A 67,708-nucleotide genomic window follows, 5' to 3' on the forward strand; every position below is an offset into this window, starting at 1 on the left:
CCGCGTACCGCAAAAAAAAAAAAAAAAATCTGCCTGCCAATCCCAGGGACATGGGCTTGAGCCCTGGTCCGGGAGGATCCCACATGCCACAGAGCAACTAAGCCCGTGCGCCACAACTACTGAGCCTGCGCTCTAGAGCCCACGTGCCACAACTACTGAAGCCCGCGTGTCTAGAGCCCGTGCTCCGCAACGGGAGAGGCCACTGCAGTGAGAAGCCCGCGCACCGCAACGAGGAGTAGCCCCCGCTCGCCACAACTAGAGAAAGCCTGCGGGCAGCGACGAAGACCCAACGCAGCCAGAGATAAATAAATATAATTAATTAATTTTAAAAAAACCAAAAACCATTCACATTGTTGTGCAGCCATCACCACCATCCATCACCATAACCCTTTACATCTTGTAAATCTGAAAGTCTATACCTTTTAAACAATACCTCCCTGTTCTCCCCTCTCCCCAGCTCGAGCTGACCTTAGGATGGGCTGCAGGAGACAAGGCCTGTGGGTAAGAGGCCAATTAGGAGATGACTGTAACCACCAAGGCCAGAGGCCATGAGGATCCCCATGTGAGAAAGAAGGGCACAAACAGGAAACAAATTTAATAATTAAATAAAAGCACCTCCCTGTGCACGAAACACTCACTGTGCCAGGCCGCCTGAAGGCTTCTGAGGAGTCATTTCCTCTCCGGGTGACTTGCCCAGCTGGAGTCAGCAGCCAACAAATCTGAAGCTCTTTTTTGCACCCATTTCTCACATTATTGAAGCTCCTCCATCATCAAAATCTCCCCCTTAGCTCATCAACACTCACTCCCCTTCAATCCCTTCTCCACTCTGAAAAATCACTTTGAAAGGTAAATATGTTTCTCCCCTGCTTCAACCTCTGAATTCTCATGGTTCTTCAGATATGGATAAAACCCCCAAACCCCAAATCTCTAAGAGGGCCTACAAGGCCCCGCAGGATCTGCTCCAGTGCCTCCCCTCCTCAAACAGCTGTTCCTTCTTCTTCTTTTTTTTTTTTTTTTGGCCGCTCCGCATGTGGGATCTTAGTTCCCCAACCAGGAAACGAACCCACACCCCCTGCACTGGAAGCGTAGAGTCCCAACCACTGGACCACCAGGGAAGTCCTACACAGCTGCTCCTTCTGCCTGGAAGGTGCCTGCCCTGCCACGATCCTCCAAGCCCCTTCACACACACACACACACACACACACACACACACACACACACACACACACACACACACAGGACTGCCCTGCTCTATAACACATCACTGTTTTAAATTCAGTATTCTTCATGTAAACATGTGATGTGTTTTTCACCCCTGTTAGCCTGTAAGGTCCAGGAGGAAGGGACCATGTGAGTCGTGTTCCCTACTGTAGCCCCAGTGCCTTGACATAGTAAGTGTGCAATGTTGACAGCTAAATGAGTGAACAGTGTAACCTGCTCTCAAGCAAGTTATCTTAGAGTCCATTGCACTGAGTTGCAGATGACTGGTAACAACTCGGGTGATCCTGGAGAGAAGACTGGAGAGGTGGCAGGTGAAGGAGGTGTATGTTAAAGGGTTTGCATAGTTGCTAGGGCTGCCGTACACAGCATCACAAACTGGGTGTCTTAAACAAGAGAAACCTGTTGTCTCGCTGTTCTGGAGCTAGAAATCTGAACCCAAGGTGTCAGCAGAGTTGGTTCCTTCTGAAGGCCCTGAGAATCTATCTGTTCCATGCCTCTCTCCTTGCTTCCAGTAGTCTCAGGCGTTCCTTGTCTTGTAGGTGACATTATCCTTATGTCTTTACATTGTCTTCCCTCTGTGTGTGTCTGTGTCCGAATTTCCTCCTCTTTATATGGACACCAGTCCTATTGGATTAAGCCCCACCCTAATGATCTCATGTTAACATGATTACTTCTGTAAAGACCCTATTTCCAAATAAGATGACATTCATAGGTACCCAGAGTCAGGACTTCAACATAGAGGGACATAATTCAACCCGTAACAGGGTTGAATACGGTCTCACCCTGAATGACTATAGCTCAAACAGACCTAGCCAGGTGCAGAAATCACTGAGCACGTAATCCTGTCCCAATCTAATGACTTCAGAGTCTCTACAGTGAGCTGACTCTGTGCCTCTGCTTTGTTCTCACACACAACCTGGTCCAGGGTGTGTTCCTCTCCTTCAGCCTCTTGGTGACATTAAAAGTCTTCTTAATTGGGCTTCCCTGGTGGCGCAGTGGTTGGGAGTCCGCCTGCCGATGCAGGGGACACGGGTTCGTGCCCCGGTCCGGGAGGATCCCGCATCCCGCATCCCGCATGCCGCTGAGCCTGCGCGTCCGGAGCCTGTGCTCCGCAGCGGGAGAGGCCACAACAGTGAGAGACCCGCATTGCAAAATTCTAAAATCTATACACTTAAAAAGAGTTTTATTCTCCAGTGAGATACAGTTTCAAAGCCACTAGGCAGGCTCTAATAAAAAGACAGATAATAACAACTGTTGACAAGAATATGGAAAAATTGGAATCTTCATAGACAGCTGGTGGGAATGTGAAATGGTGAAGCAGCTTTGGAGAATCACGGTTCGGCAGTTCCTCAAAAGGCTTAACATGGGGTTACCATGTGACCCAGAAAGTCACTCCTAGGTATATACTCCAGAGAAATGAAAATACATGTCTACACAAATACTTGCACACAAATGTTTATAGCACCATGATACATGATAGCCAAAAAGTGAAAACTGCTCAGAATATCCATCAACGGATGAATGGATAAATACAGTGTGTTGTACCTATACAATGAAATAATAGAGAATTCAACAATAAAAAGAAATGAAGTGCTGATACCTGCTACAACATGGATGAACCTTGAAAACATTGTGCTAAGTGAAGGAAGCCAGTCACAGAAGACTACATATTGTATTTTCTATTTATATGAAATGTCCAGAATAGGTAAATTCATAGAGACAGAAAGTAGAGTGGTGGTTGCCTAGGGCTAGGGGAAGGGGAATGGGGAGTGACTGCTAATGGGCACGGACTTTCTCTGGGGAACAATGAAAACGTTCTAAAATTGATTGTGGTGATGTTTGCACAACTCTGTGAGTATACTGAAAACTGAAGTATAGACTTTCAATGGGCAAATTGTATGGTGTGTAAATTAATATCTCAAGAAAGTTTTTTTTTAAGTTTTATTGACTCAACTAGTCTTCTTTAATTAGAAGAAGGAAGAGGAGAAAGAGAAAAAGGAGGAGGAGGAAAGGAGAAAGAGGAAGAGGGGCGGGGAGGAGAAGGAAAGAGCCACAGCTCATGCTGGGGATCAGCAGCCCAGATCTGAATCATAAGCTGTGCGACCACGTCTCGTGTCCAGACAAGACTAAAGTGGTCACATGCCATTCCTAAGTTTATTGAAACCTCAGGATGGGATAAAAAGAGAAAATACTGACATCCTAGAAAGGCAACCCAACCCAAGAATAGAAGAGGAAAGAGAAGGATAATAAAGAAATAAGTTTAAAAAATAAAAATGCATTATGGCAACGGGGAAAAAAATAAGGGTTTTTTAAAAAATAAAAAGAATTTAAGGAATAAAAAAAAAGAAAGAAGCTTAAATCCATGGAACTAGGCTTTCATAACTGATTTTTAGTGGAAGTGAAGTGATTGGTTTTGTAAATGTTATAATAACTTTTGTGTTTGTTTGCTGCTTGGGGGGGTTAAGACATTTAAGAGAATCTTACACATCAGACTTGAGATCTGAATTAAATGCTTAAATTGGTTTAAGTGTGAAACAATATCAATGTTTGAATAAAATTTGGTTTATTAAATCTGTAAGTTTTGAGGTAGTAGTTATGTAAGTAGTATGCAGAGGAAGGTTGTTTTGTGCTTAAATGTTAATTGTTTAACAAACTCGTAAGGGTGATAAACTTTACATTACACAGAAATGCCTTAAAGTCCTTTAGACAATGGCGGTGTGTTCCAGGAGGGGAGGCTGGGGTCAGATAATTAAGGGCCCACTAACATAGTAGATTGGTTTTATCTTTCTAGGCTCATCATCTTCGCCCCTGTTCATCACTAACAGTCAGTTCTTCTGAATTCAGCATCTTACAATGTCACAGTGAACAGAGAGCCCCAAAGAAGTGGGGTACAGGAGAGGTGGGTTTTGATGGGGGTGAGGCAAGGGGGAAAGTCCAGTGCATGGGATGAATGGTCAGACCAGCCAGAGGGGAATCCTGATGGATTGTCCTGGGTAGCCAGGGAGCAGTTAAGCACCGAAAAAAGGTACATAGAGAGGAGACAGAGGAACACTGAGAAACAGGCCAAAGAAAACGGCTTCCGCTCAATCAGTCATAACTGCCTTCCTGAGGCCAAGAAAGATTAAATGGTCTCAAAACTAGTTCACAACTTGTTTCTACCACCTTTCCACAGTGGGACTTGCCTAACTGGAGACCCTATTAGACCAGAAATTATTTCACGTCAACCTAGCCCACTGCTTTATTTATTTATTTTTTTTATAAATTTATTTCTTTTTGGCTGCGTTGGGTCTTCCTTGCTGCGCGTGGGCTTTCTCTAGTTACGGTGTGCGGGGGCTACTCTTCTTTGCGGTGGGTGGGCTTCTCATTGCGGTGGCTTCTCTTGTTGCGGAGTATGGGCTCTAGGCGCGCGAGCTTCAGTAGTTGTGGCGTACGGGCTCAGCAGTTGTGGCTCATGGGCTCTAGAGCGCAGGCTCAGTAGTTGTGGTGCACGGGCTTAGTTGCTCCACGACATGTGGGATCTTCCCGGACCAGGGATCGAACCCATGTCCCCTGCACTGGCAGGCGGATTCTCAAGCACTGCGCCACCAGGGAAGCCCCTAGCCCACTGCTTTAAACCAAACAGCAGGTATAGCACCAACTTTACTACCACCTCAGGATAAGCCATATCCACCCCACTGATCTCTGTGGGGACAATAACAACCCTGAACAGTCATTGCTACTGAGAATGTGAAAACGGTCCTTCCTACCCTGGCCACGACCATGCCTCTAAGACCTGAAACACCTATTCTCCTCCCACTATCCCTCCCCTGGACTGTACAGGCCTCCTTGACCAGGATATTCTGTGAGTGGACAGAACTAGAAACCCTGGCATGTGACCAGTCTTCCCGAGGGCTGGTGTGCTCACTCTCACGTGTGACAATCTGGGCTCATAAAAGTGTCTTCCTGTTGTGTTTACCAGTTTCCTGACAGCAAAGGGAGAAAGCAGACCTAGAAAGAGGTAGAGGGAGTCCCCTGGTGGTCCTGTGGTTAGGATTCGATGCTTTCATTGCTGAAGGCGTGGGTTCTATCCCTGGTTGAGGAACTAAGATCCCGTGAGCTGCCAAACAATGAAAAAAAAAAAGAAAAGAAAGAAAGAAAGAAGTATAAAAAGGCAATAGGTGACATCCTTCCAGTGGAATGAGAGGAACACAAGAGGCAGGCATTTGGTCTGGAGAGACAAAAGCACAGGCTGGCTGCTGGTCTTCAGATGACATGAAAATGGCTGAAAATGGACGTGTCGGAGGAAGGACTCCAGGTGGTGATTAAACTGTAGGGGCTGGAGAATCTTGCTTTCACCTGCTCTGTGCAGTTTGCCCAACTTTGCTTGTGGTTTCCAAATGGTACCATACCCAAGCTCCACCTCTTACTGGCTCTGTGACCTTCAGCAAGTTACCTAGCCTTGCTGAGCCTCAGTCTCTTCACCTGTAAAATAGAAATAATCAGAGTAAGTACATCCTAGAATTGTTGTGAGAGTTGAGATAACCCTGTAACACATTTTGTTCATGGTAAATATGTGATAAAGGACGCCATTATTACAATCACCCGAGAGTGTGTGTGTAAGTGAAAAACGTCTGAGAGAACACAAGTTTGTTTGAGGAATGAAATAGTTCAAGGAGGAACCAACTCTCCCTTCTTGATCTTGGAATAATTCTCTTGAGTGTAATTCCCAGGGGGAAGCATCACACCACACTCAACAGTCAACCGTGAAGTCAACTACGGCCACTACCCTGACCAGCCCACTGTGGGCTGAGAACTCTCCTTCTCTGAGATGCCACCAGGACTGCCTCACTGAGACAACATTTTGCATTATAATCAGGCCCTTACACCTGCTCCATTTTTCAGTCTCTAATGCACTTTATCATTACCTTTTTTTTAATATTTATTTATTTATTATCATTTATTTTTTTTTGTTTGGTTGTGGCCCAGTCTTAGTTGTGGCATGCATGTGGGATCTAGTTTCCTGACCAGGGAACGAACCTGGGCCCCCTGCATTGGGACCGCAGAGTCTTAACCACTGCACCACCAGGGAAGTCCTATCATTATCTTAATTAAGTTTCATAACAATCCTGCGAGGTAGATTGGACATCTGCTGCCATCCCATTTTACAGATGAGAAAACTAAGGTCTGCAGAGGCAAATGACCAGCCCAAATTGTCACAGCAGAGAGAGCTGTGTGGGCACATGGAAGGGGAACCTTGTCTTCCAACTTCCAGCCAAGTGCTCTCTCTACTGTAGAACCTTCAAGAAATGACTCCTGCTACTCCAGCAGCTACTTCCACCAATTAACCACTAATAAAAATGTAAAAATCTGTATATGAGCAGCAGCTCCCACTGCAGACCTTAGGACATTTATTATATCACAGATTACTGACCAATCTCACTTTTTTTTTTTTTAATAGCAACAACTAGCCCTAAAGCAAAGACCAATCCGACAAAGCTGACCACGGCTACCCGGGACCATCCATCAGCAGCGAGTAGTGGATGAACTGCACTCCCCCGGCTCAGTGTTACCTCTGTCAGCCTTGGCTCACCTCCCTCTCTGGGCCTCAGTATCTCCACCTGTATAATGGGCCCAGCAGTGCCTACACAATGGGATTGTTGTGGCAATTAGCTGGAAGGGTGTTGTGAAAGCAACTCGTCCAGAGTCTGGCACATAGCAAGTACTCAATAAAAATTAGATGGGTTTTTGTTAATTGCATAATATACTTGAACACTCCCTGGACACATAGAAAAATTTGGTTTGAGTCACTGACTCTGTCACGTGTTAGCTATGTCACCTTGTGTAAATTGCTTAATCTCTCTGAGCTTCAGTTTCTTTATCTTACAACCTCTTCCTCACAGTTGTTAATGAAGGTGTAAGAATGGAATTCTTGGAGCATTCCCAAGCTAGGAAGGGTTTTGTGGGGTTTCTAGGGAGATGTCAGTGAGGCTCTGGGAAGGGTATGGTAGCAGTACAGATGGGAGTCTGTGTGCAGCCCTGTGGCTCAGGAATAAAGTGGAAGAAGAGAGAAAACAAGGGAGTCAGAGAGAGAGTGCGAGTGCGTTGACTCAGTGTTTGCTGAGTGCTGACCTTGGTCCAGACGCTGTCCGTGGTGCTGGGAGTTCCGCAGTGAACAAGCAAAGTCCCTTTCCCGTGGTGCTTGTGGGGAACAGAGGAGGGGAGTGCTGACACAGAATTTAAAAGTGCAAATAGGAGTGAGAGGGAGGCAGCCAGAAAGAGGGACAGACAGAAATGAGACCAAGCCTGAGAATGAGCTTGGGCTTGTGGAAGAGACAGGTGCTGAAAACAGAACTGCCTGCCCCAGGACAGGGAGAAAGTGAGAGTCCAGGGTGGGAAAGAACTGGGGGAGGAGGTTGGGGTGATAGAGGGTGGTGTGACTGGTGATGGGAAGACATGGGTGGACACCAGAAGTGTGCCCCCTGGAAACCCCATCACCCCCACCAGCTTCTGTTAACTTCCTTCTGCACTTTCTTAGAATGACCCTTCCTCACCCCACTCCAACTCCTGTACAAGGATACTGAGCTCCTGGGAAAACCAAAGGGAGGGTAGTGTGACCAAAAGAAGAGACTGTGTCATCACTTGAGAATAAATGCATCAAATGCAGCCATAGGCAGGACTGTTGGCTCCAAGTTTCTCTCTCCCTGTCCCTTCTCCCTTTCCTTTCTTCCTCTATTGAGGTCTGCTATTTGTTCAGCAAATGCCCAAAGTCTGTGGTTCTCTGGGGCACAGTGTACCAAGTGATGCGTGTAAGGGAGATCAATGCCTCTTCCACTTCCAAGAACCGTAACTTTCTGGGAAGAAAAGGTAAGCATAGACAAAAATGACTCTCTCTGACCCTTTTTGTCTCTGAATCAAAGACTATTCATTCCCCACTTGGTCCTGGTACCAACCTCCTGGACCTCATCCTTGCCTCCTGCCACAGGTGCCACCTCAGTTAGTCCTGCTGCCCCTCCTCCCCTTTTCAGATTCCAGGACTATTCTAGAACCAGCTCTCCCACTTGGCGCAGATGAGACCACAAGGCCCCACCCTCAAACACCTGGGCTTTGATCTTTTGCAAAGGATGGGGATAGCAAGAGAGTGTCAGGAGGACCCTAGAGGGACATGAGGATGACCAGAAAATGGGGATGGACAAAACTCCAGTTTGCACCCAGAAACAAAGACACTGACAAGAAGCGGATTCAGTAAGTGCTGTGTTTTATTGGAGATCAGCATATGGGGAGCAGGGAGGCAGTGAAAGTGGAGAGGACGCTAGAAAACAGCTGATAGGATCTTGATTTAGCTCATACTGCAAGGGGAGGGAGCAGGACTCCCCTCTCTGACTTCTAACTTAGGGCTGCCCCCGCTCTGTCATTCTCCTAACTCCATTATGACTCAGGGTTTTGAGGATTGGGAAAGCTGTCTGGGATGCTCCTATAAGAGCCAGGAGCACGGAGAACTCCGGGAGGAAATTGATTATTGCCTGGGCGTAGATAAATATTCTTCCTGCTAGTACCTGGATACCAATTAATAGTCTTCCATCTGGCACCTGGATACCCCCAGCTAATACTTGGGTATGGATTAATGTTACCCCGGTTTCCCACAGGGTAAAAGGGTCTCCATCCAGTGCCAGGACCTCCACCTCCCCAGGGTACACTGGGACTCAGGGCCCCCCAGGGGAAACCAGGCAGAAGTGACCATGGAATCCCATTGAGGAGAGACCCGGGACGGGGTCGGGCAAGGATTTTTCTCGGGACGTCCAGCACAGTAGAGTGGAGTGGCCCTCTAGACTCAGAGTCCTGGGGGAGGAGTGAAGCCTCGGGTGAGGGGTCCGCGGGGTATGCAAAGGGCTCTGCAAGAAAAGGCCCACTGCCTGGAGGGAGGGCAGCCTCACTAGAAAAGTAGGACGGTTCTTCAGGCAGCTCTTCTCCCACGTAGTCCTCGAACACAGCAGGCATCATCGGCCAAGGGTCCTCCGAGGACCAGGAATCCATGTAGGGCAGCTCCCCAGATGGGGGCCACATCTGTACCCCAGCACCTCCTGCAGGTTGAGAGCCAGGTGATGGAGAAGCATTGGGCTCCAGAGGAGCCCTTGCCGAATCATTAGGCTCAGGGTCTGGTTTGGGCTGAGGATGTTCCAAGTTGGAGGGGCTGGTCAAGGAAGGTCGTTCAAGCAGAGGCAGGTTGATCCCCAAGTCTTGGGGAAATTTCTCCTCCGGCACACCGATGCTCCGGGCAAAGAGGCCTGAGGGAAGGGGAAGAGGAGGCAGCCAGTGGACCAGATATTTAGTCTCAGTGCCCTCCCTTCCCTGACTCCCTGATTCCCTTTGCTTCAAGTCCCTTCACTTTGCCTGTGCCAACTCTTTCCTCCCTCAGGGACCCAACTGTACACACTCCCACCTTTACCTCTTCCCTCAGTCCCAGTTCCCCGAGGACCACCAGTCCGCTCCTGCCCAAAGGTTGCCACAGCCTCCATACCTGGGAGATGAAGACAGACCAGAAGCAGGCCCAGAGGAGCCCAGCTCCCTGCGACATGGCCCTGCATCTCGCTCTGCATTTCCCTCAGCCTCAAGACAGCCAGCCCTTTATCCTGTTAGTGGGTGGGGGACATCAGAAACAGGCTGAGCCAGTGGTTGTGGAAACAATATAGCTCTACGTTCCACCCTCGTTCCTAATTCATTCTGTGGCAACAGATGTCACTTGAATGACTCAGGGAAGCTGGGTGTTCCCACCCTGCTCCTCTCCTCAAGCTCCCCACCCCTTCCTAACCCAGGTGTCCTGGCTCACAGCTCATCACTTGTTGCCAGCCCTACCCTTCCTGGCTGCTGACACCAGGCACATGAGGACCTTCACCCTTGGGGTCCCAATCTCTTCACTGACTTCTCAACAATAGAAACACCTGATTCTGTTTCTCTTTGGGATCCATACCATTCTTTTCCAGCACCCCTTTCTCGTGCATCCCCGTAGCTACATCATCTTGACCTCAACCTGCAGGAGGTTCTGGGGTGCAGAAGTGGCCCCCTTCTGAGGGGCTGCTCCTACATGAGACCCTGTGTCTAGGGAAATAGACCTGGTTCCCATCCTTAAGAGATGACGGTGTATTGGTTTGCTATGGCTGCTGTAGCAAGTCACCACAAACTTAATGGCTTACAACAACACAAATTTACTATCTTACAATTTTGAAGAGCAGAAGTCTGACATGGGTCTCACTGAGTTAAGATTGAGGTGTTGGTAGAGCCTTTCTGGAGGCCCTGGGGAAGAATCCATTTCCCTGCATCTTCCAGCTTCCAGAGGCCACCTGAGTTCCTCGGCTCATGGTCCCCTTCCTCCATGTTCAAAGCCAGAAACAGCAGGATCTTCTCACGTGGCATCAGTCTGACCTCCCCTTCTTCCCTCTCCCATATTTAAAGACCCTTATGATTACCTCGGACTCACCCAAATAATCCCATATAATCTTTCTACTTTAAGGTCATCTGACTAACAACCGTAATTCCATCTGCAAACAGTTTCCCTTTGTTATGTAACCTCACATATTCAGTTTCCAGGCATCAGGACGTGGACATCTCTGGTCATGGGGAGGGCACAAGTCTGCCTACCTTAGATGGTCAAATGTGTCCACAGAATATACAAGAGATACAGAGAGAGAGAGAGAGAGCAGATGTTTCCAACTAAGTAGAAGGAGGGCATTGACATGTCAAATAGCCATGAGCTGATCATTGTTAAGGCTGATTGATGAGAGCATAGGGATTCATTAAGTATTTTGTCTACTCTTAAATATGTTTGAATTTTTCCTATAAAAAGTGTTTAAGCGCCTTTGTTTCTCTATTGCTTCCAAGACGCACCCAGACTAGGCTTCTCTTGTTGCATGAAGTTTAAATATTAGCTGTTAGGTTTTACCATTCCATCCTCATCCCCAGCCCCTGCCAGCTGGCTACTGGAAGGGTAAAGAGCTCCTCCAGATCTGGCCAGTGGACAACATACACTCCAATAAAAACTTTTTTAAAAAGAGTGCAGATCTGGCCAGTGGGTACAGGGCAGCAGCCTTTTGGGGTGACATCCAACAGCTTTGCAAAACATTTTGACCTGGATCACACCAGAAACTAGAGGAATACTCGTGTCAGAGGCTGCGTCCCTCCCACAATTGCAGTCCACAGAGCCTCTGAGGGCCTTGATTCCTGTCATTGGCTGCAGTCCAGGGGGCACATGGTAACCAAGGGTGACCCCACAGTGATGACAGAAACGGGACTGTTCTGGAGCCCTCCTCTGTCTTCAGTCAACCCTGCAGGTTGGCTCAGTTGCCCCAGGTCATTTCTGATCAACAAAACAAATTTCTGCTGATTCGAGAATTCAACAACAGTCCTAGATTTGGGGCCAGCTGACATCATCCCTATAGGAGGGAATGAGCTAGATCCTAAGGTGGGGGTGAATTCCTTTGCAGCCAAGCAGAGGCTCTGAGAGGTGGCCTGTGCTTTGGGGTGAGGCTCTTCCTGTAAGGGTGAGCACAGCCCACCCTCCCCTCCTTGGGGCATGAGAGCTTCCTTGGCCTCAGTGTCTTCCCTGCTGTCTCCAGAACATAGTCGCGTGGCCCTTGGCACCCTGTCTACTTTTTCAATCTTCTCCCATGGAGGCCACCTCCCCTTCCCCACTGTAGTGTTCAGCCCTCTCACCTCTCCCAGCTCTCACTCTAGAACCACAGCAGAGGCAGCAGGAGTGTGAAGGTGGAGAGGACACTGCTGGGAAGGACACTGTTCTGTCATGGGCTGGGGCGTTTCAATGTAGGTCAGTGGGTCACCTTGCTCGGCTGCACACCCGTCATGCCCCTGTCCTCTCTGTCTTTCACTTCCTCCACCCGCAGCTCCCAGAACCACGCCCCCCTTAACTCCTACTCAGTCCCCAGGAATGTGGTCCGGGCTGCTGTGTTCCAGCCTTCCCAAGGCTCCTGGTGTCCCAGAAACCCAGGAAATCGATGCTCGGGACTCCCAGAGAGGATGGCATCTTGAAGGTGAGGCCAACTAATGGATAAGGAGAAGGAGTCAGGTGGGGAGGGGGAGGAAATCATTAAGGCTCTATGTAAGGAGAGGGGAGGACTGCAGAGTGAATGGGCAGTGGAACAAGAATGGATTTCCTGGGGCAACAAGAGAGAAGAGATGTGAGAGGAAGGATCTGGGAGACCAACTAACCCCTGCTTTCAGCTTAACAAATATTTATGGTTTTCCTCCTTTGTGGGAGGAGCTGTAAGATGTAAGAAATACCAGGCCAATTTATGAATGAAAGTGGGGGACACAGGACCTTTAGAGGCATAGGAGAGCATCACTCAGGTCCCAAGAGGAGACCCAGGGCTCCAAGAAGGCAAAAAGTCTAATCCAGTTCACACAGTTTATTGAGACATCTGTCCAGGACCCAGAGAGAGCAGGGAGCCTGCTCCAGTCTCTGCAGATATCCTGGTATCTCCTACACACAGGGAAGCCTCTGAACGTTGAGGGAAGTGGCAGCCAGGAAGGGGTACTGAGATGGAGGCCTTGAGAGACAAAGAGGAATGTTGGGAACTCAAAAAGGGTGTGCTGAGCTCTGTAATGGAGCGTGGGAGTGGAATTGGGAGTGTGAGAACCCAACAGGATATCATGCTGGTTGACCAGATGGTGAAATGAGATCAGTGAAAAATGGTCACTGTTTTCAAATAACTGTTTGGATTGTGCTTTATTTGGCAAAGGGGGGGCAGGGGGGTGGGGAGGGGATGGCTTGTCCAGGCATCAGAGTTACTGTAGGACATTTCAGGGGGTTCCCAGTCAAGAATCGGAATGAGTAGGGTTAGCCAATGGACTATACTGTCTCCAAGAAATGGCAGAGGAAATGCTAGGGAGAGGGTGTCTGGCAGGGAGGGCACTGCAGTACGATGGGAATCTAAACAGTAGGAGAGAATGAGGAAAGGGATTTGGAGCATACAATTTGGGGAGGTAAAGAAAGAAGAGCTGATAAGGGAGAGTCTGCCACATTGGGACAACGGGGGAAGCAGAGCAGCTGTCTTGGGAGGGTGGAAGAAAACTGAGCTACCCCCATGGCTGGGCTCCTGGACTTCTCCCACCTGGGAGACGGTGCGTGCGTGTGTGTGTGTGTGTGTGTGCGCCTGCACGTGTGTGTAGGCAAAATCTGCTTTATGGACTGTTAGGTAACTCTCCCTGGGGTAGGAGAACTTCAGGGTCAGCTAGCTGGGGCCCCAGGGGTTTCGCTTGGGTTAGGATGTCCCGGATGGAGTGGCAGGGGATCGTTCCAGAGCTGCCAAAGCCACAGGGCTTGGCACCAGCTGAGGGGTCATGTTGGGAAGAGCCAGCTTGACGCCTACTCAATGTTGAAGAGGAGACAGAAATGCAAGAGTGACCAGAAGAGCTGGACTTGCTGCCACAGGGTTGGAGGATGATTTTGCCATGGGATTGGGAGCTGGAGCTGCCACTGAAGGAGCCAGTGCCTGGTGAGGAGCTGGGCCTCTGGGAAACACCACCACAGGGCTGGAAAGATGAACCAGAACTGCTGGAAAGGCTAGAGCTGCTGTGGACTCCAGAGCTAGAGAGGGAGCAGGGCTCCTTAGAGCCCTTGGAGCCAACGCCATAGGGCAGGACCCCACCAGAGCCCACCGGCTGGAACACAACGGCCGAGGAAGCTCCCGACTGGTAGATGTTGGAACTAGAAGCGCTGTGGCTGGGGATGATGGGGATGCTGGAGAAGTATTTGCCCTCAGAGATGGGGGCCCCGGCTGCAAAGGAGGGAACCCCTGGAGAGCCTTTGATGGGGTGCTCTTTGATGAAGTGGCCCACCGGGTAGATTTTGCCCCTGATGTAGGTCATGCCTGGGACCAGATAACTGTCAGAGGAGCCACCCACCACCTCATAGCTGCCATATTTGCCTACAGAGGTGATGGGGGGGCAGGGCTTCCCCGGAAGGCCACCATTGCTACAGGGGACGCTTTGACCCACTCTGGGGCCACCAGAGCCGTGCTGCTCCACCACCACCACTCCAGGCATTTTACCCCCAGACACAGAATGGGAGCTGGAGATGTAGGGGCCAGAGTGCGAGACGATGGGCCCCCCACTGCAGGGAGAGTCAGGGATGTTGGAACTACAGGGACTCAGCTTGGCGTTGACCTCCTGGCCACTGCTGCTGGACATCGAGGAGATCTGGGAAACAGAAGAGCTCGAGCCTCCTCCAGACTGGGAGCTGAGGCTTCCTGATTGGGAGGAACTAGATGCACCCTGTAGACTAGGGCTAGGTCCAGAGGAGTAGCTTATCTGCGAATACCCCGTTCCTGGCTTAAATAACGGAAATCCTGAAGAACGACCCTGGGTAGCAATGGACCCGCTGGAGCCGCCACTGGAGCCACCACGGGAGCCACTGGAGCCACTGGAGCCGCCACTGGAGCCACCACGGGAGCCACTGGAACTCGAAAGAAAACTGCTGGAACTGCTGGAGCCACTTTGGCTACTGAAGCTGCTGGAGCTCCCCTTCCCCAGGAGACAGGGGTCACTGGGGGAGGTGATACTCGTGTGGTCCCTGCAGGGGTCTGAGAAGGTCCCAATGCTCTTGGCCAAGGTCCCTGGGGAGGAAAGTAGTGGTTAGCAAGGGCCAGAGAGGCTGGACTTTCTCCCCTCCCAGACCCACCTCAGTCATCTGCTACTCTGATCTCTCCTGAGAGGAGCCCAGGGAGAGTTTGGGGTGGAAAAGGCAGGGAGACCCCAAAGAGATGGAGAGTGGGGGAGACTGAGACTCTGAGAGGTGGGGGAGACCGTGGGACCAGACGGAAGGAGGAGATGAAAGACAGAACCACAGAGGACTGAGAAGGGAGGAAAAATAGCCAAACAGACACTGAGAAAAAGAGAAAGTGGGGGAGGGGCAGGGGGACAGCAGTAGAGGACAGGACACTTGAGGATTATGATTGGGTCGCCAGCTTCCCCTCGAGAGGCCAGGCTTGGGTACAGAATGGAAATTCTGCTTCCCGCCTCGGCACCGCCCATGCCAGGAAAGCTGGGTGGGGGCCAGGACATGGGGGCACGCACTGTTGCTTCAGAACCCGCTTGTACCAGCAGGACAGGACCCTGCACCCCGAGCCCAGCTCAGGGACACGAGGATGCAGCCCTCCTCCGAGGCCCCTGACCTTTATCAGTTGTCTCCCCGCTGGCCAGCACCGCGTGCCTCCCTGCCCCCAGGCCCACATCTGACCGCTTCTGCCTCTACTTCTTTCCTTAACTAACCCTTTGCTCCTCACCCAGGCTCCCCCTCCCCCCACCCTTCCTCTACTCCCCACCTTAACCACCTCCGGTCCCAAGTGGTGTGGACAGAGCCACGTACTTCAGGCCATACATTTGGAGAGGCCAGATCTGCCCTACCTTCCTCACAGCGTTACGGTGAGCACTAGATGTGACCACGCATGCAGAAGGTGCTTCACAAAAGCAGAAGGCATCAGACATGATTTATTACTGCCATTCCTCCTTTGAACACCCCACCAAAAACCAGGTCTCCACACTCTGTGAGCTCCCCATTCTCTCCTCAGAAAGAAATTCAATGCATCCACCTCCACGCCAAACCCCAGCTCTGCCCGCAGCCCCGCCCCCTTCACTCTGCTGCACTAATCAGCCAGCCCCCCACCCCCACCCCACGCTCCTCCTCTGCTCCTCCGATGCCACACAGCCACGGGGCCGTGGGCAAGGTCACCGTGATCAACAGCACAGGCCCCGGAGTCACCCAGCCTGGGGTTTGGATCCCGGCTTAACTGCTTTCTAATCTGTGAGCTTGAGCCGGTTTCCTAAGCTCTTCAAGCCTCAGTGTCTTCCCGTGTAGCGTGAGGACGCTTCTCTCACACCATCCTTCTAACGGTCAAACGAGCTAATGCGTTAAAGTGCTGGTGGAGTGTCTCGCACATAAAAAGGGCCCTATGAATGGTGACAACTATTATGACTATTAAATATCGACTCCATCTTCTAGCACTCGAATAATAATAGTAACAACAACAGCCAACATGAGATAACTGTCTAGGAGTTCGACGGCACTGTGGCACACATTACCTAGAGACTCAGAGAGAAACTAGAGCTAGGTGTTAACTTTAGCCTCATTTTAGAGTTTCAGAGACGGAGGCTCAGTAAATTTAAGCAGTTTGCCTGAGGTGTCAAGGCAGTGAGGAGCGGCCCCCAGACTCAAGCATCAGATTCCAGAGCCCCTGCCCTTCCGCCCTCGCTGGGTCCTCTCCTGGACTCTCCCCACGCAGGGCTCCCCCCAGCCTTCTCTGACCTGGCATCTGCAGTCCTGCCCCCCTCCTCTCCCCACTCTCTCTGCGCCCAGGGCCCCCGGCCTCCTACCTTGCAGGAGGAGACTGGCCAGCAGCAATGCCAACATCCCCCGCCCTCCCACAAGCCCTATCCGGGATGCTCGTGCAGAGCCCATCTTGGACTGTGTGGCCTCCTGAGTGACAGCAGCTCGTGGACACCCGGGGCCTTTATGTCAGGGCTGGACATTTCCCGGGCAGGAGTCACTGTGGGGAGGGGAGGAGAGGTGGAGGTGGAGGTGCCGGGGGCAGGTGGGGGGGGAAGTTGGTGTGGCCGGGAGGAGCTGAAGTAATGTTTGGGTATTGCCTACTCAGCAGCAGGGGTGGCTGCAGTGTGGGGCATCATGGCCCTGGGAACACCTGGCTGGCCTGCCCGGGCTCCTCGTTGCCTAACCTGGAACCAGGTGCTCTGCCCTGAAGGCCGCTCACTCCCGGGCGGCCACCCTTACCATGGGGCCCAGTCCCCTGGCTCCTTCACCCTCCTGCCTTCCCCAGTGTTGGCCTCTCTGACTGCTCGTCCTCCCTCCACGCACAGATGTGGGCATTTCAACTTTCCCTTCAGTACCGGCTACCTGCTGTGGCCCGCACCCCCGCCTCACGGTTAACCCCGCCTGGGAGCCCTCCACAGCCTCTGGATCCACGCCCCCCTTTCCCTGAGACCCTTCACTCAGCTTCCACTCTCTTCCTCCGGGTGTAAGGATCTACACCCCACGCCCTGCTGTCACTGCCCAAGTACCATGCCTGCCGCACAGCTCTTACGTGTGTCATCAGCGAGCGGACCTTTGGAGTCTGCACTCCAAAGCCGGTTCCCTGACCTGTCCCTTCCGGGGGGCTCCAGGGACGGCCCGCAGGGGCTGGACGCCAAGGCCTCAGCCCGGAGACAGGCCTGGGCTGAGGACCCCTGTCATAGCTGGGCCTTGGTTACTCACAGGCCACTCACAGCCCCTCCCCGAGGGGTGGCCCTGGCTCCAGTGTGTGAGCAAGAGGCTAATAAGACTAATTGGGAAGGTGGTGGCCCTGTCGCCCATTAATTGACTGCCCAGCCTGGATGAGCAACAGGAAGCAGCCAGCTTGGTCTGGGTAGGATCCACGGTAGGACCAAGGAGGGCCAGCAGAATCCTGGGTCCCTGAAGGATGAAGGGCAGGACGGGAGGACCAGAGCCCTGAGACCTGCTAAGAGGGGGTGGTTCCTCCTCCATCGCATTCCCCTCCCTCCGCTTGGAACCTGACCCCACCCCAGCCAATTAATTGCTCACTGGTATTGCCAAGAGTATCAGTATTGGAAGGCGGGACCTGGGAGTCGGGTCAGGTTCTCTGCCTCTTCCCCAAGCCCACCCAGCCTTCTCCCTGCTCCCCTGGCCTGGACTCTCATTCCCGCACTGCCCTGGTCTCCTCACAGAGGCAGCCCTACCGCCGGAGCCCTCGGCTCGTTTCTCCCTTTCTCTGTCTCCTGCCCTGCTTCTGACCCAGCCCAGCACTGTCCATAGAACTTTCTGCCATGATGGAAATGTTCTCTCTCTGTGCTGCCCAATACAGTAGCCACGAGCCCATGTGGCCACTGAACATTTGAAATGGGGCTAGTATGACCAACTGGAGGAACTGAATTCTTAATTTTACTTAATTTTAATTCATTTAAATGTAAATAGCCACTTGTGGCTAGTGGCTACCAGCGAATCTAGCCCTTGACCGTCCCCTAGCACCCAAAATGGGAGTGGAAGAGAGAGGCGCCCAGTGGCGCAGTGGTTGAGAGTCCGCCTGCCGATGCAGGGGACACGGGTTCGTGCCCCGGTCCAGGAAGATCCCACATGCCGCGGAGCGGCTGGGCCCGTGAGCCACAACTGCTGAGCCTGGGCGTCTGCAGCCCGTGCTCCGCAACAAGAGAGGCCGTGACAGTGAGAGGTCCGCGCACTGCGATGAAGAGTGGCCCCCGCTAGCCACAGCTAGAGAAAGCCCTCGCACAGAAACAAAGACGCAACACAGCCAAAAAAAAAAAAAAAAAAGAGTGCTTGGTCTAGCCGGGCAGTGGCAGCAGGCACGTGAACTGGGCTCTGACACAGAGCCACCCACCTGTGCTCTCTCTTGGGCCTGTCTGTCCTGCCCTCATCTCCCCTGGATGAGCTCTTTCCTCTGAGGGATACAGCACACTTCCATTAACAAATGGCAGAGCTCACGTGGCCGCGAAGAGGAAGTACGGGGATTTCCCCTGGACAAGGCGTTCATCTGATGCTGGGGTGGGGTAGGCAGTGCTGTGCAAAAAAATCGCCTAAGCGACTCTTTCAGGGACTCTCACCCCAGCATAACGCGTGACCCCAGGCTGAGAACTGCTGCTCTGGGGGGCAGTCTCCACCCCGTCAAAATACATCAACTCCCTCAAAATACATTCCACGGTGTGGTCCATACTCAGCTACACCCTTCCTGCTTCTCCCCCTCAGCTCCCTGGTCCATCACTCTCTCCTCTAGGACTGACCTCCTGGAACTTGACCTGGTGAGCATCTACTTTTGCTCTTCCCGGCCCTGTTCTCACCCCCTTAGCAACCCCGCTTGCATCCTCCAAGGGACCCGGGTACCACAGCAGGGACATGGGAGTGAAGATCGGGGTCAGAGCAAGGAGCAGCCTCAGCCAGTGCATCCCGTAGAGGAAACACTTGGCAGGCGGGGGCTCTGCCCACAGGCGATGTGTCCCCCCAGCCCTCGTTCTTTTCCCTTCCTCCCCCCGCCTTCCTGCAAGCAGCCGGGAGTCAGCTGAGTGACGGTCATGCTCCTAGAGTCCGAGACTTCATAGCTCTGCTCAAGCCACATCTGATTTGGCCACCAGCCCTCCTGTCTTGTGAGGAGGTGAATATAGAGGCTGTGATTAGCTCTTAGAGTAACAATAATATTTTTCCTCTTCTCTGTTCTGTGGAGCGAGTGTTAGGGAAACCAGCACCCCTTATCTGCTCATTACACTCAGCTATTAAATAGTCATTCTTTCCACTGTTGCTATTCATGCATTTTATTGTTTTTGGTCACCCAGAATTAGAGACCCAGCTCCCTCCTGATGCGGCAGGAAAGGGTGAAAACGGGGACTGAGGCAGAGTCTGAATGTGCTTAGGAGAGGCTGGAAGGACTTGTCCCAGGAGGGACTTCTAGGCAGGCTGTGGCCCTCACTGTTTCCGGGGGTGGGATCTGCAGGGGCCCATCCTCTCTCCTTCTCCCGGACTGTCCGAATCCCTCTGGCTGAGAGCTCCTCGTGGGCAGGGAGCTTCTCTCGCCCCACAGTGTGCCCCTGGTGCCTGATGCATCACCCCCACACACAGGTAACACAGCAGTCAACACAGAATCCTACTGGAGAGGCGGGCGTCCCATGTCCAGCTCTGTTCTCTGGGGCCCCAGGACTAGAACCAGAGAAGGACAGACTCCTCCTTGACAGTGTGTAACAATCAGCTCGTCATAAACATCTGCACGTGCAGGATTTATCTTGATTCTCTCAATGCTCCTAGGAGACAGAAATTATTATTTATCCTTTGGAGCTGCAGACACAAGTTCCGGGCGTTAAGCTGATGCCCACTACCAGTAGCTGGGGGCTTTACCTGGTATCCTGATGCTGTAGGCTACACATAGCTAGCTTTTCCTCTTCTCCCTGGATCGTTGCATGACCTGGCTCAGTCTCTCATTTCATTCAGTCCTTGTGACCTGCCATCTTCTCAGAAGCCCTCTCTGACTTTCCTATTTGAAATTGTAGCCCTCCAGCCCCACACTCACGGACCATACCATTCGCTATGTCCTTCCTCTTGCCTTCTTTTTCTTCATAGCTCTTATCAGGACGGGATAGCCTATTACATACAACCTGTATGCATCTGCTTGTTGTTCACTTCCCCCACTAGAAGGTAAGCCTCGGGAGGGTGGGGCCCTCCTTTCTGACTCACCGCTGTTTCCCTTTAGTGCTGCGTGGCTCATGGAGGGAACTCAGTTAATAATGAGAGAAAGAATAGATAATGAATGGACCACTTGGTCAAGCAGCCTGGCCTGAATTTTCCTGAGGGCCCCAGCGCCTGCCTCATTTTACCTCATATGCCTGACTCACCTTAGAGGAGTCACCTTGGCGACTAAGCCGGCATTAGTGGGACCTGATGGAGGCCGGGCGAGTGATGATGTTAGCGGCACGACAAGGAGGACTCTGGAGGGAAACGCCTTGGAGGAGTCTCTATGCTGCCCTCTGGTGGTACGTCGTGGAACATCACAGACGAAGAACTGAGGCTGTCAGCCTTGCGTGGGAATTTAGAGATTATTAAGGAAATCCCCTAAATTCACATCCCAGGGCCACGCAGAGATCAGATGGCAGAGTAGGAACAAAGAATTGGGTCACAATCCGATGCCTTCACCACTACACCATCCTGTCTGTCCCCATCACAGTTGAGATTATGCTGCAAAAGAGAAGGGTATCAGCTGGAAAAACCTTCGGAGAGAGGTTTGGTTTAATTCGACAAGTTATTTGAGCCAGTGCTAGACACCTGGTGGGCAGTTAGTTAAAGATTAGAGGGAGAAAATGTACAGTAAGAGAGCTTAAGTTTATACCAAAGCAAGTCTTTGGTCAGATGAGTTTGAAACATGAAATTGGCAGAGGAGTTAGCACGGGTGTGCCCCTCCCTAATTTAACTTTTATTACATTTTATTGTCATGATTTATTAATACATATTTGTTTCCTCTCTAGACACAGAGCTCCTCGAGGGCAGGGAGGACTGAAACTTCTCCCTGAGATTGTCACCATCACCTGGCACCCCACACAGTAGATGCTCAATAAATGACCATTATATGGGTAAATAGATAAACAAATGAGTCGTTTGGAGTTTCCCTGCCTAGAGATCTTCAAAGGAGAGCAGATAACCAACTCTTCTGTCTAGTCCAAAGACATTATTCCTCTGCCCAAAGGCTGAGGGCTGTGCCCAACTCTTTCTCAAGGTAACTCAGCTTCTATAATTAGATTATACCAAGATACCAGTTCAAGGTTCTTTTCTCTTATTGGCTAAGCATTTATTGACTACCGGCCATGTCCAAGGTACTGAGCCATTGTTCTCTAAATCTATTAGAGATCCTATTCTATTATTTAATTGTATGACTCCATGTTGACATAAAATGCAATAGTGTCCCCACCGCAGTCACTCGTAGGTGAGGTCAGTCAAGGCAGATGGGGAAGAATCAGCATCGTCTAATCTAAATGGATAAGCTGGCACAGTGGGTTCCCCTGTGTTAATATTCCATACCATCCAGTCCCACTCAGCCTCCTCCCAGCTAATAAACACAGCATTTTTAGGTACCAATATCTGTTGCCTATTAATTGGTATCAAAATCTCCAACTACTTTTTTTTTTTTTTGCGGTACACGGGCCTCTCACTGTTGTGGCCTCTCCCGTTGCGGAGCACAGGCTCCGGATGCGCAGGCTCAGCGGCCATGGCTCACGGGCCCAGCCGCTCCGCGGCATGTGGGATCTTCCCGGACCGGGGCACGAACCCGTGTCCCCTGCATCGGCAGGCGGACTCTCAACCACTGCGCCACCAGGGAAGCCCTCCAATTACTTCTTGCTTTCCCTTCCCTCTCCCACTCATCTACCTGTTGTGTCAAACTTGGAAGAGTTGGTTTGGAACTTACATCCAGCTTTGACTTTGGCACTTGTGTTGTCTTGGAAGGTGAGTTACCTCTGTCAACAGTAGTTTCCTCATCTGTAAAATGGGGTTAATAATTTGCTTTATTGAACACCTTGTGGGCCAAGTACTAGGAGAGAAGTAAGGCATACAAAGACAGACAAGGCACAATCCCTGCCCTCAAGAAGCTCATACTTTACAAAGGGAGAAAGACATGGAAACCAACATAATGTGGAAATGATGCAAAGAGCCTGCGATCCTTTCCTGGGTTACATCAGGGACTCAGTTCTTTCCCTCACTTTCTCTCTCCTTTAAGAATGTTTTTCTCTTTCCATTCCCAACAAACTCCATTGCACTGGCTTGAGAAGTTGCTGAGGGAGGGCCAGTTTGAGGAATCCAGACTTCCTTCTTCCCTTCTATCCCATACCTCCCTGCCACAGTACACCAGACAGGTTATGTGTGCCTCCCCACAAAGAACACAGTTCTATCCAAGGACAAAGACTTTCAGATATGAGCTCCTGAGCCAGGCACCAAGACCTTCTCTAATTCCCCCCAACCTACTTGTTCCACAACATTTCTTTCTTCTCCAAGCTATAAACTCTTCACTCCGGGAGTTCCCTGATGGCCTAGTGGTTAGGATTCCGGGTTTTCACTGCCACAGCCTGGGTTCAGTCCCTGGTTGAGGAACTGAGATCCCACAAGCATCATGGTGAGGCCCAACATGTACATATTTATATATATTTATGTAGCTATATAGATATCTCCTTCACTGTAAACATTTTGATCTGCTCTCTGTTGCCCAAACTCTCCATCCATTAATGAATTCAGCCATTCATAGAACATGTATGTGACGGTTAATTTTATGTGTCAATTTGACTGGGCTAAAGAATGCCCAGAGACCTGGTGAAACCTTACATTCAGGTGTGCCTGTGAGGGTGTTTCTGGAAGAGATTAGCATTTGAATCGGTAGACGGTGTTAAGATCGCCCTCACCCATGTGGGTGGGCACCATCCAATCTGGGAGGGCTGAATGGAACAAAAAGGTGGAGGAAGGGCAAATCTGCTCTCTGTTTGAGCTGGGACACCCATCTTCTCCTGCCCTTGGACATCGGCACTCCTGGCTCTTGGTCTTTGGACTCAGACTGGGATTTACCCCATCAGCCCTCTGATTCTTGGGCCTTTGCACTCATACTGGGACTTAAAACCATCAGCTCCCGTGGTTCTCAGGCCTTCGGACTGGGATTAAATTGCTCCACTGGTTTTCCTGATTCTCCAGTTTGCAGACGGCAGATCGTGGACATTCTCAGCCAATTCGTGTAATAAATCTCCACGTATGTTCTATTGGTTTTGTTTGTGTGGAGAACCCCAACACAACATATTCAGTGTCCATGAGGCCCAGGCACTGTATTCCGTGTCAGATTTACACAGATGAATAAAGAGATGGGATAATGTAATTAAAATCAGGACAGGCCTCAGTTCAGATCCCAGTTTTGCCATTTTTCTCCGTATGACCTTGCATGAGTCACTGTACCTCTCCAGGCCTTTGTTTCTCTCCTCTGAGAAATGGTGATAACAATAGGGTTATTATGCAAATTAAGTGAGAGCTTAATCTCTATGCCTTGGGCAACAGTACCCCTATTGCACATGCGCAGTAAAAAGCAGCTGCGAGGGTTTATAGCAAACCGTTCGTTGTGTCTTAGGTTGGATGTTCCAGAAGCAGATCCTGAGACAAAAATTCAAGTAAAAGGGATTTATTAAAAAGTTATAAGGGTGGGGAGGAGGGAAAGGGAGTGGGGAAGTGGGACCAGGAAGGGCTCCCCCGGCCTAATTTTAAGCTTCCTGAGAATGGGAACTGTATACTTTTATTCGTTATATTCCCCCGTGGCACCTGACATTGCAGGACATATTGAGGGTATGAGATAATGATTGAATGAATGAGTGAATCTAGTCCACTTTGAGGCCTATTAAATTACAGGCTCACACCTACAATTCGCACCTGTTCTAAGATTATTTCCAAACTCTAAACTTAGGGGGCTTTTTGTTTGTTTTATTTCGTTTTTTTTTTTTCAAACCGGTCACATATAGGTTTTGATGGGAGTTAACCATGTAAGCAAACTGGGTCCTAAAGTGGTGGATTTTAAGGTCAGGGAACCGTCATTTCTTTTAGGCCCTCTTCAACCCCACCCAGGCCAGCCACTTGATTGACATCGGGCCATTGGGATCTCTGGGCTCCTGCCCTTCCAACTTTCCTGCTCAAATACACCCTTAAAGAATTTGGGGAAACTATGTACCCCTTACACATTTTAAAGTCAACAACATTTTTAATCTTCAGTTTAAATACTGCAAAGGGTACATTTTCCGGGAAATTGTAAATACTTATATATTTAGAAAGTCACATCACTCTTTTAAATGTAGCGGATGGAATATAACACCATAGCCCTTTCATGTTCATTAACACCCTTTTAATAAGTGAACAAGTCCATTAGCCAGTCAGCAAATTTACCTCATTTATTTTTCTTTTTGGTTCCTTTTTCCATTTCATTTTCCCTATAGAGTTTGGTCCTAATGAAATATTGTTTGCATTGTATCACCTTTTTTGTATTTTAGTGTCTTTTTGGAAAGTCTTTTATTGTATATCTCTATAACAAAAATATGTACATATCAATAAATTGGAATTTATTTCCTGTGACCATAAGACTATTTTAAAAACCATTATTCTGCCCTGGGTTTATAATTACAATTATTAAAAGATGCAACTGATCAAAACTACAAATATTGCCAATGATTAAACAGAAAAGTAAACTTCTACTAAAAATTCATCTCTTCATGAGATGGAAAGGGCTGATTTTTATTTTCCATTGACTTCATTTGGTAGCTCCAGGAAGAGCACCCAGGTTCAGTTCAGGGTGGGCGAGAGAGCTCGGCCTTCCTCTGTCTAGTGACAGAAGGGTCACTTGTTAATGGAGGCATGTGGAAAAGGAGAACACAGTTCTCAGGCAGATTCATTTTAGGAAGGGACACATATGCTTCTGGAAATTGATCCCCTTACAACTTAGTCCTGCCCACGTCCCCCTGGGAGAGTTTTCATGTTCAGCCAGAGGTATGCAAACCATAAGCTATTAAAGAGAGACTTAACTTGGTTTCTCGTTCTCCAAAACAGGGATCCCAGAATGGGAGAAATGTGGGTCTGAATGTCCTTGTAACTCTGAGAGATGCATTTCCAACCCTCCACTGGCTGAGTTCCACATCCCTACGCATATGGGCAAGACAGGAACTCAGATGACTTCCAGATCTCTGTAGGTCCATGGCTGTTATGAGGGCATCTGAATGTTCAAAGTCCTGCTCATTGGCAAAGACGCAGCCTAGAGTCAAAATTAGAAAACATGGTTTTTTGTTTTTCCATTTCATGGAAGCACCATGGTCTCCTGGTAGTTCCCAGCTGGCGGCCACCAGGTAGCAGCAGAGAACACAGTGCTGCCAGCCCTGCCCAGAGAGTCCCAGGGGTGGGGAAGAGGCGGTGGGAGGGGAGAGGACTGCAGGTGAGGTAGGGGTGTTCACTTTGGCTGTCAGAGGAAAAAGAAGGGGGAGGAGGGGGCTAAATACCGATCTCAAGAGGGGACAGAAAATATTGAGAACAACACCTTCCGGGTTCAGAATAAAACAGAAGGAATGAGGAAAGGAATTAAGGAGTTAGGCTAAATTGGGGAGAATTCAAGGGAAATCAGAAGGGTAGAGATGGGCTTGAGGGCAGAGGCCCAGGATGCCTCTGGGGGATCCATTGTCTGTACTCCTCCTGGGGTGGGTCAAGATCTGGCTCCTCCTGAGATCCGTGGCCCACCTTAGAGGCAGGTGGGCCAGGGGTTTTCTGGAGGCTGGGGTCCTGCTGGCCAGGGGTCATCAGGCCGGGGAGGTTGAGGGGGATCAGTTCTAGGGGGTACAGGAGGCCAGACTCCAGATTCAGGCAGGTCTCTCCAGGGACAACTGGGGCCTGGAGGTGGAAGGTCCTCAAAGAGAGGGGGTACCCCTGGCCAGGGGTCACCAGGGATTGGGGGGCCCTGAGGCAATGTTGGGGGGCCCTCCTCTGAGGGCTCTGTGGATGAGGGAGATGGATGGTCTCCGCTGCCTGAGATGCCTGTAGAGGAGGAAGGAGAAAGATAAGAGGTTGTGAGGATCCCCCCTCTCCCCGTAGCTACAGACCCAGGGAGCATCACCTCTCTGCGATGGACCACAGCCTGAGCTGATCCCACAAACAAAACTCAAAAGTAACTCTCACACATTCACAAAATACCAAAGTGATCTTAAAATGACATGAAACGCCGTCCTGAACTACTGACTGGACCAACTTTAAACTGACAGGATCCCCTGCTCCCCCCACATAAGCTCCATCCAACCCTGGTTGGGACACCCCACTGGCAGGGCCGCTATATGTGTCTGCAGTCCCAAAGCTGTCTACACCCTGGCACCGCGTGGCACCCAGACCCCATCTCTACGATGACCTCCACGCCCTTAACACGGACCTCAGCTCTGATGAACACTCGCCCCACACCTGAATGCTGACCTAAATCGCCACATGCAGCTACACCCAAACCAGCAAAACATTTATTCTGCGCTAAAACGCACCTTCCCGCACCACCTCCATCGCCTTAACTCTTCCCCTCATGTGAATTCCCAGGATCTCCCTATCCCTATGCACCCAGCTCACCCTTGCCTCATCTTTACCGTCCCCCATCACCCCAAATCACACTCCGGGCCTCTATTCCCAGCTCACCTCCGGCAAAACAGGCAAAGGACCAGGATCCCCAGGAGCTTCCAGTTGAGCATCTTGCCTGTCTCCTGGCCCCCAGTCAGGGGTCGGCTGAGTCTGGGTGCTTGGGGACCCCAAGAGGCTTTATAGGGGAGGAGGGGGAAGAGGAGGCCAATCTCTGGGGAGGGACCGGCCCAGTCACACAATGAATCACATCCGAACCTAACTGGTCAAACCCATCTGGAAGGCCGTGGCTAATGTGTAACCTCTGGTGGTGTCCCTCACTTTAGTCCCCCAGCTCAGGACCCAGCCACCCAGGCTTTATCGATGACCCAGACCTTGGTCACCCCACCATTGTTTTCATGTCCTCCTTCATACACACCCTGCAGCAACCCCTAATAACAGGGACTTCTACCTCTAGTCCCTCAAGGTCATTGGAAGCCAAGGAATGGGAGCAAACCACGCGTGGGGAAGCAGTGTAATTACAGGGGCTGGGAGGCAGGATGCCGGGCAGGGGGTGGGCAATTGGGGGGAGGACAGGGGGTGTTCCCTTGAACAGCTGGGACACAGCTAGAACGGTCTCAGCTAGTACACCAAGCCTCCCCCACCCATCCCAGTGTGAACCCTCTCCTTGGGGCTCAGCCCTTCCTGGAACTTCCACTTCCCAGCATATGCCTTCTCCAGGCGTGAAGGGGGCCTCCCAAGCAGCGACATCTGAGAATTTCATCCAGGAGCCACCTGGGGTGACTGCAGGTGAAGGGGACAGTACGAGGACATCCTGATTCCTTCTCCGACCCCAGGGCTGCTTCCATCAGTCACACCCAGAGGCTCGGGAAGAAGTTGCCTCAGCTCCCCCTGGCATCTCAGCCTCTTTCTCCTCCCTCTGGAATCCTCCTCACTGCCCCTTGAGCCTCTCTCCGTGTCCTTGGTGTGAACTCTGTGCCCACCCCTTCTCTCCCCTCCTCCTTCAGTTGTCAGTCTGTCTGGTCTGAGTCGTTCAGAGATCCCCCTAGAACTTTTCCTCAGCAAGGACTCCTCTGCCTGGACGTCTCATGAGCCTCTCAGAAGTAACGTGTCCAAACTCACTTCCTCCCCGGGTTGTCCCCCACCGGGTCTGCTCCCCCGCAGTAAGGGACACCACTGTCCCTCGTGGCTCACTTTTGAGGACTTCATTCCTCTCTCTCCTCATCCCGTGGCCACACCCCAAACCCATCCTCCACAGCCAGCCAACAGATCTCTTAAAAATGTAAGTCAAGGGCTTCCCTGATGGCGCAGTGGTTGAGAGTCCGCCTGCCAATGCGGGGGACACGGGTTCGTGCCCTGGTCCGGGAAGATCCCACATGCCGCGGAGAGGCTGGGCCCGTGAGCCAGGGCCGCTGAGCCTGCGCGTCCGGAGCCTGTGCTCCGCAGTGGGAGGGGCCCCAGCGGTGAGAGGCCCGCGTACCGCAAAAAAAAAAAAAAAAAAAAAAATGTAAGTCAAATCGTGTGGCTGTCCCCAGTTTTAAAAGTACTCTAAGGACTTTCTAGAGTAAAATCCAAGCTCCACCAGGCCTGGCCTCTCCCTGCAGCATCCTCCCTCGGGCTCCCTCCAGCCTCCGCGCCTGCCCAGCCTGTGGCCGCCCTCATGCTCCTCCCAGGGGGCTGCACAGCCTGCGCCTCACCTCACCCCGGCCTCAGCACCACATCCCTCCGGAGAGAGGCCTTGCCTGTCCCCCCCATCTAATGCCGCCCCTCCCCACACAGCCAGTTTCTACCACATCACTGTCATTTCTTTCTTCTCTTCATATTCGTAGCACTTATTATTGTTTGAAACGGCTCATTTGTTCATGTAAGTACTTGCCCATCGTCTGTCTCTCCCACCGGACTGTAAGTGCCACGGGAGCAGGGACCCGCCCGTCAAGCCCACCACAGTGGCCCCCGGGGCAGGATGCTGCCTGGATCTGTGATTCCTGTCGAACATGTGAATGTTTTATCTGCTTCATTCCTGGCACTGATCACCTTCCAGAGGTAGTTTTAAAACAAAAGTTGAGAATAAAAAGAAACCTGGAGCTTCTCCAAAAACTTCCTGGGCAGCCTAGGAAAGGGGTTTCGAAAACGGAATCGTCTAGAGAAAGAGCTGTGTGGGAGACCACTTCTCATATTTCTTGGACAAGAGAGGCTGCAGGGAGAAAATTTCCTTATATTCCCAGAGAGAACTGTCCAAACAATGGCTCCTACTGCAGTCATCTTTATTGAGCCACGGGAGAATTCACAACATCTTGGCAGCTGTCCCCGAGGGCAGCTGGATGGGAAGGGAGCTGGGCTGGACGCCCTCCCCAACCCACTCCTCCTCCATCCTCATCCCTTCGGTCCTCGCAGCTGCTCAGAGGCAGACAGAAGAAGAGGTCTGGATGTCTCCTTCACAAATAGCTTCCTCTTTGGAAATGGCCTCACTCAGGCCCTGCAAGTCATCGAGCAGGACAGAAAGGGATCCTGGGAAAGGAGATCCCAAGGGACAGGAGGTGGACAAGAGAAGGCTGTCACAGTCACGCCGCAGGATGTGAGGGTTATGAGGGAGAAGGCTCCTGGTCCAAGGCGGGCGTGAACAAGAGAGGCTGTGGGCCTCCAGGGGTCACAGAGAACAAGGCTCATGCATTGCAGAGTGCCTGGAGGAGAGATGCCTGAAGTCCCCCGCCATCTGTCCCTTACCTTTGATGGACTCCTTGGTGCATAGGGCCGCCGCTGGAGGTGCAGGCGCTGAAGACTCTGAGGGCCTGAGGCTGGACTCCACAGGTAACCCCTTATCCGACGGGGAAGGAAGAACTGCCAACAGTCGCTGCTGCTTGTAACGGGAGAGGAGACCCTCTTGCTGCAAGGTGGCCTGGGAAGGAGAGGGTTAAACGCCACCAAGCCCGGGCAGAGTCCCCTCCCCTTTCCACAGCTCTGCTCCCTGAGAAGAGCCCCTCCTCGGCCTCCTACCAGCATGAGGTTCTTGTCTCTCTCCAGCTCCTTCAGGCGCTGGGTCAGCCGCTGTCCCTCCTCCTTTCGGGCCTCATCCTGCAGGCGCCGCAGCTCCTGGTTCCGCTCCTTTTCCCGGGTGGCTTTGCGCTGGATCTGGCGCAGGGAGACCACTACGGGAAAGCCAGGCCACAGAGGGGACGGGTGTTGGGCAGCCTAGAGGCCATGAGGCACCGTGAAAACAAGCCTGGAAGGATGGGCAGGAACACTGGGTCCCAGCTCTGTGCCTCGGGTGAGCCACTGACACTTTGTGGCTTTCAGTCTTCCGTACAGAGGGGAGTCTGATGCTCTAGGAGCCTATGAATCTGTGAACCCAAAGTACCTCCCCCATCACTGACGCTTCCCAGAGTCCTGCAGGGGGAATCTGAATAGGGACTGGATATCAGATTTTGTGCAATTCATGTTCATTTTCTTAAAGTGTGACAATGGTATTGAGGTTACATAGGAAAATATCCTATTTGTGGGAGATGCAGCTGAACAGTCAGGATGTGTGCAACCTACTTTCAATAATTCCCCCCCAAATGTTTATATATCAATATGTGTGTATATACAGATAGATAGGAAATGTGACCAAAGGTTAGGAACCGCTGCCTCTAACCAGAGAAGGCATTTGAGCGTCCATTACCTGATTCTTTTAACTTGGCCAGGTGTCTGAAATGTTTCCCAATAAAAAGTTGGGGGTAATCGTTGCTATGAGATGTCAGACTGCCTTTGCAGAGGGGGGTGACTGGGAGGGGCTGCAGGGGATCCAGGGCTGGTCAAGTGCTCTTGCTTGAGCTGGCTATATAGGGGTGTTTACCACCTGAGAATTCATCTTCCTTGATAACTTCATGACTCGCACACTTCAAAAAGCTTTAAAAATAAAGTTTTTAAAATAACCTCATGCCTCAACACTTCCTTCTTCCTGAAAAGCCACGTCCACCCCAGCCAATCTCACCGGCCTTGGTGTGTTCCCTGCGAGCCTCGTTCAGTCTCCTTTCTGATTCTGAGAGCTGTTCCCGCAGTCGAGTCTCCACTTCGGCCACCTTCTCCTGCAGCGCTGGGGTGGAGGTGCACGTGGGGTGTCAGGCGAGCCTTGGTTCATGGTTCCCACCCCCGCCCCCACCACGGGTCTGCCCACGCCCCCTCCTGCACACCTTGCCCGTAGACCTCCTGCTGCTGGGTCAGCTCCTGCCGGAGACTGGCAGCCTCCGCCGTGCTCTCCTGCTGGCCCTGGCGAGCCGCCTCCAGCTGCAGCCCCAAACTGGCCAGGGACTCCTGGGTGCGCTGCAGCTCCTGTTCCAGCTGCTGGGCCACTTCGCTCAGCTTCTGCCGCTCCGCCTCCCCTGGGAAGACGTGGTGCCCGCTCAGGCTTCTCCGTACCCTAGACCCCAGCTCTTCCCTCTTCCTCTTCATCCCCCAGACTCAGACTTTGGCCCCGGCTCAAGCTCGGTGACTTGAGGACCAGGTGTACCTTGCTCCCGGGCCCGGCCCACCTCCTGCTGGATGATGTGGGCGCTCAGCTGCAGTTCCGTGTCCAGACGGTTCCGTTCCTCCCGCAGCTGCTCCAACTCCAGGCTCATATCCGTGGCCGGTGGGGGTCGGGGGCAGCTGAGACAGGGAAGAGAAACAGAGATGGGGGGAATCACCCAGCTGCCTGACCCCTAAGCCCCCATCCTTCCTCCATCCTCGCTTTTCTGGGTCCCAGCAACCAACACCTTAAAGCCCCACTCCTGCCCCTGATCCACCTCAAAGTGGCCCAAACTTCACCTCTCCTGGCGCAGCTGAGCAAGGGCCAGTTTTCGAGCCATCAGGCCTGGGGAAGAAAAGGCAGAGAGCAACAGAGAGGTGAGTTTGTGGAGGAGAAGAGGGAAAACAGGAGATGCCTGGACTGGTAAGGAGGAGGCAGGAGGGTGGGTGTAGGATGAGAGAGCTGGTGGGGCAGCGGGAAGGGCAGGATGCATCTGGAAGTTGCCCTACCCACCCCGAATGGTGTGGACCTTGCGGACGGCATAGCTGACTCGGCTGCTGAGGCCGGGCAGCCGGGCTGCGGCCCGTGTCACCTCCGCCACAGCGCCCTGGAGCCAGGTCTCAAAGCTGGAGAAGACACACAAAGTCATGACCCTTCAACCCCAACTTATTTCCAAAAGGACTTGATCCCCTCTATCCTGTACTGCTATGTACGCGGGGAAAGCAGGGAAGGGGAAATCAGAGCAAGGGCAAGAGAAGCTGAAGCCACGAGTAGGAGCCCCAACTCTGTGCCCTGCCAGTCGTGAAAGAAAACTGAGAGCTTAAGCCCCTTAGTGATTGTCAAATAAAACTGATGCAGTTGCTCATAAAAAAAAGCACAGCTAGGGACTTCCCTGGAGGTCCAGTGGTTAAGTCTCCGTACTTCCACTGCGGGGGGTGTGGGTTTGATCCCTGGTCGGGGAACTAAGATCCCGCATGCTGTGTGGCCCAGACAAAAAAAAAAAAAAAAAGGCGCAGCTATTTCTGGTCCCAAAACCTACATAAGCTTCTCATTTGTGTCCTTGCAATCAGTGTCTTTAAAAACAACCCTACGGTAAAAACAATAATCAGGTTCATGGGGTCACACCTTATCTGGACTCAGATGCCATCACAAAGTAAAGGGTTCAGTAACATTGATTCTATGGGGGCTAAAACAAGTGCCCTAAAGCAGGCTTATCTCTAGCTGATTTAGGCTTTTGCACCTCAGGCCTCCAGGTGCGTCTCCAGGTTTGGGGAGTCTCCTGCCGCCATGTGCCACGTTTGGGGTGTATGAACTTATGTGCATTCTGCTATGGAACAAAGCCCATAGCTTCCATCAGTTTGCCCCAAGAAGGCATTAAATGACTGTACATCTTTTCAAGCAATGTGCTAAGCTTATTTCTCACGCTCTGCCTTTTGATCACTATTAGGTATCAGAGATCAAAGTTATCCTCTCTAACAAGTCCCTGATACCAACAAAGGCCGGGTCCACATGCTTTATCAGCTGGCTGTGCCCAAAGCAGGATCCACGTGGCTCATGGAAGTTGAGAAGTCTAAACGGGTCCCCTGGGAGGAGGGTCTATGCAGCACCGAGGGGGAAAACAAGCGGACGACAAAGGCCGAAGGCTGTATCCCTAGCAGCACAGCAGAGATCACTTTTATCTGAAAACTGTTTGAGTGGGTGCTTCTAACACCTACTGTGGCTCTTATGAAAGCCTTTTCCTGACAGGATCTCCAAGCCACCAAGAGACTAACAAACCTGGCAACAATCCGAGCTTGGGTTGTTTTAGGCCACGTGGACTTTTTGGCAATAAATCATTAGCAAGGACCATTTCAGTAAAGTCCTGGTATCAAAGTAAAACCCTGTCCACACTGTATCTTTCTGTCTTCCTAGAGGTAGGAGGCACATGCAATGGATTGAATCTGGGCAGTAGTTCATCATAACTAGTCTCTCTAATGCCATGCACGCTTGAAATTTTTCATGAAAAATTTTTTTTTTTGGTTAAATTAGTCCTCAAGGTACAAATCCAACAGAAAGGGATGGTAGGCAAGGACCCACCCTGCATCACAATTTTTCTAAGCCAAAACTGTTGTGTGATCCATCTACAAGAGCCTCATGGTAAAAGTGAACATTTACAGAATGCAGACAGTAAGCCAGGCGCTGTGCTGAGAGCTCTCCTCAGACCGCCTCCATGTCCCCATGTTCAAAGCCGAGGAGGGATTGTTACCTGTGCAAAGAAACCTGTGCTTCTCCTTAGAGGTCTTTCTAAAGGTTATCTAACAACAGCTGTGAAGGAAACACCTAGGAAGTTGGTATCAGAGACAGGCTTGCAATTGATTAAAAAGGAAACTGGCAGGGAGGGGGAAGGGTAAGCTGGGATGAAGTGAGAGAGTGGCATGGACTTATATATACTACCAAATGTAAAATAGATAGCTAGTGGGAAGCAGCCGCATAGCACAGGGAGATCAGCTTGGTGCTTTGTGACCACCTAGAGGGGTGGGATAGGAAGGGTGGGAGGGAGACGCAAGAGGGAAGAGATATGGGGATATATGTATATGTATAGCTGATTCACTGTGTTATATAGCAGAAACTAACACACCATTGTAAAGCAATTATACTCCAAAAAAGATGTTAAAAAAATAAACAAATAAATAAAGGGGGGGGAAGGAAACTGCAATAAAGCGAGTCACACGAATTTTCTGGGTTCCCAGTTCATATAAAAGTTACGTTTATGCTATACTGTAGTCCATTAAGTGTGCAATAGCATTACGTCTGAAAAAACAACTAAACATTTTAAAATAGCATTAATTTTAAAACAATGCTGTTGGGAAAAAAATGGCACCAATAGACTTGCTCGACACAGAGTTGCCACAAACCTTCGATTTGTAGCAGCATCTGTGAAGTTAATAAAGCAAAGTACAATAAAAAGAGGTATACCTGTGGGTGTGCAGCTTTAAAAGAGATAGATTAAATTTTTTTCAACTCAACAGGGCATGCCCGCAAAATGTGAAAGAAAGAAAGAGCGAGAGAGGGAGGGAGGGAGGGAGGGAGGGAGAGAGAGAGAAAGAGAGAAAGAGAGAAAGAAAGAAAGAAAGAAAGAAAGAAAGAGAGAAAGAGAGAAAGAAAGAGAGAGAGAGAGAAAGAAAGAGAGAAAGGTGGGAAGAAAGAAAGATCAAGTGTCCATATTCCCCATCCTCGAACAGTTCTGAAGGTGGAGACCCTCCTAGGTGCTCTATTTAGCTCAAGCCGTTACTAACTGCAAGAGGAAGTTAGTAATACCTCATCTCCAGCCAAACACGCAGTGGGTGGGAGTCATAACAAGTGACCCTGCTGTGAATATGGAGGGGGGTTGCCCCAGGAAAAAACAAACACAAAGATTTTACAGGGCTACATACCTCCAGCCCTGCATCCTCCACACGGCCAGCTTTCTAGCCCCTCTTGCCTGAGGCTCTTAAACTCCAAGATGCCCAGGAAGCTGTCGAAGCAGAAATGCTACTCCACCCACCCTGCAGCCCAGATACCTGCTGACAGCGTTCGCCACAAGCTTCAGCTGCTCTTCTGCTGTGGCTGTCTGCTGCTGCTCCCGGCGCCGGGCCTCCTGAGTGCGGCTCAGCTCCGTCTGCAGGGCCTAGGAAGGATATGGTAAAGATGGTCCCCTGAGGACTTCCCTGGCGGTCCAGTGGTTAAGACTGCTCGCTTCCACTGCAGGGGCACAGGTCTGATCCCTGGTTCGGGGAATTAAGATCCCGCATGCCACGTGGTACAGCCAAAACAAAAGTGTCCCCCTCCCTGGGGTTTCCCTGCCCTCCCTCAGCCTCTGCCCGTCTCAGACACTGACCTTGGCACCCATCCGCTCCACCTCCACCTCTGCAGCTTTGTCCTGCAGGGAGTGCTGCAGGATGGCCTGCTCCTGGCACTGGGTTTTGACTCCTTCCTGGAGCTCGGCCACCTGGGGGAGGAGAGGAGGCAGGTCTAGAGCCAAAGCTGTAGGGGAGGCGCTGGGAAGGAAGGGGCAGGTGCAGGGGTCTCTGAAAGAAGGCCACACATGGAGACAGTAAGCCCGGGTTCCTAAGAATGGAGTCTGGGTCCAGGTTTCCTTCCAGAAGCATGTTCCCCGTGCCCACACCTTAAGGAACTACCCTGTGACCAACCCACCAGGACCCGTGGCCAGCCTCTGCCCGTGGCACCCACCCATCCTTGGACACTGTCACCTTCTGGGGGAGGCCGGCCCACCTCACCAAATGTAAGCCTCATGAGAGCAGGTCCTTGTCAGCCTTTGCTCAGGGCTGTGCTGCCAGCATGTGGGAACCACCCAAGTATTTGGTGAATAAATGCCACCCCTCCTGTAAGGAGCAGAGAGCTGGGGGAGAGCATGGGGAGAAGGAGGGTGCCCGGCGACCTGTCCCTTCAGCTGCCCCACACGGTCTCTGTGCTCCAGCTCCTGGGCCTTCAGCTGCACCATGAGGGAAAACACCTTCTCCCGCCAGCGCTTCAGTAGGGACTGGCGCTTCTTGGTGAACTCGGGCTCCAGGCAGTCTGAAGGCTGAACCTGAGGGTGGAGGAAGTGGGGACAGTGTGGGCTCCTGGGGGTGCAGAGGAAGGAGGTGGGTTTTACTTCTTCTGTCCTGCCCAGGCATCAGGAGCCAGAGCAAGAAGAGGCGTTCAGGGGAAGAAAGACGCGGGCAGGTTCTAGGAGCGGCACCCCAACCCCTCCCATGCACAGGGGGCACCCGGGGGTGAGGGGCCTGGGCCAGGGGCCTACCCTCCGGGCCAGCTCCTCCTCCTGCATGCAGAGGATGTGCGTGAGGCTCTGCACGCGCACCTGCAGCAGCTCCGTGGTGGTGTGCAGGCCGGCCCGGTCCTCCCGCAGGTGCTTCGGGCGGGGTCGGGGGAGAGAGAGAGAGAGAGGACAGCTACCTCTTGCCAGGTCTCCCAGTGGCCCTCGGGCGGCGGCCAGTCTGTGTGCCCCTTGACAGCACTGCCTTCTCTCCCGGGGACTGTGCTCTTCTCCAGGGCCCCCTCGCCCAGGACCTGAGCCCTCACGTCCCACCCCATGCCCAGCACTCTCTCACCTGCACGGTTTCTAGAAGCTCCTGTCGCTCTGATTCCCACATCTGACTGTGGACCTCGGGAGGGACCTGCTCCCCCACGTACCTCCTTAGGTTCTCAACCAAGGTCACCTGAGCCTCCAAATCCTCTTGGGTCTTGCTAGGGTTGGGGTGGGAACAGGGTAGCCATCGGGGGGCACCCTGGAGACCCAGCCCACCCACCAACCCACCGAATGCCAGACCAACTGCCCTTCGGTCGCCCACCCGCCCACTCACCTCAGCTGCTTCCGCAGCAGCTCGGCCTCCCTCTGGGCCGCAGCCAGCTCTTCGGCTTCTCCTGACCTCCTGGTTTCCAGACTACTCAGAGACTTCTCCAGGCCCCCAGCTTTGCTAGTCAAACTGGAAAGAGCCTCCCGGTGAGCCTGTGTCAGGGAGGAGAGCTGTGGAGAGAAGGAAGGGCTCAGCAGGGGCCAGCTCGCCCACACCTGGACCTTCCAAATCCGCCCTCTGCTTTGGCCCTGCCCTTCACTCCCACTTTCTGTGACCTTGGACAAGCACCCAAGAAATCGCCCAACTGTGCACAGCAAAACGGAGACCATCCTTGGTGCCTCACTCCCCACCACCCTCCAGCCCACCAGCAGCTCCTGTCAGGTCTCCCACCAAAACATTGTCACTTCTCTCCACATCCAGTGCCACCGACCTGAGGCAACCCACCCTCATCTCTGGCCTGGACAATGGCAACCATCTCCTGACCGGTCTTAGAAGCCTCCAGTGGCTTACCACAGCGTTCAGACCGGCTTCCTCCCTGGGCCTGTGAAACCTGTCGTGTCTTGGCCTCTGCCTGCTTCTCTGAGCTCTGTCCTGTTTCTCCCACTGCCCACTCTGCTCCAGCCACAGTGCTCTCCCACCGTCCCCCCAACAAGTCTGCTCTTTCCCACCTCAGAGTCTACCAGGAGGCTTGGCTTCCCCCAGCTCCTCAGATCTCAGTGATGCCGCCTCGTGGGAAAGGCCTCCCCAGACCGCTAATCCTTACCCAGCACCTGTGCTGTCCTATCACCTGTTCGTGCCCTTCCTGCACTTCTTATCATTATGAAATGATCCTGCTTCTGCACGTGCTTACTGTCTGCTTCCCCCCATCCAGAAGGAAGCCCTAGGAAGGCAGGGAGCTTGTCCTTTTCTCACAGCACCACCAACAGTGGTTAAGGGTGTCAGATACGCTGAAAGAGTCACGGTTCGGCTGGTGAAGGAGGGGAAGTGGCTGCCCTCACTTCCGGTCTGCCCGCCTCTAGCCCTATCTCTATACCATAGTCACTGTGAGCTTTTTGAACACGAATCACAAAACTGGTCCTTTTACGTATAAAATATAAATCTGATCATGTCATTTCCCTGTTAAAACCTTTCAGCGGTTACCCATTGCTCTTGAGGTAAAGTATAAAGTTGAACAGGCCCAAGGCCTCACACTCCACCCCAACACCCAGAGCCCCTCTCATCGCCTGCACTCAGGCCCCTCTGGCCTCCTTCCGTTCACATCTACTTGCAGCCAAGTGTCACACCAGCCCCCATCACCTCCCCACATGCCTGCCCACCAGCCAACACCTATTTATTTATTTATAGCTGTATTGGGTCTTCGTTGCCGTGTACGGGTCCCCTCCAGCTGCGGCCAGCAGGGGCCACTCCTCGCCACCGCACACGGGCCTCTCATTGCAGTGGCCCCTCCCACTGCAGAGCATGGACTCTAGGCACATGGGCCTCAGCAGTTGTGGCTCGCGGGCTCCGGAGCGAAGGCTCAGTAGCTGTGGCGCATGGGCCCAGCTGCTCCGCGGCATGTGGGATCCTCCCAGACCAGGGCTCGAACCCATGTCCCCTGCACTGGGAGACGGACTCCCAACCACTGCGGCACCACCAATTCCTATTTAACACAAATGTCAACTTCTTATCATTAAGCATCTTTCATGAAACTAAAGGCTCTTTATATTTTTCTTTGAATGATCTCCTCTGTCCATTTTCTGCCTGGACCGCTGTCTTTCTCTTCTTGATTTCTAGGCACACGTTATATAGTAGGGATATTAGCTTTTTCTTGTGATATGACCTGGAAATATTCTTCTATAGTTTATCACCCTTTAATTTTACTTTTATTTTGTCATTCCTAAGTTTGGTATTATAAAGTCAATCTATCAATCTTTTCTTTAATGGCTCTGGATTTTGATTCACAGGTAGAAAGGTTTCCCCATTCCCAGGTTATAAAGGAATTCACCCATATTTTCTTCCAATATCTTTATGGTTTCATTTCCTAACACGTCGACTGGTTAAGGTGGCCTTCCCAAACCCCCAGACCAGTCAGGGCTCCTTTGTCCTTCTCCTTCATGGCTCTTTTCCCAATTGCAATTAATTAATTAGAATTAAATTACGCATTGAATGTGTGTATCCCCCACTAGGCTGTCAGCTCCACCCACAAGGGCAGACAGTTGTCTGATTTGCTCACCCCAGTGTCCAGGCTCTTGTCTCAGGGATGGCAAAGAGTGAGCACGGATAAATGCTTGCTGACTGCATAATCGCCCCTTCCCAGTCCACCTTAGGACCCCACTCCCACCTCCCTCACTCTCCCTCCCACAGTGTTCCCAGATGAACTGGGTACCTGGAGTAAAGTAGAAAGACAAACTACTTCCTACTGGAAGAGGAAGAGGGCTTCAAGTGGTGGGAGGTCTCCTGAGTCCTGGCGGAAAAGGGCAATCTGAATAAGACCAACACATCCAAGTTCTCCCTCTTTCCAGGTCACCTGTTTCTTTCACCTTCAACAAACATCCATCACCCTTTTCTGCAATGCCTGCTCTTTGCTGGGGAGCTCCTGCCCAGCTCACCACTGTGCAGCTGAACCCTTACCAGGCCCACATTCACCTGCTCTTGGTGCAGCCTCCGAACGTCCTCCAGCTCCCGCTGGCTCCCTTCTTCCAGGTTCTTCCGGACAACCTCGGCCCCAGCCAGGGCAGCACGCAGGCCCTCGGCCTCAGCGCGGCCAGCCTTCTCTGCCCGTGCCAGTGCCTCCAGCTCCACGGCCTGGGCCTCCAGCCTCATCTTCTGCTGCAGCGAGGTCTCCCGCAGCACCCGGACCTCCTCCTCGAGCCGCCGCAGCTCTCGCAGCTGCCGAGAGATCAGCTCAGCCTGCTGGCTCAGGGCCTGCGACCCCGCCAGCTCCACGGACCTTCAAAGACAGGTTAGCACAGGTGAGACCTGTCTCTGGTGCTGGGAGGGTGGCCAAGGCATAAATGGAGACAGGAGGAGGAGAGGATCCCTCTGCTCCCATATGGGGAGATGGCAGGGGATGAAGCTGGGCCATGGGGATCTCTGCACTTCCGTCACCATCATCATTGACAACAGTCCTACTAAGCATATCTGGGCCCACAGGACCTAAAGGCTGAGTTCATGGAACATGCCCTCTCTCGAGGACAATATACAGGCAGATGTGTTCAACATCAGACGTGCACGTCGTTAGGCCACACGTTCTGAACTGGAGAAGCTGGAAGGACACTCAGAGATTTCTGAATTCGGATTTAAGGGCAAGGAAAAGTTTGATGGAGGTGGAGAGAGAGGTCATGGCAACGAGTATCAATATGGTGAGCCCAGGCACCAGTTAAAATCGTTTACTGAGTGTTAGGTACACCACATGAGAAGTCTGAGAGTGCAGTACCTCAATAAATTACATAGTCCCAACCGCTGGAGAGCACAGTCTACTGGCGTCACATAAAGTTGAAACCAGCTTATAACATGGCTCTTGACACAGCTCCCTCACTGAGGCCCAGAACCACAGCATTTTCTTTTTCTTAATTTTAATTTCTTTTGGCCGCACCATGCAGCTTGCAGGATCTTAGCTCCCTGACCAGGGGCTGAACCTGTGCCCTTGGCAGTGAAAGCAGAGTCCTAACCACGGGACTGCCAGGGAATTCCCCAACACCTTTTTTAAGTGGCAGAGATCTGTAGCCTAGAGAAATGAGGTGACTGGCCAAAGGACCCCTAGCTGGTAGCCAAATTAGTCACAAAGAGTCTCTGTCTCCTGACACTCACTCCAATGCTCCCCTTTCGTCATTATGCTCCTTTCCCCTTGATGGGGTCCAAGGCAGACTCACATGCCATCCACTCAAGAACAAAATGGCAGGATGATGTTCCAGTACATTTGGGAAAAGACACACATGAAACAACAAGAATAAGAACTTTCACAGACAACAAATTGACAGATGGCATGGTCAGCTCCGTCAGAATGAATCTATACTACCACAGCACACGGTCTGTACTCCCAGCCTGTACTTCTTCAGCCTGCCTTATACTACACTTAATACAATCAGCCGTGGGTCAACCTATCTCTTCCTTTAGGATTTAAAATTCTTTGATAGGGGCTTCCCTAGTGGCGCAGTGGTTAAGAATCCACCTGCTAAGGCAGGGGACATGGGTTTGAGCCCTGCTCCAGGAAGATCCCACATGCCGCGGAGCAACTAAGCCCGTGGGCCACAACTACTGAGCCTGCGCTCTAGAGCCCACGAGCCACAACTACTGAGCCCGCGCACCTACAGCCCGTGCTCCGCAAGAGAGGCCACTGCAATGAGAAGCCCACACACCATGACAAAGAGTAGCCCCCACTCACTGCAACTAGAGAAAGCCTGTGCGCAACAACAAAGGCCAACACAGCCAAAAACAAAATAAATAAATAGATAAATTCGTTAAAAAAAATTATCAAAAATAAAATAAAATTCCTTGATATCAGGATCTCTCTTATTTATTTTTGTTATCCTTGTCCCTAGCATCTAGCACACTGCTATTATTTATGCATTGTAGGCAACAACAATTGCTTATATAAAAATGAATAAATTATGGAACTAAGGGCTGAAATAGGGTAAGGAATCTATTTCAGGGAAGAAGCGCCACTGGCAAGCAAGCCCAAGAAAACAGCAACATTAGATCTGTACCTGCCTCTCCACCCTGGCTCCTGCCCTTTGCCAGAAACTTCCTGTCCCCACATGGTCACTTGAGGTCTCTGGTTATCTGGCCGCCTCTCTAAGACATCTTGATGGGCTGGGGGCTGAACCAGGGGAATGTCTGAGACCCACCTGGGAGCCATTCTTGGCAGAGTTGGAAGGGGCCGAACTTGGAAGTGGGATGGGGGAATCAGCCCAGTGGAACCTGAAGAATCATAAGGACAAAGATGGTCAGTTTCCCAGGGAGACATAATCACCAGCCCCCTTGCCAGGTCCCACTGACCTGAAGGTCGAAACATTTCCAAATTATTTGAAGTCTCTAGAGTCTGTGTCCAGCCATCTATGCTCCCCTGGACAATAGGAGAAACAAGGACACTCCAATTCAATTTTCAGGCCACCTTCCAAAGAGAGAGCCCCTACAATAACAAAGTCATAATCCTTAAATAACAGCCAGGTCCATCTGACTCTTAGCTCCTCTTATCCTACTTCCCAAAAGAAGTAGGAAATACCCGAAGAGCACTTGCTCGTCTCAATCTGGTTCCTGATAGGACTGTGGCAACAGCCATGAGATGGAGAGAATTTACTGAGACAGGCTGAGAGAGGCTCTGGTTTTACTCATACTTTTAGAATTCTGGGCAGTGCCTTTACCGTCCTCCTTAAGTTTCTACAGTCTCTGCCTTCCCTGGATGGAGGTGAGAAAGGACGTATGCAGTACAGAGGCTGCGAGCCCAATCTCCAGAGTTCTCTCCATGGCTCACCAAGGCCTTGGGGAAGCCCATCCAGACACCACCAAGCCATGACTCCTGGGTCCTTCCCTATCAAAGCGCTGGCCCAATGCCTGGCCCCTGATGAATGTGGCCACATGTAGGGCAGGACGCCTACCCAGGACTCCCGGGGAATCCAGGCGGCCTAGACCCCTTGGCAGAAAAGCCAGCTTCCTGACGTCGCATCCAAACCCTTCCAGCAACCTTCCTCTCAGTTTCTCTCTATTGCCTCCTCAGCTTCCATCCCTGTCGCCCACCCACCTCTCCAGAGTCCTAGAGCAGAGAGAGGGGTCTTTAAGATCTCCCCACCCTGCCACCCGAATTCATCTATTTTTCCCCCAATCTGGGATTCCTATCCCTCCCTACAACCTAATTTGCTTTCATCCTGAAGAAATTATTCTGGCCCCTCACTCTCTCATCTTCCAATAGCCTGCTCTCCCTTCCTCCTCTCCCCCAGATATGAGTCTTCGCCCTGCTGGACGCTGAGCTCTAAGGCTGTTCGGACCACCTCATTTGTTCCTTTACCCTGCCCTTGCACCCCTCCACCCTATGGATCCCTGAACCCACCCCCGTACCCCCTCTCAGCCCCTTCCCGCCCCCAACTGACTCTTCCCGAAGGCCCCTTACCCGGCGCGAGAGACCCCCGCCACCAGCCCTTTGGCCACACCCCCTATACCTAGCTCCCGGGCGCGGCCTCGACCCCTGACAGCGCCTGCGCAAAGCGGGCAGGTTGGCGGGACGCTCTAAAACCTACAAGGCTACCACCCCAGAAGGAGGAGAAGAGGTGCACGCAGGCGCAGTAGTGTCTAAAGCCTGGCCCAATTAAGGCGTTGGGGGCACCTCCGAGCCCTGGCAGCTCCGCCCAACTCCGGGAACCCGGGAAAACTTGTGAACTAATCAGAAAAAGCGGAAGGCGGGAGATCGGGGACCCTCCCAGCTCGTCGCCCAATGGAAAGGAGGAGGGCAAACGAAATGGCCAATAAGAAACGGCAAGGGGGGCGGGCTCGCTCGGCGGGAGGTTCGGACCCGGGAATTCCGAAGGCGGGGTCGGCGCTGCCCGCGCGCGGAGGCCGCGCCCCTCCTGGCCCTGGTTTCCTCGCTGTCAAACAGCCGCAGGAGCACCAACCCCGGCCGAGCTGGCACTGCCTGGAGAGGGGACCATTCCGAGACTGCACCGCGCGGTAGATACGAACCTGGGCTGGGGCGGGGAGGGAAAAGGTTGGGTTTGCCTTGCATCATCCCGGGAGCCCTTTCTTCTGTTTTTATCCCACCGGAGAAGTCGGTAAGCAAGGGTTTAGATCCACTTTACTGGAGAACGTTAGAGACCCGTTTGCACTGCCTTTTGAGGGGTGACAGTGGATACACTTCCCACTGGGGTTCAAGCCAACTAGTTTTGAGTGAGGGATTGGCCAGAAGAGTGAGGCGTGGGCTAGCAGGTGGGTTACTCTATTTGGATCAGCAGGTTTTACACGAAGAAGCTTCTCTTCTCCAAATTACAGAGGTGACAAGTTAATATCACACAGAAGCAGTCCCTACCCTCACCTCCACACCTACAGTTCGAATTTCCCTAGAAGCTGCCTAATGTATTGTTGCCTTGTACAGATCGAAGGCTCCTGGAATACTTAGCAGCCTGAGGATTCGATTCAGCTTCATACCAAAAGACGCCTTCATTTTTGCACTACACTGGGACCTTCACCAAACTTTTCAGTTGCAAAGCTGCTGACAGACAATTTTGCATCGCGTCCTAGGCTCCTTGCACTCTGAATTTGCCCTACTCAGGGAGTGTGCTCAAAGTTGAAATTGCACAGAGGACAGCTCAAGTTTGCATCAGACGGAAAGTGAACTTAGGCCAGATGTGCATGGCCCAGTGAGTGGGAAAGGTGATGGATTCCTAAAGTGGAAGAGGTGGTTTGGAGGGGGCACCGCCCATGCTGCCTTGCTTCCAGCTGCTGCGCATAGGGGGCGGCAAGGGTGGCGATCTCTACACCTTCCACCCCCCAAGTGGGGCTGGCTGCACCTACCGCTTGGGCTGCAGGGCCGATCTCTGTGATGTGGCCCTGCGGCCCCAGCAGGAGCCCGGCTTCATCTCTGGAGTCCATGCGGAGCTGCACGCTGAACGCCGGGGTGACGACTGGAGGGTCAGCCTGGAGAACCATAGCAGCCAAGGTGAGGAGTGAGCAGAGCAGCCTTATGCCTGGGCAGTTGCAGTTCTGGGCTGGAATGACCGAGTCTCCACAGGGACTCTGCCTGCCTCCCAAACTCGCCATCAGTTTGGATGGATGGTTGTCATCCAGACCCGTCTTCCCACCAGAAATGTGCAGTGTCAGATATTGTGGGGCTGACCCTGTTTAGCTCTTAGAGGGGCTGGGAGGTAGATCCAGGGCCTGCAGTATCAGTGGGGTTGTTCTGGGGCCACTGGGGGACAAGCTCAGACTTAACTAAGTTTCCAGATTTGTTTAGGCACCTTGTCCTTGGCTTAGGGCAGTTATATGTTGAATTGTCTTAATGATCTGGACATGTGTCTTACTCCCTGACTTGGAGGCAGTTAAGTCAGCCTCAGAAGGCCTGGGTTCCCATCTCAGTGCTGTTACTGGCACCTGGCAGTATCACTCAGGCCTGTCACTTCACCTTTTTAGATCTTAGTTTCCTCTTAGGTAGAATGTAAATCTTTGTAAGGTCCATTTTTGGGGAGTGCTGTGGGGATTGGATATAGTGGCCAACATTCATTTAGTGCTTACTATTATGAGACAAGAACATTTTAAGGGCATTAAATGTAGGTGAGCACAAATACCCCACTTTACAGACAAGGAAAATGAGGCATAAAGAAGCTAACTTGTCCAGGGTCACATGGCTGGTAAGTGGTGGAGCTTGGATTTGAACGCAATCTGAGCTATGCTGATTAGTACTAAGTTGGAACTGAGTGAAAGTGGGCATCTCTGAGAATTGGACCTCAGTGAATTGAGCGAAGGAGTTCATTCCCTCCATGTGCCCTGGGAGAGGGCATAAGAAAAATAAACTCATTCCCAACTCACAAGGAGTTTCATATCTGATGTCACCTGCTGAGAGATTTAGAATGTGAGAATTTGATGACAGGTGTCATGTTCTTCCTCATGTTCCCCAGAAAACCAGACAGGACCAGATTTCTCCACTTCTGACCTGTCATTTGTTTTTGTCGTTCTCTGTATTTGTCTGGTGCCCCACAATCAACAGGGACTTTGGTCAATAATGTCCGACTCCCAAGGGGTCACAGGCTGGAGTTGAGTGATGGTGACCTTCTGACCTTTGGCCCTGAAGGGCCCCCAGAAACCAGCCCCTCAGAGTTCTACTTGTTTCAGCAAGTCCGAGTCAAACCTCAAGATTTTGCTGCCATTACTACCCCACGGTCTAGGGGAGAAGAGGGAACCGGGGTTGGTTTCCGGCCCATGCTGCCCTCCCAGGGGGCTCCACAGCGCCCCCTCAGCACCCTCTCCCCTGCCCCCAAAGCCACGCTGATCCTCAACTCCATTGGCAGCCTCAGCAAGCTCCACTCCCAGCCCCTCACCTTCTCACGGAGTGGGGGTGGGCCACAGAGCCTGCCTGTTCCCACTCCAGCTGGGGAAGTGGGGACAACCCCTTCTGTCCCACCCCCAAGAAACCGGAGGAAATCAGCTCACCGTGTACTGGCGGAACTGGATGATGAGAGAGAGGCTCCCAAGAGCCCCCCACCAGTCCTTATGGAGCCCAGGAAGAAACTCCGTGTAGAGAAAACCCCACCGACACCCAGTGGGTAAGTGGAGAGAACTTTGTGTCGTTATTTCACTGCCTTTGGATTCTTTTAGAGCCCTAGGCTGGGAGGTAGCTCTCTGCTTGGGGGATGGGGATGGGAGATGGAACAGAGGTTGGAATGACAAGACCTGGGTTAGTTCTTCTAACCAGATTCACCTTTAGTCTAGTGAATCTATATAGGTTCACTCTGCAGTTATCCAGGGGAAAGTTCTAGGCTTCTGCAGGTTTCCAGTGACCCTGGTTTTTGTGTCACTTTCTTCAGAAATCGACGTGGGCGTCCTCGGAAACACCCAGTGAGCAACCCCAGGGCTCCCCCTGCAGTTGGGGGCGGGGAGCACTGTGCAGCCCCTTGTTGCTGCCTACCCCAAGAAGAGACAGTAGCCTGGGTTCAGTGTGATGGTTGTGACATCTGGTTCCATGTGGCCTGTGTTGGTTGCAGCATCCAGGCTGCCAGGGAGGCCGACTTCCAGTGCCCAGGCTGTCGTGTAGGCATCCAGACCTAAGGCCCACCACCAAAGCACCAGAGGACAGAGCTGGCACCTCCAGGACATGGGTGGACACTGGGGTGCCAATGGGTCCTAAGAGATGCCCTCTTCTTCCCTTGCCTCTCTAGGAGGGAATAACTACAGGGGAAGGGGCCATTCCTATGGATTATCAATTCAAGGCCTGGAGCGGGCCCTCATGGCCAAGGTAACAGAAGAGATGGCTTCCTGCCAAAGATATTGCTGCCTCCAGGAAGTTGCCAGTGAACTGGAAATTCCCGCTTGTCACAAGCTGTAGGTCCTTGTTGTCATGGACACTAGAATGTCTGGTCAAGAGAACCCATCAATTGCAGAGGTCATGCCTGGGAAGTTATAAGCCTCAGACTTGAACAAGCAAGTTCTAAATGTTCTTGATGGCATCGCCTAAGGCATCTCTGGGAAAACCTAGGGCACAGCCCCCAAACTCCCTTACATTGTGGGCAGTCCTGCCGCTGATCCCCGTGACTATGACCTGACTTTTCAGAGCTTTGCTTCCGTTTCCAAATAAAGAATGAGCAGCTTCATATACTCCAAGGTACTTACTCTTTGTGGGTCTGATACTCCTTGCTTTCCGATTCTTGAGAGAATGGAGTGGTAACGTCTGGAAAACTAATTCAGATTCTTAGGGGAGGAGATAAGCAGACAAGGCAGAGAAATACAAACCTGCTCGCTGAAAAGGTACAAATATATGAGGTAAGCTGGAGGTGGAAAGACAGGAAAAAAGGAATCCAGGTAATTACAGTTTCTAGTTTAAAAGAAAACAGATCCGGAACTTCCCTGGTGGTCCAGCGGGTTAGACTCCGAGCTCCCAATGCGGGGCGGCCCGGGTTCGATCCCTGGTTGGGGAACTACATCCCGCATACATGCTGCAACTAAAGACCCCGCATGCCTCAACTAAGAGTCTGCATGCCGCAACTAAGAGCCCACATGCACCACAACTAATAGATCCCACATGCCGCAACTAAGACCTGGAGCAGCCAAAATAAATATTTATAAAACAACAAACAACAGATCTACTGCTATTAAAATAAGGTACTTGGGATTTGGTCAAGTTCATGAGGGTGGCAGAACTTTTACAAGGTTCACCAGTACTACCAAGAAGAGAAAACCTGAGACACCAGCTACAACAGATGGCAACCTGGTCCAGTGTATCAACGTAACCCACGTATGCTACACCGATTCTCTTCTGAGAGTCGTACGCCAAGCCAAGATACTGTCAAAGTAGCATTTCTGTAGTTCTTATTAGGAAAGCCCTATCTTGACCTATCCTATTGTACCTGCATATCCATCCCCTTCCTCCTCTACTTAGACTTACCAACCCAAGTTTCTTACACATTGAGGAAAGGCTCCAGAGCAAGGGCTCTAATTAGGAAGTGGCAGAGGCAGGACTAAAATGTGGGAGTTTTGGTGAGTCACAGACAGGGTAGGCAAAAACCTTAAGTGGAAACAAAATGGACCCAGGTATCAAGAAAGCACAAAGTAGAGTTTCCGGTTGCGGTGATATGCAGAAGAAATGAGTACCTAAAAGACTTGATTTTTTAGCACAAAGCCACTGAGGACTTTCAGAGTAGAGTGGGGAAAAGCAAAAAGCCAGCTCCTAATAGGGAATGGGCTATGTAATAACTGCATCTTTGGGCAAAAATAAGGTGTTCACCTCCAATTTCCCCAGGTCACAGGCTCCTAAGAACTAGCTCACACCTATAAGAGCCCTCTACGTATAAACTTGGGATCCAATCCCAGATCTCCCTCTGACATTGTGACTCTGGGCAGTTTAAATGGCATCCTTGGTCTCAGGGTCATTTGGGTGGGAGAGCTATTAATATCCACTATTAACTATCCCCATCCACTCTTCAGTAACTAGAGGAGAATAAACCAAAGACAAAAATATCCACCTACTAGGTCCCAGGCTTCTTTATTTAAGAACAAAGTGATGAGTGATGTGGGGATTAAAATCAAGAGCATCATTGAACTTCACCTTCCCTCCAACCAGTTCCCCCAAACTCCCTGCCCCCACACCCTTTGTGTTCCCAATTCCTTTCTTAGTGAATGAAGAACTTAATCCCAAAGCCCTGGTATGAGCCCCAGGGTTCTCTCCCTAGCTGTCCCCCTTCCTCTGCCCCCATTCCTGGGAAGGGCAGACACCTCAGTTTGAATGCATGGGGGAGCCCAGAGTGGTGACAGACACCGAGGGAAAGGCCTCACCCTCAGGAAATGGGACCGAGGAGTACAGCGTAGTGAAATGAGGACCCCCATAGCCTGGGGTGCCAAAATGGGGCCCTGGCGCCAGAGGAAAGGATACTGGTCCCCCTGAGAAAGGAGACCCAGCAGCCTCAAAATCCTCTCGTTGCGAACAGTCACTGCTTGATCGTTTGCCCTTCTGGCGACGGTTGCAGAACCACACTCGGACCACCTGGGAGAGGAAGACAGAGGAGAGGGACATTCGATCATAAGCTCTGGGAGGTGTGACTGGGAAGGAGATGGAGCACACAGGGATGCGGACAGCGGCACTCACATCCTTCTCAAGCCCGAGCTGCTGAGCGATGTGGCTGATCTGCTGCAGGGTGGGCTTTGGGCACTGCAGGAACATGCTCTCCAGGTTGCCTCTCACTCGGTTCTCAATACTCGTCCGCTTTCTCTTCCGGGCCTGCACGAGGGTCTCTGCCTTGCATATCTGGGCAGGTGGGGAGGAGATGACAAGGAAGGAAGTGGGAGGGCAAGCCTCGAACCTGCTGAGCAGCAGCATCATGAGGTCAATGACTCGAGAGCCAGCTGCTCAGGAGCACTGACCGGCACCAGGGCCACAAGAAAGATCCCGGAAGGTTGGGTTTAGACCAGTGGTCCTGGACCTTCTCCCAGCAGAACTGAGGAACTGCATTCCATCCCATTGAGGACCGCTGCCTCCAAGAGGGAGAGCTGCCAGGCATGGATGGAAGCAGTGGAAATCGGGCTGAGACCAGGCAGGTCCCTATGCATCCCTCCCACCCTCACCTCCTGCAGATTCTCGTTGTTGTCAGCTTCCTCCACCCACTTCTGCAGCAGGGGCCGCAGCTTACACATGTTCTTGAAACTGAGCTGCAGAGCCTCAAAACGGCAGATGGTCGTTTGGCTGAACACCTTCCCTGGGGAGGTGGGTTGAAAGAAGCAAGGTGAGGCAGCAGGCAGGGCCCTTTCGACCCCAAGACCCAGGGCTCGCCACCTCTTCCTGCCCTCCCAAGATCCCACACGAGTACGGTATCTCTTTCCCCTCTACCCTCACCTCTAAAGAGGGTAGAAACACCCTTCCCTCACCCCCTTGGTGGGGAGGAAAGGCCCAAATTCAGGGATGTTCCTTCCAGGGGAGATGTGGTCCCTGTGTTCTGTGGGTCAGAACATGCTAGGTGAGACTCACCAAAGAGAACCCCCAGGGTGAGCCCCACATCGGCCTGGGTATATCCCAGGGTGATCCTCTTCTGCTTTAGGACCTTGGCAAATTGTTCGAGGTCTTTCTGAAGAGCTTTGATGTCCTGGGACTGCATTTTAAAAGGCAGAGGACATGTAAGAGCATAAACATACCAGTTAGCCACCCCACCCCCCCTTCCATTTGGGCCCCAAGGAATAAATAGTCTATGGGAGTATCTCTGCTTCCAGGCTGCCCACCTAACAAGTAGAAATAAACTATATACAAATGTCATTTACCCCAGAAAGTGACACATCCATCAGATGCAGAACATCATTTGATAATGGAAAGAAAAGCCCAGGCCTCAATGAGAACACCTATCGGGTTATGAAGGGGGCTCCTGCCCTTTAGTTCTTTAACACTCACAAAAGCTTTTTGACTCTAGTATTTCCTCAGTTTGAGGAAGTTTTGAGTGTAGAGATACAGAGCACCATGTCTCTGGTTCTCTTTCCAAATATACTCTCTCCAGCTTACTTTGAGGGTCCCACAAACTGTGACAAAGCATGCACATTCACAAACACACTACAAAACAGTCGTCGTACGAGGTATGAATAACATGCTTTGTATATAGTTAGTGCTCAGTTTTTAAAAATCTGATTATCCCTTATTTTTAACTGTATCTTTTTGCAATATAAAAGCATCCTCATTGACCAATTCAACATATTTATCGAGCACCTTCTGCAAACCAGTGGCTACACAAAGTAGACCAAAAACACTGGCCCCAGGGACTTCCCTGGTGGTCCAGCTGTTGAGACTCCACACTCCCAGTGCAGGGGGGGCCCGGGTTCCATTCCTGGTCAGGGGACTAGATCCCACACGCCACAACTAAAAGCCTGCATGCCGCAACTAAAAGACTCCACGTGCCACAACTAAGACCTGGCGGCGCAGCCAAATAGTTAGATAACTTTTTTTAATAAAAAAAAGAAAAGAAAGAAACCTAGCCTCAAGGGGCTTTCATTGTGATGAAATAATTATTATCGAGTATGGTAGAAGTGCTATGGAAAAAAGTAAAGCAGAGTAGGGAATTATGGGGAAGGTGACAATTTTAAATAAGACAGTCAGAGGTGATGTTTGAGCAAAAGGAAGGAGCAAAGTGGAAAGGCCCTGAGGTGTGTGGGCCCTGGTAGTAGCAAAGCTAGCAGCAAGGCCAGCAGCAAAACTAGCATGGCCGGAGCAGGGTGAGAGGACTGAGGAAAGGGAAGAAGAGGAGCTGATGAGGTCACAGAGGTGAGCAGAGCAGATCCTGGAGCTGCCGCCGTAACTTTGGTTTACTCAGAGAAATAGAAAGCCGCTGAAGGGTTTTGTGCAGTGAAATGATCTGACTCTCACATTTTAAAATGTTCACTCCAGTTGATGTATTGACCATAGACTAAAGAGGCAACTGCAGTAATCCCAGCATAATGATGGTGGCTGGGACCAGGATGGCTCTAAGTGATTGATTCAGGATGTATATCCAAGGTAAAGATAGCAGCGTGTCCAAAGGATTGGATGTAAGGATGTGAAAGGAATGAGGATGCCTGGTCTGGGCCTTAAGCTACTGGGAGATGGACAGGGTGGGGCAGTGCAGGGAGCCATCCCAGCAGGAGACAGAAAATGCGGTGGTCATGTCTAGAAGATATTTGAGTCTTGAGGGTGGATGAGAGGTGAATGAAAGGTAGACAGAGCAGAGGTTGATAGATGGAGCCCTGAAGCTCTCCAATGAAGGCCAGTGGCCAGAAGATGGAGAAGAGCAGCCAGGCCTCTGTGCAGTCCTGAAAACCTAAGGGAAGTATTTCAAGGGTCATCAATCACATCAAACTCAAATAAGGTAACTTCCATTCCCAACTTCTGCTCAACCAATGTCGCAAACCTATAAACGTCAGCTGTCCCCATCTCGGCTTTTCCAAATCATATTTTGGGGATTTGAAATAAGGTAAACCCCAGTTCAAATCCGAGCTTTACCATTTAGCAGTTAAGACCCGTGAAATAGGCTAATAATACCTCCCTAGGAGATTTTGTGCAGGTTAATGAGATAATGATGTAGAAACTGAGCCCACAGCCAGGCATTTAGGAAATGGACCACAATTGGCAGCCATTATCATTCACGGCTCAGCCGTCGCCTCGAGCAAAGAGTGTAGGGCTACTCGGTCAGCTGCAACCAATCACACCTCCTTCGAAGAGGTCTAAAGGTTTAGTACTTGATCTCTAATTGCTTGCACTTGTCTCTTCCTCGGACCAGAAGATATATCCTTAATAGTCCCCAGCAGGGCTGGATGCGGAAGTCTTCAATTCCCTCAGCAAACCGTACGTTTGGGGAATGGCCTGGAGATGACTTCTTCCCCTTTTCTCCCCCTGTTCACTACTTATGGAATTACGGCCGAAATTGGTGTTTCCAGCTCTCTACAAGGGGGTGTCAGGGTGTGCACTCTGCCTGACGGTGACTCACTGGGCCCAAGGCAGAGGTCAAGGGAAGACAAGCCCTAAACTTGATGGAGGGTAAACCCAAACTCCACACATCCACGCAGCCCAAACAGGAGCTTCTATCAGAAACCAGTCACACCCTAGACTTTCAGGAACAATAACCCTGGGATAAGCACTGTTTTCACCCTCAGGCCACACTTAACCCTAAGGCGGAGATCCTGGATCTGATCAAGCTCAAATTTTCAAGGAGGGATCCGCGTAGAAGAAGGGGCTCCAACCCCAAGCTGGGCTGGTAATGAGTGACCCGACCCAGGTCAGACCTAGGAAGTGGAAGGACCTACTTGACAAGGGCCGAGGGGGGAAGCAAGGCCAACTTCCGACTGCCCCAGGCCGCCCTGCCCTCACCTGCGGTTCTCTCTAAATTCCAGCCCCTAGTTCCCACCTGGCCCCTGCTCAGGGCGGCCTGCAGCCGCCACACACGCGTCCCGGGGCGCCGCCCTCGCCCGCTCCCCTCCTGGGTCGGCGACCTGGGCAGCTGCAGGCGACCACCTCCCGTCGCGTGGCCGCCCCCGGCCGGCGCGGTTGGCCCCCGCCGCCCGCCCCCAGCAGCTCACTCGCCTCCTCGGGGTTCGGCTCCAGCTTCTCCTTCTCCAGCTTCACGGCGCCAGCGGGGGCGGCGCAGGGCTCCGGGGAGGCCCCCTCGGAGCTGCTCTCCACCCCGGCTCCCGCCTCGCCCTCGGGCTGAGGGGTCTCCAGGCCGCCTTGGGGCACCAGCCCCACTCCAACCTGAGGTGCACAGTAGGCCATCCCTCCGCACAAGTCGTAGGGCGGGGGGCACGCGGGAAGACCCCACACCTCGGCGCCGGGCCCAACCCCCGGCCCGATCCCTGACCCACCGGGAGGCCCCTGGAAGCTCATCCAGGTCCGAGGATCAACCCAGCCCGGCTCTGGCCCTCCCGGCCCATCGCCTCCACCGCCCGGCGGGGGGGAGAAGGCGAAGTCGGAAGCCAGGTGTCCCGCCATGGGGAAGGAAGGCGCCCCAAGCCGGGGGCCTAGGAAAACGAGGGCTCTCCAAGGGACTGCTCGACACCTCTCTCCCTCCCCAATCCCACCCACTAGCCTTGACCTCTGGCCCCGCCCCCTGGATGGGTGGGGGAGGGGACGGTGGGGGTGGGAGAAACTGAGGCGGAGGGTGTTTGCCGGCTGGTGGCGGTGGTGTCTGGAAGCCGAAATCCAGGCAGCTCCAGCCGGGCGCCTCTCCAGGCCCCAGATCCCGAGGCTCTTGGTGCAGGTCCCCCATGCGGGCCTTCACTCCCAACTCCCAGCAGGCCGCCCGGCCCTGCCGACGCTCCGCACACACCAGAGCTGCCTGGGATCGCTTCCACACCTCCTGCCCGTTCTTCAGGAGCCCGGCTGCTGGACCCCTCGCCAAACACCCTGGCACCGTCCCCTCACCCGAGCCCAGCCACCCTCTCGGCTCCTCAAACATTAATTGTTTATGTGTCAAGTCCTGATGGGGCTACCCCTCAATTCCTTAACAGCCTCCCTCCCCGTTGTCCTCCTGCACCCCCAATCCAGGAGCCTAGGTGTTCCCATTTAGACTACTGGCCAGATTCAGTTACCCCAAAGCTGCGCTGCCCAGCAGCCATCTATCTGCCTAGGCTTCTAAGTTCCACCCCATCACCAGGGGCAGACTGCCAGACAGGCTTCCATTCCATCCCCGACTTTCCCGGCCTCAGAGCCCCCTCACCTACCGGAGTCAGGGATGGAACCCCTTTCTCTTCTAGGGGCCAGGCTCTGGACTGACTGGTCCTGAGTCTCCCAACCTTTGTCCAGACAGAAGAATCGGACGCCCCCTCATGGGTGCCCCACTGTGGGTCACGCACAGCAAGTTCCATGCCCCCCTCTTCAGAGACCCACATTATCTAGTCCGTAGTTGACTGTTCTCCCTCCCCCACCTCCCAGCCCAGGCCTCCGGCCGTAGGTCCTGGGTGGGGAAAGCCCAGGAGGGAGGGGGGAAGAAAAAAATATCTGACTTCAGGTTCAAAGAGGCTTGGGAGGGATGGGGGGAGGGGGCCGGACAATGGCCTTGGCTGGACAATCCTGGTCCCCAGAGGGGGCAACTCTAACCCTAAACAAGTGCTCAACCCTTGAATGGGCCTGGATGGCTCCCCTGGGGACAGCTTCCTGCCCCACAACCCCCCAGCCCCAATCCCCTCACACGGAATCCCCCTCAGAGCAGCTAAAAGAGCTCCAGCAATAACCCCCCATCCCCTCAAAGACCGAGCCTCAGACAGGGACCCCCACTGGGACCTAGGTCTCCTGTCCCCCTCTAGAGGACTCAGGCGTCCAGCCTCATCATCTACCCCTCCCCCAGCCCCCCAGGCCTTTGTGTAGGGGGGCTGGTGAAAAGATGAGGAGGGGGTGGAGAGCGGCTTTGGGGGGTGCGCAGGAAGCCTTCCCTGAGCTCTCCCACAGGGTCTGTTTTTCTGGGCCTGTCCTGAAGGCTCACACTGCAGGCATAGTGCTTGATTCTGTTTGCAAGAGAATAGCTTTCAGACTGCCTGTCTGCTTGGGATGAGGTTTGTCTGTCTGCTCCCCAAACTTGCCCTAAATGAAGGCCCCGAGGTGAACTGGGGGGCCTCCGGAAAGGCTGTAGGCCAGAGCTCCCTACAGCTTGGAAGGCCAGAATCCTGAGCCTGGGACGTGGACCTCTGCCGACTTAGACGTCTCTTCATCTCAGCCCCGTCTCAGGTTGTTTGCTCAGCGTCTGCCTTCTGAGGGGCTTGGGGGTCCTGCTGGGGGTCCTCTTGACTGTGGCCAGCCGTCTTCAACTTGGTGGTATCTGGGAGTCCTTTGAGCCTGTTTTTCTGGTTTGGTTTTTTCTCCTCTGAATCTATATCACACAGCCCCTGCCCCAGCCCATCTCTAAGTACTTTTTGGGCAACTAATTGTATGCATGCATTTCAATACTTCCCATAGGTCTGTTGGAAGATCTACAGGGCAGCGAAACTGGAGCTGTATTCACCGCTAAACCACTAACTGCCCAAAAGGCAGATAGATTAAGGGGCCCGGTGGGGGTGGAGAGGTGTGCTTTGGACCAGGAGGGGCCCCTCCCCAGCCATCTCCCCAACCCCCAGGACAGAGCCATCACAGCCCCTTTGTCATGCATCTATCTGCTGTCTGCCAAGAAGACGGCCTCCCGGAGGAGGGGGATGGGCGGACCTGGGAAATCTCCTACAGCAGTGCTTCTTGGCTCGCCGCCCTCTAGGCTCCCAGAAACCCCTTCCCCCATGTGGTCCAGAGAGCCCCTGTACCCCTGTCTTCCCAGCGGCCCCTAAAACACCTTCCCCTTTTCCCCCCACTCAACAACAACCTCTGTTTTTTAGATTTCAATCAATAGTTGCTCTAGGTGGTATGTTTCTGGCCTGGGCAAGAGTCCCATTCCAGAGGGAGAGACAGAGGAGGGGAGGGTGCCCGGCTGCCTGGCTGGCTTGTAGCCAGAGATCTGAGCCAGATCAGTCAGGTGTTGCCTGGAGCCTGACCCAGAACCTTAATGGAAAGTTAAGTTTGTCTGCAGTCCTAGCCAGCCCCTGCCCGGGCCAGCTCTGTGCAGGCCCAGAGGAGACTGGAAGCGGGGTTAGGTCATCAGACCTGGCTCCTCCACTCTCCTGGGTCTTAGGGAGTCACTAAACAGCTTCAAGTCCCCGAAACCAATTTAGGACTGGTCTCACAAACTCTCCGCATACACCTTTATTATAGTGCAATGTCAAGGTCCTACATAAAGACAAACGCAAGTATCTGGTTGTAGAGCAGGGAGGGCAGGTGAGGGCCACCACTCCCTGCCAGGTGTGGCTGGCCTGGCATGGTTGCTAGGAGGTGCGATGGTGGCCTTGCTGCTGTCGGCCCAGCCATCCCCTCACTGTTCTGTTGGGAAAACCAGCTGAAATGGCTCATGGGGACCAACGGAGACTTGCTCTACACCAGGGTAGCAAACCCCTTATTTTGGCTTCTGGCTACTGTCAATCTGAAGGCAGAAGAAAGGGAAAGAATGGAAGGCTGAGGAGAGAAGGATTCAGGCTTTGCCCACTTTGGGAGAATATCTCCCTTAACCTCAATTTACACATTTTCCACTGCTCACCGTAAACCACACCCCTTCTTCTCAACAACTGACCCTATGATCTCTCCTGCGAGGTCTGCAAACTGAAATCTTCTTTTCCCAAATCCAGGTACTGTTACCTCAAATCTAGGAGTCACCTCTCTGCTTGTAGTCTGTAGGGGGATAGAGAGGTGAAAGCAAGAGGGAGGGGAAGCCAGGAGAAGAGGTCAGGAATAAACCAAGGGTCTGCAGACCAGGGTCCTGGGCCCTGGATCTGACACCCCAGCGGACAGCGCCTCGCTTTCTGTGCCTTGGTTTCCTCATCTAATAAAGAGGAATTGGACCAAATGAGCCCTAAATTTCCTTCCAGCTCAGACATAAAAGTGCTGCCTCTCTCCCACACACCCTCCTCTCTATCCTCGCCATTTAGTTGTCATGGGACTAGCAATCTCTCTCTGCACGCCTGTGAAGAGAAATTGGGGTTGGAGGGGTGGGAGAGGAGGGACTCAGTGAGATGCTGGCACAGGCTTTCCCGCCCCGCACCCCCATCTCCCAGCAGCCTTCCTGGGAAATCTAGCAGAGTTTCCCCTCGAGTTTGATCAAGATTTGTTTGATGAGTTTGGGAGGCCAGTTTTGATTTGGTTTTGCTGTTTGGGAACTTATAAGAACATACTTCAGGAAGTAAAACTTTGTGTGTGTGTGTGTGTGTGTGTGTGTGTGTGTTTACAAAGGCTAGAGAGGAAACGGAAATCCTAACCTACTCCTTCTTTTCATATTTTTCATATTCCCTCCTCAGTTGCTTTTCTCTAAATCACTGCTCTTGGACCTCAGCCTCCCAGAGAGAGGGAAACCAGATGATCCTTAAGGTCGCTTCCAGCTCTAAAATTCTAAAAAAAAAAGAAAGCAAAACCTGTCGGGACTTCCCTGGTTGTCCAATGGGTAAGACTCTGCGCTCCCAATGCAGGGGGCCTGGGTTCAAGCCCTGGTCGGGGAACTAGATCCCACATGCATGCCGCAAATAAAAAAAGAAAAAGAAACACAGTTCTAAAATTCTGAGCATACCTGCTGCCCTGCCCTTCTGCCACTTCTTCCAGAGGAAGGTGCCTACAGCTCCCACAGTGACCACTTCAGAGGCCAGGAGCCCAAAGAAGATCCAGACAGGGGTGGGTGTGTGTTGCTTAGAACCAGGAGGCTCTGAAAGGTGTGGGCATGTGAGGCACTGACAGACGAGCCTGGCTCCCCCACCCTTTCCCTGGGCTACCCTGTCTGCTCATCTGAGGTCCTGCAGAGACCCAGCATTGGACTGGGATGCCACCAGACAGGAAACCTCTGCTGTGTCAAAGGGCATCTCAGTGGACTGCTGGCTCTAAGCAGTCCCATCCCATTGGGATCAGATGGCTTGAGGTCCCAAAGACCCAGGCTTCAGGGACAGCTGGACACCAGAGGACAGAAGCCACGGGCCCTGCATGTTGGGATGGGCTCTCTTCTAGGGGGCTTTGTAGAGAGGCACACGCACTGAGAGGGCCAGTGGGACAGGGAGGAGTGGTGGCAAAGGAGACCTAGAGACTCCTAGACCAGGGGGGACTTGCCACCTCTGGTCTTGCCACACTGCCATGCATCCTCCATAACAGGGCCTGGGCAGCCACCCAGGCACCATTCACACCACATTCCATGGTGACTGTCGGTCCCGCCCCGCCCTGAGTACCCTGGGGTGCTAAGCCCTGGGCTAGAACTTGAACCACCAAGTGGAGAATGGATTGACCAAATATGTGTGAGAGAAGGCAAGGCCAGTGGCTAGGCTGGTTAGCAACAGAACTGTGCTCATGTAGGACAAAGATAATGCATGGACTTCCCCGCTGGTACAGCGGTTAAGACTCCGCACTTCAAATGCAGGGGGCACGGGTTCGATCCCTGGTCTGGGAAGATCTTACATGCCACGTGGTGTGGCCAAACAAACAAACAAAAAACTGTGCTCACGAAGGACACATTTAATGCAATAGAGGTCTGCTCCCTCATCCCTCCCCGCCATGCCCTCAGCCCCTTCACCTTCCACACTGCTCAGTCCCCACCTATCATTCCTATCATAGGCTGCAGGCTGGGGCCCCACCCCAGCTTCCAGGTATTTCCTGAAATGGTGGAGGCAGCTCTTGGTCAAGAAGGATTACTCTTTTCACTTCTCTCCATCTGTAGTTCTGTTTTTTCCTAGCTTGCTTTTGCTGGAATTGAAAGACTCAAGTGTACTGAGAAGGGAGTCCTGGCCATCAGAGTTGTATTGCCAGTGTCCCCAGGTGCTCTGATTCCCAAGCAAGTCGTGTGACTCTGAAATGCCGAAGTCCCAGAACTCCAAAGAAGAAAACATTAGTTTTCTCTACCTCCACTCCCACCACTTCCCAAAATGCCTGGAATTCCCTTCCTCGGCTGATAAACCTTCACTCATTCTCCAAGACATATCTTCCCGGTCATGCACGTCCCCACCAAAGTCATGGTGCACCCCACCCTTCATGCCCTGCGGCAAGTGGCTCCCTCCTTTGCTCCCATCGTGCCCTGCTCATGCCACAGTCATGGTACTGACCACACTGAGCCCTCCTGAATGCAGGGACCCATGCCCTGTGCCCAGCATCATGGGGTTTTGTTTGTTTGTTTTTGGCCGCACCTTGCCCATGCAGGACTTCCCTGACCAGGGATAGAACCCGCGCAGTGGAAGCGCAGAGTCTTAACCGCTGGACCACCAGGGAAGCCTCACCAAGCTTTTTTAATTGAAGTATAGTTCACATACAGTATTATATTAGTTTCAAGTGTACTACATGGTGATTTGACATTTGCGTACATTATGAAATGATCATCACGGAAAGTAGTATCCACCTGTCTCCAAAAGTGTTACTACTGGGGATTTCCCTGCTGGTCCAATGGGTAAGACTCCGCGCTCCCAGTGCAGGGGGCCCAGGTTCAATCCCTGGTCGGGGAACTAGATCTCGCATGCATGACACAACTAAGAGTTCACATGCCACAACTAAGAAGTCCACGTGCCACAGCTATGAATGAGCCCGCATGCCACAACGAAGATCCCCCATGCCGTAACTAAGACCCAGCACAGCCTAAAAAAATAAATAAATATTTTTTAAAAAATGTTACTACCGGGGCTTCCCTGGTGGCACAGTGGTTGAGAGTCCGCCTGCCGATGCAGGGGACACAGGTTCGTGACCTGGCCCGGGAAGATCCCACATGCCGCGGAGTGGCTGGGCCCGTGAGCCATGGTCGCTGGGCCTGCACGTGCGGAGCCTGTGCTCTGCAACGGGAGAGGCCACAACAGTGAGAGGCCCGCGTACCACACACACAAAAAAAAAACTATGCAAAAAAAATGTTACTACCATATTATTAACCATATTAACCGTATGCCTTACAGAGCAACATGTTTAAATCCCAGATCTAAATGCCACTATTAGATATATTGTCCATAGCAAATGTAACTGGACCTCTCTAAGCCTCAACTTCCTCATCTGGGAGTTGGAGATAACAATAGTGATCAAATGATATAATGCATGCCAGTGTTAATGTCATACCTGCCAGTAAGAATTCAAGAAATTCAAGAACTAGTAGCTGCTATTTATTTTTTTAATATTTATTTACTTATTTGGCCACGCTGGGTCTTAGTTGTGGCACTCAGGATATTCAATCTTCATTGTGGCATGCAGATCTTTTTTAGTTGTGGCATGCAGGCTCTTTTACTTGTGGCATGTGGGATCTAGCTCCCTGATGAGGGATCGAACCTGGGCCCCCTGCATTGGGAGCTCCGAAGCTTAGCCATTGGACCACCAGGGAAGTCCCAGTAGCTGCTATTGTAATGTTTATTATTGGTAAAGCACCATGAACAGCATTTACTAGACCCTCAGATATTGCTAGATGAAAAAAAAAAAAAAATGTAGGTTAGAAATATACTTCTCTTGGGACCCTGACCTGGTTTCCAGGGTTCCTATAATACTGGTGGAGATGGGGAGGTGGCTATGTCAGAAAGGCCATTTATTTCCCAGACCCTGGATTTGAAAAACTTGGATACAATTTTTTTTTTTTCACCTGAAGGGAAGTCCTGGGGTTCTTGAGACAACGGAGAACTCTCTAGCCCTGTTCCCTGACTGGAGAAAGGTAGGAGTCTTATACTTAAGTCCTACCCTTTCCAATACCCAATACTCAATATCCAATCTTTTGGGCACCATCAGGTACACACTAGGGTCTGGAGTCAGGGATGAAACCCCCCAGGAGGAGGCAGCATCAGTGAAGGGTGCTGTATCCAGAGTGCTCAGCAGGGTGCCTGGCTTCGAGTTTAATAAATATTAGTTTAACGATAATGAATGAACAACTCCATATCTTTAGGACTGCTGTGAGCTCTTCCCTTCACTCCCCATCACCTTGGCTCTGATTCTTCTGCTCCACGATGCTTCTTAGTTGATAACAAGGTACTGGGCTTTGGCCTTCATTTTGAGAATCAGCTTTTCCCAAACCCCTAGGTCCCTGGCTTCAGACCAGGATGCCTGGAACTCTGCCCACCTGCCCTCCTTGCAGTACCATTAGAAAGACTGGTCATCCGAGAGCTTGAGAATTCATAATGGGCTTGGGCTAGGCTGGGAAGCAGTGATGAAGCTGTAGTGCAGAGAATAGGTTGCTGAGGGGAAAAGAAATGGTGGGAATGGGTTATCTCTAGTGGGCACTTTTTTGGGGAGATGATTCCACCTGTAAGAAGGTGAGGAGGTAGGACTATCACTAGGACAGCAAAAGAGTGAGTAAGGGGCATGGGGAGTGAACAATGGGAAGGGAAACTCTTGCTGCCCTGCAGGATCTCATCCAGGCTCATAGTTTTAGATAGTAATGACTCCACTGTCCAAATCCTTGCACTTCACATCAGTGTACCCAACCACCTATTGGCCGTCTTGACAGAATGTCCTACATCACCTTAAATTCAACATATCTAAACTAAGGATATCCTCTTAGCCCCCACCAGGGAATAATCTGGCCCTCATCCTACATTCCTGGTAGGTGGCGTCACCATCCGACCTATCTGCTTGCTTAAGTCAGAACTGGGTTGTAGTGTGGGAAATTAACTTATGTCACAGTGGCCTCCTGGTACAGTACTGTGAAGCTATCCAGAGGTCGTGGAACAAAAAGGCTCACAGACCAAACTAAGATGCTTGAACCACATGGTTTATTAAATAAAGGTAAAACACACCATGAGGAGCAAGGGAGGGGAGGTTAACACGTTTAAGATCAGGTTCATATTGGGTGGAAGGCTCTTGCAGCCTGAATTCTGGGTTATGCATACTGACAGCCTCAGATGTCTCATATGTTTTGGGGCTCATGAGTATTTAGTGCCTACTTTGGTCCCTCCCTCCCTCCCTCCCTCCCTCCCTCCCTCCCTCCCTCCCTCCCTCATGCAGGCTCACTAGTGTGGTGCATGGGCTTAGTTGCTCTGTGGCATGTGGGATCTTCCTGGACCAGGGCTTGAACCTGTGTCCCCTGCATTGGCAGGCGGATTCTTAACCACCGCCCCACCAGGGAAGCCCTCTTTTTCTTTCTTTTTTTGGCCCCATGGCATGTGGGATCTTAGTTCCCCAGCGACTGAACCCACAGCCCCTGCACTGGAAGCACAGTCTTCACCACTAGATCTCCAGGGAAGTCCCCCTCCCTCTCTTTCTACCTCAGTTCACACAAATATGTGTTCTATTGATACATACTTATGGACGTCTAATGTGTCTCACAGATTTCCAATGTGCTTACCTTTATAAATTCCATCTGTCCCATTTGTCTTCTTGTCTTCTATAGCAGAACTGGCTATTCCCAAACAATAGGCAGGTGTGCTTTACATGGGTGCTTATACTGGACTGCTGCCTACCTCAACACCTTCCAGTTTCAAACCATTACCAAGCTCTGCCCATTTTTAACTTCCCATTCCTCAAATCTGGACATTCCTCTCTATCCTCATCAAACCAACCTATAGCATTGCTTGTTTGGTTTATAGCCAGAGTCTTTCCAATTGGCCTCCTTCCCTCCCGTCTTAACCATTTAAAATCCGTCTTCCTTGATATAATCAGGGTAATCAATCTGGAAATATGTGTCTGACTGTATAGCTCTCTGCTGCTCCTTCAAGGATTCCCTTTCATTCTCAGGATGACTTCCAAGCTCCTTAGCAGACTAAACAAGGCCCCTCAAAGGCTTACTTCACCTCATCTCCCACCACTCCCTGCCTTCACTCTTGGACCAGGAATGTTTGAGCATCTCTCCTCCTGCTGCTGTTCCACGTCCCAGTGTCTTCCTGAGACTGTTCACTCTCAAGGGAAGACTCGCAACCCCTTCTGCTCCATACACCAGTGGCATTAAAGCCTTACCCTGGCCTCAAACCGTCTGCACTCTACTGCACCCCTTTATTTCAGAGATGACCTCTGACTCTTCCTCAGAGGATGGTGGGCTAATCCACAATGCACACACACACCCTGCACACTCATCTATGGGCTGTGCTGCCCTAACGGGGCCATCCCTTTTCTTCTTCAAAGCTTCTTCCTTGGCCTCCCTTTGACCCCCTGGTTATTCCCTTCTATCTAGCAGGGGAATAGAGAGATAGGAGGTTTGAGGACAGTGCTCCTCAAGCTTGCCAGAGCCTAAGAATCACCTGGGCTCTTTGTTTCCTAGGCCTTTCCTCTCTAGAGCCTGACTCAGGAGGTTTGGGTGGGACCCAATAATCTATTTTTAACAAGCACCTCATTGATGATTCTTATGAGATATAATGCCTTGGTTTTAAGTCTCTGAGCTTTACTTTTCTCAGTATAAAATGAGAAAATAGTGCCTATCTTAGAGGACTAAAGGTAATACCTCTCCCCCTAAAAAAAAGAAGAGAAAAGAAAAGAAAACTGTAGATATTTTAAAACACATTGTTAGTTAGACATAACTCCTGTTATCATTGGCTCCTTTTCCAGAAATTTCTCCCTTTAGACTCACTTCTTCTCTTCCCAAAATAGGCTCCGAGAATAAATTGTCCTTCTCTACTCCTTAGCCCCTCACTGTTTTCCTCTAATTTTTTTTATTGAAGTATAGTTGACCTATAATATTATATTAGTTTCAGGTGTAAAACATAGTGATTCAATATTTTATAGAATATATTCCATTTAAAGTTGTTATAAAATATTGGCTATATTCCCTGTGCTGTACAGTACATCCTTATATCCTCCTTTTTTTTAGCCCTTGCCGCATGGTACCTGGGATCTTAGCTCCCCCACCAGGGATCGAACTTCTGCCCCCTGCATAGGGAGCACGGAGTCTTAACCACTGGACCACCAGGGAAGTCCCTATATTATTTATTTTATACCTAGTCGTTTGTACCTCTTAATCCCATGCCCCTATCTTGCCCCTCCCTCTACTCCTCTCCCCACTGGTAACCACTAGTTTGTTCTCTGTATCTATGAGTCTCTTTCTGTTTTCTGTTGTTATAGTCATTTGTTTGTTTTATTTTTCAGATTCCACATATAAGTAAAAACATACAGTATTTGTCTTTCTTTGTCTGGTTTATTTATTTATTTATTTAGTGGTTTGCAGGCCTCTCACTGTTGTGTCCTCTCCCGTTGCAGAGCACAGGCTCCGGACGTGCAGGCTCAATGACCATGGCTCACGGGCCCAGCCACTCCGCGGCATGTGGGATCTTCCCAGACCAGGGCACGAACCCGTGTCCCCTGCATCAGCAGGCGGACTCTCAACCACTGCGCCACCAGGGAAGCCCTGTCTGGTTTATTTCATTAAGGATAGTACCCTCCAGGTCCATCCATGTTGTTGCAAATGGCAAACTTCCATTCTTTTTATGGCTGAATAATATTCCATTGTATATATACATCACATCTTCTTTATCTGTTCATCTGTTGATGGATACCTAGATTACTTCCATATCTTGGTTATTATAAATAATGCTGCTATGAACATTGGGAAACATATATCTTTTCAAATTAGTGTTTTTGTTTTCTTCAGATATATACCCAGGAGTGGAATTGCTGGATCATATAGTTGTTCTATTTTTAGTTTCTTTAGGAACCTCTACACTGTTTTCCACAGTAGCTGTACCAATTTACATTCCTACCAACGGTGCACGAGGGTTGCCTTTTCTCCACATCCGCACCAATAAAATTTATTGTTTGTTGTCTTATTGATGATAGCCATTCTGACAGTGTGAGGTGATATCTCATTGTGGTTTTGTTTGCATTTCCCTGATGATTAATGACATTGAGCATGTTCTCATGTGCCTGTTAGACATCTGTATGTCTTCTTTGGAAAAATGGCTATTCGTGTCTTCTGTCCATTTTAAAAATCAGGATGTTTGATTTTTTGGATATTGAGTTACATGAGCTGTTTATATCTTTTGGATATCAACCCCTTATGAGACATATCGTTTGCAAATATCTTCTCCCATCCAGGATGTTGTCTTTTTGTTTTGTTGATAATTTTCTTCGCCGTGCAAAAGCTTTTAAGTTTGATTACTTCTCATTTGTTTAGTTCTGCTTTTGTTTCCCTTGCCTAAGGAGACAGATCCAAAAGAATATTGCTAAGACTTATGTCAAAGTGTGTACTGCTTATATTTTCTCCTAGAATATTTATGGTTTCCAGTCTTACATTTAGGTCTTAATCCATTTTAAGTTTTTTTTTTTATAAGGTGTGAGAAAATGTTCTAATTTCATTCCTTTACATGTAGCTGTCCAGTTGTCCCAACGTCACTTACTGGAGAGACTGTCTTTTCCCCACTGTATATTTTTGCCTCCTTTGTCATAGATTAATTAACCGTATGTGCATGGGTTTATTTCAGGACTCTCCGTTCTGTTCCATTGATCTATATGTCTGTTTCTGTGCCAGTACCACACTGTTTTGATTACTGTAGCTTTGTAGTATAGTCTGAAGTTAGGGCCCATGGTACCTCTGGCTTTGTTCTTTTTTCTCAATATTGTTTTGGCTATTTGGGGTCTTTTGCAGTTCCATACAAATTTTAGGATTATTTGTTCCAGTTCTGTGAAAAATATCATGGATATTTTCATAGAGATTGCATTAAATCTGTAGATTGCTTCGGGTCATTTGGACATTTTAACAATATTAATTCTTCCAATCTATGAGCACAGGATATCTTTCCGTTTACTTGTATTGTCTTCAATTTCGTTCATTAATGTCTTAGAGTTTTCAGAGTATAAATCTTTCACCTCCTTGGTTAAGTTTATTCCTAATTATTTTATTCTTTTTTTTTTTTTTTTTTTTTTTTTTTTTGCGGTACGCGGACCTCTCATCGCTGCAGCCTCTCCTGCTGCGGAGCACAGGCTCCGGACGCGCAGGCTCAGCAGCCATGGCTCACGGGCCCAGCCGCTCCGCAGCACATGGGATCCTCCCAGACCGGGTCACGAACCCGTGTCCCCTGCATCGTCAGGCGGACTCTCAACCACTGCGCCACCAGGGAAGCCCTATTTTATTCTTTTTGATGCAATTGTAAACGGGATTGTTTTCTTGCTTTCTCTTTCTGAGAGTTCATTCCCACTCACATCTAATTAACAAAGTATTTTACTTGATTGCTTTTTTCTGATAATAAAGTAATATCAACTACCTCAGAATAACACCACAAAGAAAGCAAAAGGCCCTCCAACACCTTTCCTCCCAACATAACCAGTGTCATCAGCTTGGTGAATGCTCTAAAAGGTTACTTTTCATGAACCTGCGTTTTTAAACAAAAAATTAGATTCTACTCTTATGTAACTTCTTTATTTTCTTTTTTTTCCCCAGCCAGTTTCTTATTTTTCTTTTTTCTTTTTTTGATTTTAACATGTTCTTGCAACTTTACTGAAATCATGAATATCCCAGAGTCATTTATCATTTAAAAAAATCAATTTAATGCTATCAAAAGGTGATATTCACATTAATCCTGTTTGCCTTCACACCACTGTCATGAGCCTTCATTCCAAGCGCCATAAACAAAGAGGGCCAGCACCACATGGGCGGCGACCACTGCAACAATAACAGCATAAAAATAGCTGTCCCTATTGGACATCCCAAAGGCACCTTCAAAAACATAATATTTATCATGAAATATAACCCAGCAGGTACAGTGATCTTTAAAGCTGTGAAGAACAGGAGCATCTCCAGAGTGAATGCTAATGAACTCTCATTTCTGAAGCCGGGTGGCTGCAGTGTGTTCAGTGACGCTTTATCAAGGCGCTCCGTGCCCACAGCAGGTGCTCAGAAGCGGGCTGGCCTCAGTGGCTGTGCTCAGTCGGCTTGGGCGACAGGTCAGTCCAGGCGGGCTGCACTGGAAGTGCCTGTGAGCTCAGACTGACCAGCCTACTATCCGCTTCCTAATTGCAAAATCCACCAACACTTTTCAGCCCTTATCTGATGTGCTCTCTCAGCCTCCTGTGACCCTGGATGTCACTTCCTCCTGTCACTCTCCTGTTTGGGAGCTGACTCCTCTCCCCTGCCTCCCAGACTGGCTCCAGTACCCCAGCCGTGACTATTGGGTTTTCTGAGTCACTTCTTCAAGCCCTACCCTGTGCTCATTCTCCAGGTGTTGCCTGGAAACACCCACTCACCTCTGGACTTCTCTCATTACCCTCCTATCTCCCATCATCCGTCCTCCACACAGCTGCTTTTTCAACACAAGTCTGATCATTTTACTGCCCTGCGTGAGATTCCTTCAATGAGACCTTCCCCAATGCCTTCAAAAATAGTCCATTTCTCCACCTGGCTCCTGTGAGAAACGAACCTGACCAGGATTTGGAATCAGAAAAATCTGGATTGGCGTTTCTCACTCAACAACATATCAGCAGTGTAAATTTAGGGAAGCTGTGTAACTTCTAAGTGTCTCTCTCTCTCATCGGTAACACAGGAAAACAAGACTAAGGAATACGGCTGAGAGTCAAGAGTTTAATGTTAGTAAATACCCAGAATGCAAGGGCAGAGGGGAGCGCTTTAAAAATCGATACGCTCTGATTCAGCCGATGCTTTCCTACCCTCAGTCAGATTTTCAGATCTCCCTGTGATTCCCAGAAGCCCACTCTAGCTGCCCAGTTGCCTGGAGTGCCCTTTTTCCCATTCTGGTTTGTCTGCCCAAGACCTGCCTATCTTCCAACATTATTGAATTTCAGCCACTTCCTCTCAAGCCTTTCTGAACCTCTGAATGTAGAATTCACATCCTCCTTTGGGAAGTGCCTGACCCTACACATTCTGCTGTGATAGCATCTTTAATATTTTATTGCACTAATCTGCTCACTCAATCGTTTGTGTTTTTTTTTCTTTTTTCTTAAACCAAACTGATACCCTTTAAGATGAGATTTTATTCATCTTT

General features: G+C 51.2%; 6 protein-coding genes, 1 long non-coding RNA gene and 1 pseudogene across 18 annotated transcripts; 2 read left to right on the plus strand and 6 right to left on the minus strand.

Moving 5' to 3' along the window:
• Positions 1 to 8,438: 8,438 nt before the first annotated feature.
• C10H6orf15 (chromosome 10 C6orf15 homolog) lies at positions 8,439 to 9,873 on the minus strand. The gene is made up of 2 exons (XM_067752447.1): positions 9,716 to 9,873; positions 8,439 to 9,482 (listed from the first exon to the last, which is right to left on the minus strand). The coding sequence occupies exons 1-2, from the start codon at positions 9,792 to 9,794 to the stop codon at positions 8,626 to 8,628; spliced, it is 936 nt and encodes a 311-aa protein (XP_067608548.1). The 5' UTR covers positions 9,795 to 9,873; the 3' UTR covers positions 8,439 to 8,625.
• A 2,264-nt stretch (positions 9,874 to 12,137) lies between these two features.
• LOC137231803 (uncharacterized) lies at positions 12,138 to 21,818 on the plus strand. The gene is made up of 3 exons (XR_010946736.1): positions 12,138 to 12,239; positions 20,336 to 20,410; positions 21,235 to 21,818. It is a non-coding gene; the product is annotated as an uncharacterized lncRNA (long non-coding RNA).
• CDSN (corneodesmosin) lies at positions 13,336 to 16,663 on the minus strand. Its single transcript, XM_067752390.1, has 2 exons — positions 16,579 to 16,663; positions 13,336 to 14,822 (listed from the first exon to the last, which is right to left on the minus strand). Exons 1-2 carry the CDS (start codon positions 16,661 to 16,663, stop codon positions 13,390 to 13,392), a joined length of 1,518 nt encoding a protein of 505 aa, XP_067608491.1. The 3' UTR covers positions 13,336 to 13,389.
• Positions 21,819 to 24,964: 3,146 nt separating the features above from the next.
• PSORS1C2 (psoriasis susceptibility 1 candidate 2) lies at positions 24,965 to 28,994 on the minus strand. The gene is given in 2 exon segments (XM_067752466.1): positions 24,965 to 26,014; positions 26,016 to 28,994. Coding segments are annotated over 2 exon segments (486 nt in total). The 5' UTR covers positions 26,370 to 28,994; the 3' UTR covers positions 24,965 to 25,882.
• A 122-nt stretch (positions 28,995 to 29,116) lies between these two features.
• CCHCR1 (coiled-coil alpha-helical rod protein 1) lies at positions 29,117 to 42,951 on the minus strand. 11 transcript variants are annotated; one of them, XM_067752379.1, is made up of 18 exons: positions 42,823 to 42,951; positions 41,666 to 41,798; positions 41,515 to 41,587; positions 39,314 to 39,617; positions 36,695 to 36,858; positions 36,443 to 36,578; positions 36,193 to 36,243; positions 35,770 to 35,919; positions 35,209 to 35,319; positions 34,892 to 34,998; positions 31,866 to 31,978; positions 31,652 to 31,697; positions 31,356 to 31,492; positions 31,039 to 31,227; positions 30,840 to 30,941; positions 29,864 to 30,015; positions 29,594 to 29,765; positions 29,117 to 29,377 (listed from the first exon to the last, which is right to left on the minus strand). In XM_067752379.1, the coding sequence occupies exons 2-18, from the start codon at positions 41,679 to 41,681 to the stop codon at positions 29,268 to 29,270; spliced, it is 2,133 nt and encodes a 710-aa protein (XP_067608480.1). In that variant the 5' UTR covers positions 41,682 to 41,798; positions 42,823 to 42,951; the 3' UTR covers positions 29,117 to 29,267. The 11 variants fall into 11 exon arrangements, with proteins under 11 accessions (XP_067608480.1, XP_067608479.1, XP_067608476.1 ...); XM_067752378.1 differs by having other exon boundaries at positions 36,133 to 36,243; XM_067752375.1 differs by having other exon boundaries at positions 29,594 to 29,723; positions 36,133 to 36,243; positions 41,374 to 41,587.
• Positions 42,952 to 43,198: 247 nt separating this feature from the next.
• On the plus strand, positions 43,199 to 46,970 carry TCF19 (transcription factor 19). 2 transcript variants are annotated; one of them, XM_067752440.1, is made up of 5 exons: positions 43,199 to 43,327; positions 43,749 to 44,312; positions 45,357 to 45,912; positions 46,174 to 46,204; positions 46,525 to 46,970. In XM_067752440.1, the coding sequence occupies exons 2-5, from the start codon at positions 44,075 to 44,077 to the stop codon at positions 46,603 to 46,605; spliced, it is 906 nt and encodes a 301-aa protein (XP_067608541.1). In that variant the 5' UTR covers positions 43,199 to 43,327; positions 43,749 to 44,074; the 3' UTR covers positions 46,606 to 46,970. The 2 variants fall into 2 exon arrangements, with proteins under 2 accessions (XP_067608541.1, XP_067608540.1); XM_067752439.1 differs by having other exon boundaries at positions 46,174 to 46,970.
• A 1,434-nt stretch (positions 46,971 to 48,404) lies between these two features.
• POU5F1 (POU class 5 homeobox 1) lies at positions 48,405 to 53,291 on the minus strand. The gene is made up of 5 exons (XM_067752438.1): positions 52,887 to 53,291; positions 49,821 to 49,941; positions 49,421 to 49,551; positions 48,945 to 49,103; positions 48,405 to 48,842 (listed from the first exon to the last, which is right to left on the minus strand). Exons 1-5 carry the CDS (start codon positions 53,289 to 53,291, stop codon positions 48,576 to 48,578), a joined length of 1,083 nt encoding a protein of 360 aa, XP_067608539.1. The 3' UTR covers positions 48,405 to 48,575.
• Positions 53,292 to 65,722: 12,431 nt separating this feature from the next.
• LOC137232877 (vacuolar ATPase assembly integral membrane protein VMA21-like) overlaps positions 65,723 to 67,708 on the minus strand; it is a 2,477-nt pseudogene continuing 491 nt past the window's right edge.

Source organism: Pseudorca crassidens, chromosome 10 (assembly GCF_039906515.1).
Source record: "Pseudorca crassidens isolate mPseCra1 chromosome 10, mPseCra1.hap1, whole genome shotgun sequence".
NCBI classification, from domain to species: domain Eukaryota; kingdom Metazoa; phylum Chordata; class Mammalia; order Artiodactyla; family Delphinidae; genus Pseudorca; species Pseudorca crassidens.

What these genes read in the sequence shown, in the direction of transcription:
- POU5F1 (XM_067752438.1), bottom strand. Translation starts at nt 53,291, where the DNA reads ATGGCGGGACACCTGGCTTCCGACTTCGCCTTCTCCCCCCCGCCGGGC. An exon ending in TGGAGCCGAACCCCGAGGAG is followed by an intron (nt 49,942 to 52,886) that starts GCGAGTGAGCTG and finishes TTTAAAATGCAG; the next exon opens with TCCCAGGACATCAAAGCTCT. An exon ending in ACAACGAGAATCTGCAGGAG is followed by an intron (nt 49,104 to 49,420) that starts GTGAGGGTGGGA and finishes CCACCTGCCCAG; the next exon opens with ATATGCAAGGCAGAGACCCT.
- CDSN (XM_067752390.1), bottom strand. Translation starts at nt 16,663, where the DNA reads ATGGGCTCTGCACGAGCATCCCGGATAGGGCTTGTGGGAGGGCGGGGG. An exon ending in GGCCAGTCTCCTCCTGCAAG is followed by an intron (nt 14,823 to 16,578) that starts GTAGGAGGCCGG and finishes TTTCCTCCCCAG; the next exon opens with GGACCTTGGCCAAGAGCATT.
- C10H6orf15 (XM_067752447.1), bottom strand. Translation starts at nt 9,794, where the DNA reads ATGCAGAGCGAGATGCAGGGCCATGTCGCAGGGAGCTGGGCTCCTCTG. An exon ending in GGTCTGTCTTCATCTCCCAG is followed by an intron (nt 9,483 to 9,715) that starts GTATGGAGGCTG and finishes CCCTTCCCTCAG; the next exon opens with GCCTCTTTGCCCGGAGCATC.
- CCHCR1 (XM_067752383.1), bottom strand. Translation starts at nt 42,246, where the DNA reads ATGTGGCCACATTCATCAGGGGCCAGGCATTGGGCCAGCGCTTTGATA. An exon ending in GGAAATGTTTCGACCTTCAG is followed by an intron (nt 41,588 to 41,665) that starts GTCAGTGGGACC and finishes ATGATTCTTCAG; the next exon opens with GTTCCACTGGGCTGATTCCC. An exon ending in TGGGGCAGCTGAAGGGACAG is followed by an intron (nt 35,320 to 35,769) that starts GTCGCCGGGCAC and finishes CTCCTCCCCCAG; the next exon opens with GTGGCCGAGCTCCAGGAAGG.
- TCF19 (XM_067752439.1), top strand. Translation starts at nt 44,075, where the DNA reads ATGCTGCCTTGCTTCCAGCTGCTGCGCATAGGGGGCGGCAAGGGTGGC. An exon ending in GGAGAACCATAGCAGCCAAG is followed by an intron (nt 44,313 to 45,356) that starts GTGAGGAGTGAG and finishes CACAATCAACAG; the next exon opens with GGACTTTGGTCAATAATGTC. An exon ending in ACCCCACCGACACCCAGTGG is followed by an intron (nt 45,913 to 46,173) that starts GTAAGTGGAGAG and finishes CACTTTCTTCAG; the next exon opens with AAATCGACGTGGGCGTCCTC.